This window comes from Electrona antarctica, assembly GCF_951216825.1.
Source record: "Electrona antarctica genome assembly, chromosome: 10".
NCBI lineage: Eukaryota > Metazoa > Chordata > Actinopteri > Myctophiformes > Myctophidae > Electrona > Electrona antarctica.
The window spans coordinates 1746614-1818702 of record NC_136791.1 but is presented as its reverse complement, the minus strand read 5'-3'; the positions used below and the strand labels follow the sequence as shown (position 1 = coordinate 1818702).

The following is a 72089-nucleotide window of genomic DNA, read 5'->3' as shown; positions in this document are numbered from 1 at the left end:
TTTTTTCTCATCCATTTCTCGCTCATATCTCGACTTGGGACATGTTGCATTTCCCCCCCCCCCTCCTCCTCTCTCTCCCCCCCCCCCCTCCTCTCTCTCTCTCCCTCTCTCTCTCTAATCACTAGACCAAACAAAACAATGGAGTCAACTTCCTGTCCATCTGGGAGGGGAGATTTTAGGACCGCCCCTTCCTGTCCGCGATATCACTCCATTGTGTTCACTTCCTGTTAGCCCCCGGCCTGGGAAACAACCAGAGAGAGAGAGAGAGAGAGAGAGAGAGAGAGAGAGAGAGAGAGAGAGAGAGAGAGAGAGAGAGAGAGAGAGAGAGAGAGATTGAAAGATAGAGGCGGTTTGATTGAGAAAGCTGTTGATGATTTTACCAGCTGTGCAGGTGAACTTCTAACAAAAGATGTCGTAAAAGGGGGTGGAGGGGGGGACACCTTTGTGAGGACATTCTGTATTGTGTGCAGTGGTGATGCGGTCAGTTTAACTGAGACAATGTGGACGTTAGAAATACAGCTGGACATACAGTATAGTTGTTGGCCTCTGTTGTATCAAAACGTTATGTTTGTAACTATCTAGCCTACACTTTTTGAATATTATCAAGTTATTTCGGATCCATGATGTATCCTGAGTATAGATCGTTCACCTCTTGGCTGGAGAGGTAAAACAAAAACACAAGATCATGATGAAAATGACACGTTCGGTCAGAGTGACAATCAAGGACAAGGTGGAGAAACCGGTCATATTATCTCAGGGGCTGCATGTGTTGTCAGAGGTTTGCACTCTACTGACGGCAGCGTTTCTAGTGTTTTAGACGTAGTCCTGATAGTAGGTAGAGATGTCCTGATACTGTAGATACAGTAGAGATGTCCCGATACTGTATCGGTATCGGTAAAGTATCGGTATCGGCCCTTAATTGTCATATCGGTATCTGCAAGTATGCCAGTCTAACCAGCGATCCGACACAGGCGTAAGGGGTTGACACACTGGCAGGTAAATAAAATGTTTGGGCACGTGGAGTTTGCTTTCAAGTTGCCAAACTGCATATGAGTGTGGAGTCTGCTATAAACACAACACGAGATATTATAGCTAGATAGCTATAAACACAACACGAGATATTATAGCTAGATAGCTATAAAAACAACACAAGTAGGAGCACATTGACATTGACATTATAAGATGGCTGTCTGGCTGCTGTATCTTGTTCAGTAACAGAGCTCTGCAGTGTCTTCTGTATCTATCAAATGGGGGGGGGGGGGGATCTGGTCTCGGCCTGTCGGTCTCGGTCTCGACTTGGACTCGACCTCCTCCCACAATCGGTCTTGACTCGATCTCGCCCTCCCTTGGACCCTTGGTCTTATAACCTCGGAAACCCAGACGTTTTTATTTCCAGGGAGAAAAAAATAAAGTCTGGGGCCGAGTCCACTTCAATTCGGCATAGAGTAGCGCAAACGTCGCTCACTCTCTGCTGATTTCTGATCGTCTGCACCTTTGTTAAATTGACGCACACACGCACACACGTACACTCCTCTCTCTCTCTGTTGCTCGAATTAATTAGTCTCATGTCCAGCAGCTGTGCCTACTAGTTTCTCCCGGCGGATCCTGCCGGGAGCTGCCTATATGCCATAGAAAGCATAGGTGAGTTCCAGTCTAACTCGGTCTTGACTATATAGGACTGGCTTTAGGTTGGACTCGACTACAACCCTGCTGTTAGATTGACAGCTATACTGCCTCCCCCTGGCCAGCCGGGGCGCCGGATGGAGGGGAAAGGAACTGGTTGGAATAACGTGTTCCTTCCACGTGCTACGTCCAACAAGGGAAACTCCCCCCTGTCAGGTGTAAAGGAGCAACTTGGACACTCTTGCATGAAGGAACCATGAGTTCAAGTCCGTTGCTCTCCCCAGGTTGGCGGAGGGTGTGTAGAGCCCAGGATCACATTAGATAATTGACACAGGGGTGAAAATGGGTTACAAAATCGTGGGATAAAAATTATATAAAAAAAAATAGATTGACAGCTGCTCTTTATTGCTTTTCTATCAGATTCCATGCAGGGAAAACAGGGTGAGACGTTTGGCTGTATATCTGGTGTCAGATGACTCATTAGAATCACAGCTCTTTATATCTGGTGTCAGATGACTCATTAGAATCACAGCTGACTCCATTAGAATCACAGCTCCATCAGATGACTCATTAGAATCACAGCTCCATGAGATGACTCATTAGAATCACAGCTCCATGAGATGACTCATTAGAATCACAGCTCCATCAGATGACTCATTAGAATCACAGCTCCTCAGATGACTCATTAGAATCACAGCTCCTCAGATGACTCATTAGAATCACAGCTCCTCAGATGACTCATTAGAATCACAGCTCCATCAGATGACTCATTAGAATCACAGATGACTCATTAGAATCACAGCTCCATCAGATGACTCATTAGAATCACAGCTCCTCAGATGACTCATTAGAATCACAGCTCCTCAGATGACTCATTAGAATCACAGCTCCATCAGATGACTCATTAGAATCACAGATGACTCATTAGAATCACAGCTCCATCAGATGACTCATTAGAATCACAGCTCCTCAGATGACTCATTAGAGTCACAGCTCCATCACTCTTTCCAGCACGCAGTGAGTGACGGCTCGGTCCTCAACCTTTCTGGAACGTACAGTAGGCGTACTGTACGTTTAGTTTGACGCGGTTCCACATAGTTAGCCTGGCGACAAAAACATTGTAACTGCGACCTTCCGTTCTTTAGATATGTAGTTCAATGTGGCTTCGTTTCTCCACCAAAAACACAATGTGGGGAAATAAATCAGCGATGGAAGCCTTTCTATCAATCCTCCCCGGTGCTTTCCGGGTGTATTCGTTTCTTGAAGTCCCTAGCATCACTCAAAGGTCCCTAGCATCACTCAAAGGTCCCTAGCATCACTCAAAGGTCAAGGTGGATTCTATGTACTGTAGTCCAATTAGTGTTAGTGACAGTGGCGTGCACAGACATTTAGAGGGGCAGGTGCTCAAATTAAAAAAGGGCACCTTGTGCAGCGCGTGGAGCCGGCCGGTTGCCTTAATCCATTTTGGGCGGGAACCCCTTTTGGTGTTAGCATTATGTTATTCTTTAGCTATTGAAAAATAGCAGATCTACAAGCTCATAGCGCGCCACCGAGTGGCGCGCTATGAGCTTGTAGGTCTGCTATTTTTGAAAAATTGAAAGAAAAAGAAAAGAAAAAAAAAAGTTTTTTTCCCCCTTTTTTTTCAAAAGGGCACATTGCCAAAAGGGCAGGGGGTGCTCTAGCACCCCATAGTGTCTATCTGTGCACGCCACTGGTTAGTGAGTTAGTGTTGTGAGATATGATTCATAGGTTTTTGTCAAACACTGTATAGATGATGATGATGATGATGACGTGCCTGGCCATCATTTCTGGCCTCTCGTATATACACCTTGTAGCTTGTATATGATTTGTCTGATATAATTATATTTAGAAGATGTTAAACTTTTTCAAGGGTCTTTGTCTACTGAGGGAAAATAAGATGCAAATATTGTTGTCATTTCATTTTGAAGGGTGTGTGCGCTTGTGAATGCATGTGCACTCGTGTCTCTGTGCGTGTGTGTGTGTGGGCGCGTGACTGTGTGACTGCGTGTGTGTGTGCGCGTGTGTGTGTGCGTGCGCGCGCGTGTGTGACCCTACAACCAATGTACATACACATCAACATGAGCGTGTCATCATTAATCAGCCAAAATAGACACCAATTTGTTTTTTTTGTCATGTTTAATAACTATTCAATGCATTCTTGTTCTTTTTTATATATAAATATTACATTAATTTGTGTTCTTTTAAATAATGTGAAAGATTTAAAGGGAGCAACATGTGCCTTTATTAGTATTATTATTATTGTTGTTGTTGTTCTAAAATCCTGCCAGTGTTTTTGGACGTGGACAAACAATGTTTTCTATAATGTTTCTATGGCGTAAACTAAAGCAACAACTTTTTTGTATTACTGGACAGTTTTGTAATGTGTACAATAAACTCCAACACTGTAATCTACGCTGCTGTACTGCTGTTGTTATTATTGCTGCTGGTTTTAGTACTATGTATGAAGTACCACTACAGTGGTGTATACAGAAACTATAAGTACATGTACTCCAGTAGGTACCGTACTATTTTGAGGTACTTTTACTTTACTGGAGTATTTCCAGGATCACGTCCCACTGGGAGAAGACCCCCGGGGCAGACCAAGGATCACGTCCCACTGGAAGGAGACCCCGGGGCAGACCAAGGACCAGTTGGAGGGTGAACACATCGACTCACTGGCCTTGGAACGTGTCAGGATCCCCCAGGAGGAAGTTATACTAATGTTGCTCTGGAGAGGGAAGTCTGGAACACTCTCGTGGAGCTGTTGCCCCCGCGACCCGACTACGGATAAGCAGTTGAAGATGGATGGATGGATACAATATTCTGCCAAAGCCACAGTGCAGTAACTACGCACATGATTTAACTGGTAACGTGTTTAAGTGTTGAGATAATTGTGCATTGTAATTTGACACTAATTTTACTTTTTTGTGTCCAAAAACATAGTTACTTTGGCTCTGTATGGTAGAATTGACAGCCCTTTATTGACCCCCAGAGGGGAATTAATGTTGCATTTGCAATTCCCAAATAATTTGATATCCATTACAGCAGGGTTAGGGCATTCACTTCTAGTCATTTGTCAACTAGTTGCTTACTGCCCTAGCAGCTTACTGCCCTAGCAGCTCACTGCCCTAGCAGCTCACTGCCCTAGCAGCTCACTGCCCTAGCAGCTCACTGCCCTAGCAGCTTACTGCCCTAGCAGCTTACTGCCCTAGCAGCTTACTGCCCTAGGAGCTGGGCTATATAGGTTTACTGCCCTAGCAGCTTACTGCCCTAGCAGCTGGGCTATATAGGTTTACTGCCCTAGCAGCTTACTGCCCTAGCAGCTGGGCTATATAGGTTTACTGCCCTAGCAGCTTACTGCCCTAGCAGCTGGGCTATATAGGTTTACTGCCCTAGCAGCTTACTGCCCTAGCAGCTGGGCTATATAGGTTTACTGCCCTAGCAGCTTACTGCCCTAGCAGCTTACTGCCCTAGCCCCTAGCAGCTTACTGCCCTAGCAGCTGGGCTATATAGGTTTAGCCAAACCTATATATCCGATATTTGTGCTCCAAGTTGATCCATTAAAGCAGTATATTATTATATTTACACCCCTTTTATATCAAGGCCCATTATTTATTCTGCATCTGAGCCACGGACCACCATTTAGCCTCTCAGAGCCATCTGAGCCACGGACCACCATTTAGCCTCTCAGAGCCATCTGAGCCACGGACCACCATTTAGCCTCTCAGAGCCATCTGAGCCACGGACCACCATTTAGCCTCTCAGAGCCATCTGAGCCACGGACCACCATTTAGCCTCTCAGAGCCATCTGAGCCACGGACCACCATTTAGCCTCTCAGAGCCAAAACTAAAGGAACATTTTGTTATCGTTGGATAAGATTTTGTCCATAATTATATTCTGTATTGATCTTGTGCCATGGGAGAGATAAACGCCAAACGTTGATCCAAATAACAACTCTTCAAGGACTCAGTTCTCACACAGTGCCTTGATTGGCCTGCGTTTGTTCACCTGGTTAGTCCATCTGGCCAACGACCCCCCCCCCCACCCTCACACACACACACACACACACGCTATGCTATGCTAGTATACACTCACACTTATGTCTTTGCTGGATTATTGTTTTAAAAAGTCTGGCATGTTTGTGTGTGTATGGTGGAGTTGTATATTTGTGTGTGTGTGTGTGTGTGTGTGTGTGTGTGTGTGTGTGTGTGTGTGTGTGTGTGTGTGTGTGTGTGTGTGTGTGTGTGTGTGTGTGTGTGTGTGTGTGTGTGTGTGTGTGTGTGTGTGTGTGTCTGTCTGTCTGTCTGTCTGTCTGTCTGTCTGTCTGTCTGTCTGTCTGTCTGTCTGTCTGTCTGTCTGTCTGTCTGTCTGTCTGTCTGTCTGTCTGTCTGTCTGTCTGTGTATGTGTCTGTGTGTGTGTCAAGAGTTTTTCATACATAATAAACAATATTTCATTAATACAATTAAAACAATTAAAATAAATTCCATACATTCCACAAATGCATCTTTTTTGGCCGATATTTGCATTGGCCGATATCAATGTTTAAAATAACAATTTAGCAGATCGACTATCTGCTAAATACTGATACATGTTCATTTATTTTTTGTTGCTTTTATTTCCCCCTTTTGTGCCACAGGGAAAAAAATACATCTTCAACACAAGAAATAAATGTTCAGAATCTACAGCTTGGTAGACTGCAGATAACCAACACACCAACATAGAATCTAAAGCTTGGTAGACTGCAGATAACCAACACACCAACATAGAATCTACAGCTTGGTAGACTGCAGATAACCAACACACCAACATAGAATCTAAAGCTTGGTAGGCTGCAGATAACCAACACACCAACATAGAATCTACAGCTTGGTAGGCTGCAGATAACCAACACACCAACATAGAATCTACAGCTTGGTAGACTGCAGATAACCAACACACCAACATAGAATCTACAGCTTGGTAGACTGCAGATAACCAACACACCAACATAGAATCTACAGCTTGGTAGACTGCAGATAACCAACACACCAACATAGAATCTACAGCTTGGTAGACTGCAGATAACCAACACACCAACATAGAATCTACAGCTTGGTAGGCTGCAGATAACCAACACACCAACATAGAATCTACAGCTTGGTAGACTACAGATAACCAACACACCAACATAGAATCTACAGCTTGGTAGACTGCAGATAACCAACACACCAACATAGAATCTACAGCTTGGTAGACTACAGATAACCAACACACCAACATAGAATCTACAGCTTGGTAGACTGCAGATAACCAACACACCAACATAGAATCTACAGCTTGGTAGACTGCAGATAACCAACACACCAACATAGAATCTACAGCTTGGTAGGCTGCAGATAACCAACACACCAACATAGAATCTACAGCTTGGTAGGCTGCAGATAACCAACACACCAACATAGAATCTACAGCTTGGTAGGCTGCAGATAACAAACACACCAACATAGAATCTACAGTTTGGTAGGCTGCAGATAACCAACACACCAACATAGAATCTACAGCTTGGTAGGCTGCAGATAACCAACACACCAACATAGAATCTACAGCTTGGTAGGCTGCAGATAACCAACACACCAACATAGAATCTACAGTTTGGTAGACTACAGATAACCAGCACACCAACATAGAACCAAAGCTTGGTAGGCTGCAGATAACCAACACACCAACATAGAATCTACAGCTTGGTAGGCTGCAGATAACCAACACACCAACATAGAATCTACAGCTTGGTAGGCTGCAGATAACCAACACACCAACATAGAATCTACAGCTTGGTAGACTACAGATAACCAACACACCAACATAGAATCTACAGCTTGGTAGGCTGCAGATAACCAACACACCAACATAGAATCTACAGCTTGGTAGGCTGCAGATAACCAACACACCAACATAGAATCTACAGCTTGGTAGGCTGCAGATAACCAACACACCAACATAGAATCTACAGCTTGGTAGACTGCAGATAACCAACACACCAACATAGAATCTACAGCTTGGTAGGCTGCAGATAACAAACACACCAACATAGAATCTACAGTTTGGTAGGCTGCAGATAACCAACACACCAACATAGAATCTACAGCTTGGTAGGCTGCAGATAACCAACACACCAACATAGAATCTACAGCTTGGTAGGCTGCAGATAACCAACACACCAACATAGAATCTACAGTTTGGTAGACTACAGATAACCAGCACACCAACATAGAACCAAAGCTTGGTAGGCTGCAGATAACCAACACACCAACATAGAATCTACAGCTTGGTAGGCTGCAGATAACCAACACACCAACATAGAATATACAGCTTGGTAGACTACAGATAACCAACACACCAACATAGAATCTACAGTTTGGTAGGCTGCAGATAACCAACACACCAACATAGAATCTACAGCTTGGTAGACTACAGATAACCAACACACCAACATAGAATCTACAGCTTGGTAGGCTGCAGATAACCAACACACCAACATAGAATCTACAGCTTGGTAGGCTGCAGATAACCAACACACCAACATAGAATCTACAGCTTGGTAGGCTGCAGATAACCAACACACCAACATAGAACCAAAGCTTGGTAGGCTGCAGATAACCAACACACCAACATAGAATCTACAGCTTGGTAGACTACAGATAACCAACACACCAACATAGAATCTACAGCTTGGTAGGCTGCAGATAACCAACACACCAACATAGAACCAAAGCTTGGTAGGCTGCAGATAACCAACACACCAACATAGAATCTACAGCTTGGTAGGCTGCAGATAACCAACACACCAACATAGAATCTACAGCTTGGTAGGCTGCAGATAACCAACACACCAAAATAGAATATACAGCTTGGTAGACTACAGATAACCAACACACCAACATAGAATCTACAGCTTGGTAGACTGCAGATAACCAACACACCAACATAGAATCTACAGCTTGGTAGACTGCAGATAACCAACACACCAACATAGAATCTACAGCTTGGTAGACTACAGATAACCAACACACCAGGCATGCAGGCCAATAGGCGGCAGGCCACCAGGAAAGGTCCGGGCCTGCTGCCATTCTGCCATCATGATAATGTCACTGTACCTGTACCTGTATATCAGTGAGTGACACATAAACCCACTTCTATCTTGAATCCTTTTGCCAGCATCATTCTTGTGAGAGCAACAACAGGTTGTGTAGTTGTCTGTTGGTTTGTATCATTTATGTTGTTCTGTAAAAGTGGTGGTATTAGGGCTTTTGTGTGTGTGTGTGCCTCGACGGAGCGGGCGGTAGAGTTTCTGCTATCTGCGCGCTGGTTGTGGTGGGCCGATCTGGGCCAAACTCGCGCGAAAATGACCGGGCCGAATTTTTGTCCCAGTACAGCCCTAACTGTGACTTTCAATTAAATTATGGAAAACGTTACTTTTTTTTTGCATTCTTTTGAAAGGTTTCAATGACACGCCCGAACATGGAGTGTAGAGCTGAGAGAGAGAGAGAGTGGTGTCAAGGCGGTGTGTTGTTCTATGTCGGTTTGACGTGACCTGAACCTTTGTGTTGTTTCAACCTGCAGAAAGAGAGGTTCTGGACCGGGATTTAATGATGTTGTTCTAGGGGCCATTCCCACGCACGCACGCACGCACATACAGAGGTGATGGTTTCCATATGGGCCTGTGTGATGAGGGGCTGAGGTCACATTAATAATGACAGCGACACTGTGTGTGCACCTGCGTGCGTGCGTGCGTGCGTGCGTGCGTGCGTGCGTGCGTGCGTGCGTGCGTGCGTGCGTGCGTGCGTGGGTGCGTGCGTGCGTGCGTGCGTGCGTGCGTGCGTGCGTGTGCGTGTGTGTGAACATACAGCATAGCAGGGAAATACCAGAGTGAGTGACATCACTCATCACCGCCCTTCTCTGGGGTGAACACCCAAATGAGACTTCCTTTGCACACGCGCACACACCCACGCTCGCACACACACACACACTGTTACATAGATTGTGCATTACATTCACACACTCATTCATACACCGATGGCGGAGGAAACCATGCAAGGCACCAACCTGCACATCGGGAGCAATCAGGGGGTCAGAGTCTTGCTCAAGGACACTTGGACACTAATTCTGGGGGAGCCCACAGGGATCGAACTGGGAACCTCACTGTGGCCATCCGGCCACTCTACCGCTGATCCACTGCCTCTGTTAGTATAGTTAGTTGCTGCGAGAGTGAGGTCTAGCCAACACCAACTCGGGATTCCTGGATCGCTGCCCTCCACAATTTCCTATCCAAATGATGTGTATTTCCAAACAGACAATGCAACATAATATAAATGTTAAATAAATAAGTTCTTTCCAAACATCCAGTCATTTAGGTTCTTCTGTGGGAGGAAGAGAGGAGCTGCTTCCATCATGCACGACCCACGTGAGATGAACAGGATTATCTAGCGCGCACGCACGCACGCACGCACGCACGCACGCACGCACGCACGCACGCACGCAAAGATACCCGTCTGTCTGTCTGTCCGTCCATCTGAGATGCACACATGTATATTATACATATTTTGAATGTAATTTTGTTTTCATTTGAAAGGGTTAGGTTTCACTCGGAGAAGTCGCAAGCGTATTTACGTGAGCGCGGTCCCGTGAATTTGTCGCGTGCGTGCTCGTTTCGTGCACACGCCCGCGACTCACCAGACCTGGATTCGGTTTAGCTTTTTTTTTCGCTTGCGTTGTCGCGAGCAGACCCTCTTCAGCAGACCTGGAGGAGACCCTCTTCAGCAGACCTGGAGCTGACCCTCTTCAGCAGACCTGGAGCTGACCCTCTTCAGCAGACCTGGAGGAGACGTGTCGTTGATCCAGGCAACAACGTGTGCGTTCCTCGCTTCCCGTTTGCAAGGCCCTTAACCCTTAGACAGATTACTACTGGAAAACACGTGGAGTTTTGCATTAGTCTTTTCTGCCCTGTACGTGATTTTCCGTAGTTCTCTTTTTTTATTAATACCAATATATTAATTCGGTCCGCACCTCTGTATATAGTATTGAGCATAAATATCAACTACATTTCCCAGAATTCCCGTGTCACGTGACACACGTGTATGCTTTCCTATTGGAAACTGACGCCCAGCCCCCAGTGAACAGGGGGGTTGGTTGACTCCTCCGAGGTGGGCACTGGAGGAAGAGTTTTTCAGCCAGGTTTGCAGTCGCCGCAAAAAAAACAATCTGAAAAATGATCCATCCGTGTCCAGTGGCATTCTCCAGTCCCAGACCGTTGGCCGGGCTGCAACATCCACCCTCGCGGATTACACGTGTGCAATGTTTTTTCTTCTCCCCACCGGAGTTACCACCAAGGCTGATGCCTTCGCTAAAAGGTAATTTTATTGTATTCGAAAATGCCCTAATATGACATGTCTAGTAAGACGATCCCTATATTTTGCCCGAGCCGACCTAGTGCTGATATCAGATAGATGTGGTAGAACCATATATGGATAGATCTAACTGGTTTAGTCATCGTGACATGCATAGTCGGAGAATATATAACAAGGGTCGGTACTATAGGTGATCGACGTAGCTAACAAAAACATCTGATCAAATGAATGTATTGTACTGTGTCTTTGTGGGCCGAATCGTGGCATCGTGGCATACAAATAGATGTTTGTATAATTAGTATCACGATAAAATAATATGGCGACGTTAGAATGACACCACCAATGAGTGATCGCGTGTAATGTAGCTGCCCAGCGTATATCCAGCACCATCACGTCACCACATTCCACTGGCTGTTGGCTAGTAGTAGTTGCTAACAAACACTGCACAAATGGTACTGGCTATTGGCCGGGCCACAAGCCCGGGCAATAGCCAGTACCAATGTTGCTGGATGATTGCGACGCAATGGTGCTGGATATACCCTGGGCAGCTAGCTACATTACCACCGATCACTCATTGGTGTTTCATTCTAACGTTGCCATATTATTTTATCGTGATACTACTTATACAAGCATCTATTTGTATTTGTCATGCCACGACTCGGCCCACAAAGACACTGCACAATAAAATCATTGATCGCCAGCAGCCGGGTAAAACGCCATGTAATAGTAGCGTGCACTGACTACAGCTAAAATGTTTATTTCTTTTTATATATTTAGAACTGGCATCAGATGAGGAGGAGGAGGAGGAGGATGAAGAGTCAAGACTGCGATGGCGTTCTCCGACACTGAACCGGATTCATTCATTCATTCATTTCAGGGGGGGCAGTTTTTGGGTGTTTTTTTTATTTAGCCTACTCACACATAACCTGACTCCGCCAGATGGGGCAGCAGAGAGTACACTGGGTTCCCCCCTCCTGCTCCCATCTGGGAACTCTCAGGCAGACTTGATGCCCGGCCACAAAACGGCCTGGCCAATCAGCAGCAGCTAGAAGCGAAGTTGCTCACAAAACGGCCTGGCCAATCAGCAGCAGCTAGTAGAAGCTAGAAGCTGCTGCTAGAAGTTGCTAGAAGCTGCTGCTGATTGGCCAGGCCGTTTTGTGGCCGGGCATCAAGTCTGCCTGAGAGTTCCCAGATGGGAGCAGGAGGGGGGAACACAGTGTACACTCTGCTGCCCCATATGGCGGAGTCAGGTTAACTCACACACACACACCGTCAAGGACTGGGTTTGGGGACATTTGGGAGGAGTAGCTCTGATCCATAGCTCTAAATGCGCATTTAGAGCTATGGATCAGAGCTAGGGGAGGAGTAACTGTTTTGTATGTAGGCCTATTTATTTTCTGTAATATTTATCATTTTATTATGTTAGTAGTCGTAAAAAATAAAAGACGCTTTTACAATGAGTTAGACCTGTCATGACTATTTTGTTCACTATTGTGAGGTTTATTGTATATGACTAAGCAAGTTTCAACTGTGATTTACTCTGTAACGGTAGATGGTAATAACTCAATTTCTTTTTTATAATACAGTATACATTCAAGTCTATATTTTGATACATATCATGGGCACCAAGTCATATCAAAACAATGTCCTTGGATGTGTTTTTTATCAAAACTGTGTTTCTTCATAACAGGTTTTTGAGATACATGCATGAATAGACAAGGTACTGGTAAGACTATGTAAACATGGTATATATCAAAATGTGCGTTAGAATGTCTAATTTTACCCCAAAAAAGAATTGAGTTTATATGATGTTCCAATTTCAGAGCTATGGGGACTTTTAGCTGGATAGGTCAGATTGATCATGACTGACCATGCTATTTATAGATGGCAAAATATCTACAGTGGTACATGTGAGAAACTTTTTATTTTATTTTAATTGAACTAGACAACTCACCCTTTAAAATGAGATATTGCATGGCTATGTATGCCCAGCAGAAAAAAAGTTATTTAGAAAATAAAACTTCAACCGGGCATAACTTTTTTTGGTTGTCCTAGAAACAGAAACAGTGTAAATGCAGGCTCTTTTAAATGGCTTCCAACACAAGAACTAAACATTTTATCAACTCAGTTCATTTTTTTCCTGTAAGCAGACAAGTCAAGCTTTCTCTGAAGGTCTTTCGTTGTCACACATTCACAACAGAGAATTTTCAATAAATCATTCAAAAACGCCATTCTGGCCATAGAGAAGTCTACCTACTATATAGAAATCCTTGAAACGCTCAAAGAGTTAAAGCTGAAAAGAACCTCAACTCCTAAAACCCCAAGTGGAAAACAGCCAACGCATGCATATAAATAGGCTGGGTGGCGGATCAAGGTAATAGATCAATAGGCTGGGTGGCGGATCAAGGTAATAGATCAATAGGCTGGGTGGCGGATCAAGGTAATAGATCAATAGGCTGGGTGGCGGATCAAGGTAATAGATCAATAGGCTGGGTGGCGGATCAAGGTAATAGATCAGGCTGGGTGGCGGATCAAGGTAATAGATCAATAGGCTGGGTGGCGGATCAAGGTAATAGATCAATAGGCTGGGTGGCGGATCAAGGTAATAGATCAATAGGCTGGGTGGCGGATCAAGGTAATAGATCAATAGGCTGGGTGGCGGATCAAGGTAATAGATCAATAGGCTGGGTGGCGGATCAAGGTAATAGATCAGGCTGGGTGGCGGATCAAGGTAATAGATCAATAGGCTGGGTGGCGGATCAAGGTAATAGATCAATAGGCTGGGTGGCGGATCAAGGTAATAGATCAATAGGCTGGGTGGCGGATCAAGGTAAAGATCAAAGATGAAAAAGAGTCCGCACAACATTTTCTGCTCCCAGAAACATCTTTACTTGGTACCAACCCACCCACACACACACACACACACACACACACACACACACACACACACACACACACACACACACACACACACGCACACGCACGCGCACGCACGCACGCGCGCACGCCGTGCACAGAGCTTTTCGATGCATTGCGTGAAATTGGTTTGGATGCTATAAGTGAGTTAAGTGTTGCCAAAGCTTTTAAATCCAATTGTAACGCATTAATGAGATGGAAGAGGATAAGATAAAGACAGTGAACACCTGAGCGTGCGTGCGTGCGTGCGTGCATGCGTGCGTGCGTGCGTGCGCCTCCAACATCATCTATATCCTCAGTGGTGTATACTAAACTAAGGTAACTATACATTATTTTTTATTTATTTTTAATCCCACGATTTTGTAACCCATTTTTCACCCCTGTGTCAATTATCTAATGTGATCCTGGGCTCTACACACCCTCCGCCAACCTGGGGAGAGCAACGGACTTGAACTCATGCTTCCTTCATGCCCGAGTGTCCAGGTTGCTCCTTTACACCTGACAGGGGGGAGTTTCCCTGGTTGGACGTAGCGCGTGGAAGGAACACGTTATTCCAACCAGTTGTTGGTATGTTCGTACAAATACCTAGGAGTAGTAATAGACCATCTGTTGTCATGGAACGATCAGAATGATTCAGTGTGTAAGAAAACAAAGCAAATAATCTACTTCATTCGCCGTCTAAGATCCTTCGGTGCTAGTAGACGGATTCTTCTTTTGTTTTTCACTTTATTATATCACTGTTATTATGAGTGTTCTTCAGTACTGTAGTACCACCTGGTATGGATGTACTGTATACTACTGTTATTATGAGTGTTCTTCAGTACTGTAGTACCACCTGGTATGGATGTACTGTAGTACCACCTGGTATGGATGTACTGTAGTACCACCTGGTATGGATGTACTGTAGTACCACCTGGTATGGATGTACTGTATACTACTGTTATTATGAGTGTTCTTCAGTACTGTAGTACCACCTGGTATGGATGTACTGTATTGTATACTACTGTTATTATGAGTGTTCTCCAGTACTGTAGTACCACCTGGTATGGATGTACTGTATACTACTGTTATTAATCAGTACTGTAGTACCACCTGGTATGGATGTACTGTATACTACTGTTATTAATCAGTACTGTAGTACCACCTGGTATGGATGTACTGTAGTACCACCTGGTATGGATGTACTGTATACTACTGTTATTATCAGTGTTCTTCAGTACTGTAGTACCACCTGGTATGGATGTACTGTATACTACTGTTATTATGAGTGTTCTTCAGTACTGTAGTACCACCTGGGCGCCCTGTCTGCAGCCCTAAAGTCACAACTGCTGCAACAACTAAACATTTGTTCAAAGATTGTTGGACAACCACTTCAGAGACTACATCCACGTATGATAACACGTATGATAACAGCATCCTAAGGTTAGCCAGGAATATCACCTCTAATACTAAGCATGTGTTGTATGGAGAATATAGGTTGCTACCTTCAGGAAGGAGATATGGTGTACCAGCATACAATAAGGTCAGACTAAAGAGGTCCTTTGTCCACCAGTCGACCTTGAGGCTTAATCAGGAGTTGTAGGAGCCACGGGGTAATCTAAGCGGTGGATATTGCTACTACCAACTGTGCCTCACTATACATTACTTACACCTAGAAACCCCATTCAAACCTATTTATGTTCATCTTACGGTGGACATGTTTGCCTGAAAAGAAATCTTTGAAATGTTTCATAGTTTTAGAAATATAGTGCTTTCAAATTTGAGAAATTCTGAGGAAGCCTGAGGAAGGTCGCAAGACCGAAACGTTGCTTTAATAAAAATCTCTGAACGCAGCAAGTGGCGGCGTGCGGGCGTCCCTCCTTCAACATTGTATATGCCTCGTCATCATCGCACCTGCTCCAAACCTACCGGCTGTCAGAAGTCATCTCTCTATACATTTGAGAAATTCACAATGGGGCTCAATGGCAGATATTGGCACGTCAAAAAAGCACTTTCACCTAGAAACTCCATTCACACATTTTATAATTCAGCTTACTGTGGAGACACATGCTGGAACTTTTTACTTTGAAATGATTTGTAGTTTCTGAGTTATTTAACTTAAACGCCCAATGCATTCTCAATGGCAATAGCACAAACTATGCTACTAGTCCTACATCAGGGGTGCCCACACATTTATGACGTGAGATCTACTTTCAAAATGACGAGCTCAACAAGATCTACCCACTGAAAAAATAATTGTACCATTGCTGAAAATAGTTTAAATATATAATGTACCTGGGGGGGCTTTGGAATAGGGAGGTGGGGGAAATTATGACAGGCAGTTTCTGCTGTCACAATATGTATTTAACTTAAACGCCCAATGCATTCTCAATGGCAATAGCACAAACTTTGGCATGCTACTAGTCCTACATAAAGTACATACTTTTAACGCAAGTACTGTATTGTACTAACATCACACACACACACACACACACACACACACACACACACACACACACACACACACACACACACACACACACACACACACACACACACACACACACACACACACAGCTGAGAGGGGCTTTTGTCAGAGTCCGGGGGCTATACTGTCTTACTTGACGTGTGATTAAGAAATTACTGCAGTCCTACTCACACAGATCAACGCGCTATAAATAGCCTCGTTAATCTGCCATGCAAAAGACGACATTAACATCATTAAGACCATCCTGCTAATTAATGGTTGACCTCGTCAAGATGACCCTGCTAATTGGCATTCTTCCAGTCCGTTCCTGAACACTGCCACGACAAACATTATCCACCTACTGTAGAAAACATTAAAGCACAACTTTTTCAACCAAGGTTCTTCTTTTAGGTTATTAGAGAAAGTAAAAGATGAGTGTTCTCATCCCCCCCCATTTTCTGCTTTCTTTTGTTTTAACAATTTTGACAGGGGGTGGGGGCATTCAGGGGGCGGGGGCATTCAGGGGGTGGGGGCATTCAAACAAGTGGTTTTATTTCACAAAATTTTATGGCGATTTCTTTATTATTATTTACTACCCCAGGAAATTTCATCTGTCCACAAAACATCACAGGATCTACTGAATGTGTAGGTAGAGTACTGGGGGGGGGGGGGGGGGGGGTTGGGGGGGGGGGGTGCCATACTGTGTGTCATAGGATCTACTGAATGTGAAGGTAGAGTACTGGGGGGGGGGGGGGGGGGGGGGGGGGTTAGGGGGGGGGATGCCATACTGTGTGTCGTAGGCTCAGTGTGTCAGTTCGTCACCTCCCCCTCCTTCACATTCAGTAGATCCTGTGATCTTTTTATCTTTTAATTAATTATGGGCCTCTGGAGTGAGTGTGGGAATATGGTGGCCCTCTGAATCAGGAAGTGTGCCCACCCCTGGCCTGACCTAGATGTAGGGCGGCATCTTAGAGGGGGGGGGGGGGGGGGGGTTGTGGTATTCACCTCCCCGGGGTGGAGGTGGAGCTGTGTGAGAACTTGGCATGTTCCTTTGTTTGAGGCACTCAGGGGTAGAGTGGCCAGTACGGTAGAGCTGAGGGGTAGAGTGGCCAGTACGGTAGAGCTGCACTCAGGGGTAGAGTGGCCAGTACGGTAGAGCTGCACTCAGGGGTAGAGTGGCCAGTACGGTAGAGCTGCACTCAGGGGTAGAGTGGCCAGTACGGTAGAGCTGCACTCAGGGGTAGAGTGGCCAGTAAGGTAGAGCTGCACTCAGGGGTAGAGTGGCCAGTACGGTAGAGCTGCACTCAGGGGTAGAGTGGCCAGTAAGGTAGAGCTGCACTCAGGGGTAGAGTGGCCAGTACGGTAGAGCTGCACTCAGGGGTAGAGTGGCCAGTACGGTAGAGCGGAGGGGTAGAGTGGCCAGTACGGTAGAGCTGAGGGGTAGAGTGGCCAGTACGGTAGAGCTGCACTCAGGGGTAGAGTGGCCAGTACGGTAGAGCTGAGGGGTAGAGTGGCCAGTACGGTAGAGCTGCACTCAGGGGTAGAGTGGCCAGTACGGTAGAGCTGCACTCAGGGGTAGAGTGGCCAGTACGGTAGAGCTGCACTCAGGGGTAGAGTGGCCAGTACGGTAGAACTGAGGGGTAGAGTGGCCGGTACGGTAGAGCTGAGGGGTAGAGCTGAGGGGTAGAGTGGCCAGTACGGTAGAGCTCAGGGGTAGAGTGGCCAGTACGGTAGAGCTCAGGGGTAGAGTGGCCAGTACGGTAGAGCTCAGGGGTAGAGTGGCCAGTACGGTAGAGCTGAGGGGTAGAGTGGCCAGTACGGTAGAGCTCAGGGGTAGAGTGGCCAGTACGGTAGAGCTGAGGGGTAGAGTGGCCAGTACGGTAGAGCTCAGGGGTAGAGTGGCCAGTACGGTAGAGCTGCACTCAGGGGTAGAGTGGCCAGTACGGTAGAGCTGCACTCAGGGGTAGAGTGGCCAGTACGGTAGAGCTGCACTCAGGGGTAGAGTGGCCAGTACGGTAATAATAATATAATAATACAACTTTATTTGTATAGCACCTTTCATGACATGAAATGCAGCTCAAAGTGCTTTACACAAAAAAGAAAAGAAAGGCAGGGCATAAACAATACAGTGAGGACATGAATAAAATTTTTTTTTTTTTAAACAAATAAATCAATTAAAAGCAAGGGTGTAGAAGTGGGTCTTGAGCTGAGCTTTAAAAATGTCTACAGAGGCTGCCTGTCGAAGGTACAGTGGGAGTTTGTTCCACGCCGTCGGCCCGTAGAAGCAAAAAGCTGCTTCCCCGTATTTTTTAGTTGCCATTTTTTTAGGCAAAGCGAGCAGGCCAGCAGTGGAAGACCTTAGGGGGCGGTTTGGGACATATTTCGGCAGGCAGTCATGTAGGTAGGAAGGTGCGAGACCATTGAGAGCTTTATAAACAAGTAAAATAATTTTAAAATCAATCCTAAAAACAACCGGAAGCCAGTGCAATGAGGCCAAGACTGGAGTAATATGTTCTCTCATCTAGAGCTGAGGCACTCAGGGGTAGAGTGGCCAGTACGGTAGAGCTGAGGGGTAGAGTGGCCAGGGGTAGAGTGGCCAGGGGTAGAGTGGCCAGGGGTAGAGTGGCCAGGGGTAGAGTGGCCAGGGGTAGAGTGGCCAGTACGGTAGAGCTGAGGGGTAGAGTGGCCAGGGGTAGAGTGGCCAGGGGTAGAGTGGCCAGTACGGTAGAGCTGAGGGGTAGAGTGGCCAGGGGTAGAGTGGCCAGGGGTAGAGTGGCCAGTACGGTAGAGCTGAGGGGTAGAGTGGCCAGGGGTAGAGTGGCCAGGGGTAGAGTGGCCAGGGGTAGAGTGGCCAGTACGGTAGAGCTGAGGGGTAGAGTGGCCAGGGGTAGAGTGGCCAGGGGTAGAGTGGCCAGGGGTAGAGTGGCCAGTACGGTAGAGCTGAGGGGTAGAGTGGCCAGGGGTAGAGTGGCCAGTACGGTAGAGCTGAGGGGTAGAGTGGCCAGGGGTAGAGTGGCCAGGGGTAGAGTGGCCAGTACGGTAGAGCTGAGGGGTAGAGTGGCCAGGGGTAGAGTGGCCAGTACGGTAGAGTGGCCAGGGGTAGAGTGGCCAGGGGTAGAGTGGCCAGGGGTAGAGTGGCCAGGGGTAGAGTGGCCAGGGGTAGAGTGGCCAGGGGTAGAGTGGCCAGGGGTAGAGTGGCCAGGGGTAGAGTGGCCAGGGGTAGAGTGGCCAGTACGGTAGAGTGGCCAGGGGTAGAGTGGCCAGGGGTAGAGTGGCCAGGGGTAGAGTGGCCAGGGGTAGAGTGGCCAGGGGTAGAGTGGCCAGGGGTAGAGTGGCCAGGGGTAGAGTGGCCAGGGGTAGAGTGGCCAGGGGTAGAGTGGCCAGTACGGTAGAGCTGAGGGGTAGAGTGGCCAGGGGTAGAGTGGCCAGGGGTAGAGTGGCCAGGGGTAGAGTGGCCAGGGGTAGAGTGGCCAGGGGTAGAGTGGCCAGGGGTAGAGTGGCCAGGGGTAGAGTGGCCAGGGGTAGAGTGGCCAGGGGTAGAGTGGCCAGTACGGTAGAGCTGAGGGGTAGAGTGGCCAGGGGTAGAGTGGCCAGGGGTAGAGTGGCCAGGGGTAGAGTGGCCAGGGGTAGAGTGGCCAGGGGTAGAGTGGCCAGGGGTAGAGTGGCCAGGGGTAGAGTGGCCAGGGGTAGAGTGGCCAGGGGTAGAGTGGCCAGTACGGTAGAGCTGAGGGGTAGAGTGGCCAGGGGTAGAGTGGCCAGGGGTAGAGTGGCCAGGGGTAGAGTGGCCAGGGGTAGAGTGGCCAGGGGTAGAGTGGCCAGGGGTAGAGTGGCCAGGGGTAGAGTGGCCAGGGGTAGAGTGGCCAGGGGTAGAGTGGCCAGGGGTAGAGTGGCCAGGGGTAGAGTGGCCAGGGGTAGAGTGGCCAGGGGTAGAGTGGCCAGGGGTAGAGTGGCCAGGGGTAGAGTGGCCAGGGGTAGAGTGGCCAGGGGTAGAGTGGCCAGGGGTAGAGTGGCCAGGGGTAGAGTGGCCAGGGGTAGAGTGGCCAGGGGTAGAGTGGCCAGGGGTAGAGTGGCCAGTACGGTAGAGCTGAGGGGTAGAGTGGCCAGGGGTAGAGTGGCCAGGGGTAGAGTGGCCAGGGGTAGAGTGGCCAGGGGTAGAGTGGCCAGGGGTAGAGTGGCCAGGGGTAGAGTGGCCAGGGGTAGAGTGGCCAGGGGTAGAGTGGCCAGGGGTAGAGTGGCCAGGGGTAGAGTGGCCAGGGGTAGAGTGGCCAGTACGGTAGAGCTGAGGGGTAGAGTGGCCAGGGGTAGAGTGGCCAGGGGTAGAGTGGCCAGGGGTAGAGTGGCCAGGGGTAGAGTGGCCAGGGGTAGAGTGGCCAGGGGTAGAGTGGCCAGGGGTAGAGTGGCCAGGGGTAGAGTGGCCAGGGGTAGAGTGGCCAGGGGTAGAGTGGCCAGGGGTAGAGTGGCCAGGGGTAGAGTGGCCAGGGGTAGAGTGGCCAGGGGTAGAGTGGCCAGGGGTAGAGTGGGGTAGAGTGGCCAGGGGTAGAGTGGCCAGGGGTAGAGTGGCCAGGGGTAGAGTGGCCAGGGGTAGAGTGGCCAGGGGTAGAGTGGCCAGGGGTAGAGTGGCCAGGGGTAGAGTGGCCAGGGGTAGAGTGGCCAGGGGTAGAGTGGCCAGGGGTAGAGTGGCCAGGGGTAGAGTGGCCAGGGGTAGAGTGGCCAGGGGTAGAGTGGCCAGGGGTAGAGTGGCCAGGGGTAGAGTGGCCAGGGGTAGAGCTGAGGGGTAGAGTGGCCAGGGGTAGAGTGGCCAGGGGTAGAGCTGAGGGGTAGAGTGGCCAGGGGTAGAGTGGCCAGGGGTAGAGTGGCCAGGGGTAGAGTGGCCAGGGGTAGAGTGGCCAGGGGTAGAGTGGCCAGGGGTAGAGTGGCCAGGGGTAGAGTGGCCAGGGGTAGAGTGGCCAGGGGTAGAGTGGCCAGTACGGTAGAGCTGCCGGATGGGGAAAACCGTGAGGTTCCCTGCATGCAGTTCGATCCCTGCCGGGCTCCTCCAGAGTTAGTGTCGAAGTGTCCTTGAGCAAGAGGTACAGCAGGTCGTCCAATGATCCCTGACCCTGTCTACATGTCGAAGTGTCCTTGGGCAAGAGGTACAGCAGGTCGTCCAATGATCCCTGACCCTGTCTACATGTCGAAGTGTCCTTGAGCAAGAGGTACAGCAGGTCGTCCAATGATCCCTGACCCTGTCTACATGTCGAAGTGTCCTTGGGCAAGAGGTACAGCAGGTCGTCCAATGATCCCTGACCCTGTCTACATGTCGAAGTGTCCTTGAGCAAGAGGTACAGCAGGTCGTCCAATGATCCCTGACCCTGTCTACATGTCGAAGTGTCCTTGGGCAAGAGGTACAGCAGGTCGTCCAATGATCCATGACCCTGTCTACATGTCGAAGTGTCCTTGGGCAAGACACTGAACCCCACATTGCTCCCGATGTGCTGGTACCATGCCTTGCATGGCTTCCGCCGCAATCGGTGTATGAATGTGTGTGTGAATGGGTGAATGTAATGCACAATCTATGTAACGCACCTTGGATAAAGGCGCTATATAAATGCACCATTTACCAAGACTCTGAACCCCTAATTTCTCCCAGTGTACAGGTTGATGCCTTGCATGGTTTCCTCCGCCATCTGTGTATATGAATGTGTGTGAATGTAAATGCACCATTTGACGTTGTAGCTATGAAGATTTACGACCAGACTCACCGTGGTCGCTTCCTGCCAGGTCAAACCTGTACCATAAGTAAGCCTTGCCGAGTTCAAAATGTATGAAATAATTATTTTGAAAATAGAAATAGAAAAATGTATAGAAATGTACAGTATAGCGTATAAGTGGTTACTGTATGTTTTGTAATAATAATCAAAATCTACAAAGTAACTAGTCTAGTAACTAGGCTAGTAACTAGTCTAGTAACTAGGCTAGTAACTAGTCTAGTACTATATCTCAAAACCAACACCACCGCCCCATCACAATCCTCACCATCACCACCACCACCCCTATCCACCCTCACCACCTGCCTGGAGGAGATCAAGGCGTGGATGAGTCGCAACTTTCTGCAGTTAAACAGCTCCAAAACTGAAGTCATCCAAATAGGCACACCACACCAGATCCAAAACTCCCCCATAACCACCATCACCTTCTCTGGACAGGACCTCCCCCTCTCAACGGTTGTCACCAACCTGGGAGTAAAAATGGACCCTCACCTCAACTTCGAGCCCCACATCAGACATATCTGCAAAACTTCTTTTTTCCACCTCAGAAACATCTCAAAACTCCGACCAACACTCACGCTAGCTGACTCAGAGAGACTCGTCCACGCCTTCGTCTCCTCCAGGCTGGACTACTGTAATGCACTTCTCATCAGGATACCTAGCAAGAGCCTTCAAAGGCTCCAATACATTCAAAACAGCGCTGCTAGGATCCTGATGAGAGTGCGCAAACGAGAACACATCACACCCATCCTCCGCTCACTTCACTGGCTCCCCGTCGCGTTCCGAACACAATACAAAATATCCCTGCTCACCCACCAATGCGTCCACGGAAACGCCCCCCTCTACCTCAAAGAATTAGTCTCCCTGAAACCCTCGACCCGCACCCTCCGCTCATCAAATACATACTGCCTCAACCCCGTCACGGCCAACCTGCGCACCATGGGTGACAGGGCCTTCTGCACAGCTGCCCCTGAACTGTGGAATGCTCTCCCCCCACACTTGAGAGTGCCACAGTCAATCGACTGCTTCAAGAGAGGACTAAAGACCTACCTTTTTAATAAGGCCTTCCCCCAAACCCACTGATTTTATTCTCTGACCTCGTGTTCATTAACTGTTGTTTTTTTGTTTCCTGCTTTTAATCATGTAATGTTCATTTTTTTCTGCTTTTACCTATTGTTTCATATATTTTGCCTACTGTAGCACTTTGAGATTCTGAGGAATGTAAAGTGCATTATAAATAAAATCCATTATTATTATTATTATTAGTAACTAGTCTAGTAACTAGTCTAGTAAATAGTTAGTTAGTACGTTTTCAAATGAATGCAGTGGAGTTAAAGTACAATATTTGGATCTGAGATGTAGTGGAGTAGAAGTAAAAGTAGCCTGTTGGAAATTGGAAATACTCAAGTAAATACTCAAGTACTCAAGTACACATACCTCAACAGTGGAAATACTCAAGTAAAGTACACATACCTCAACAGTGTACGCCCACCGCCCACCCCTTTTTTTCCCCTCACTGTATATGTTTCTTTTCCCTTTTTACCTCCTTTATGATGAATTCCTGTTCTGTCTATATAGAAGTGTCTATTTGTACGTCTCTAAATGTTTTTGATGATTTGAACATGGTGGACCCTATTGGAAACAAGTGTAATGCTTAATTGGGTCGTCCACTCACAGTTAACAGTCTTTGTATTGAGTTTGTGCTTGAAATGTACTGTAATTCTGCAAACTGTTAATACATTTTTCAATCAATCAATCAATCAAGTACAGTACGTCAGTAAACGCCACTGCTAATGACAACATTTAGGGCATGTACTGCATGTCTATTGTACTGATTGTACCTGAGTGAACACAGGGAGGGGGCTAGGGAGACAGACAACATAGAAATACAGGGGGCAGGAGACAGACAACATAGAAACATTGAACACAGGGGGCAGGAGACAGACAACATAGAAACATTGAACACGGGGCAGGAGACAGACAACATAGAAACATTGAACACAGGGGGCAGGAGACAGACAACATAGAAACATTGAACACAGGGGGCAGGAGACAGACAACATAGAAACATTGAACACAGAGGGCAGGAGACAGACAACATAGAAACATTGAACACAGGGGGCAGGAGACATAGCCTGGCTAATAAGCCAGACTAATATCACACAACACTGTCGCGGTATATCAGTCTGGGCTGGCTCCACTTGGATTTCATTTCCCGGGGAACATTTTCTCTTTGACGCAATTGGTCAGAGCTACTGTCAGTCAAAAGTCTCAAGCATTGAACGTCACTGTACCAAAGCCCGCCTATATTGCATACCGTGTCCCGATTGGTCCGACCTGTTCTCTGCTGTAGGAAAGAGGCGTGCTACTGAGCCTCGCCAGACCGTAATCCGCTGGTAGGCAACTTTTTTTTGCCAACGGCTGATTCGGTCTGGTTTATTAACCAGGCTACAGGAGACAGACAACATAGAAACATTGAACACAGGGGGCAGGAGACAGACAACATAGAAACATTGAACACAGGGGGCAGGAGACAGACAACATAGAAACACAGGGGGCTGGAGACAGACAACATAGAAACATTGAACACAGGGGGCAGGAGACAGACAACATAGAAACACAGGGGGCAGGAGACAGACAACATAGAAACATTGAACACAGGGGGCAGGAGACAGACAACATAGAAACATTGAACACAGGGGGCTGGAGACAGACAACATAGAAACATTGAACACAGGGGGCTGGAGACAGACAACATAGAAACATTGAACACAGGGGGCAGGAGACAGACAACATAGAAACATTGAACACAGAGGGCAGGAGACAGACAACATAGAAACACAGGGGGCAGGAGACAGACAACATAGAAACACAGGGGGCAGGAGACAGACAACATAGAAACACAGGGGGCAGGAGACAGACAACATAGAAACATTGAACACAGGGGGCAGGAGACAGACAACATAGAAACATTGAACACAGAGGGCAGGAGACAGACAACATAGAAACACAGGGGGCAGGAGACAGACAACATAGAAACACAGGGGGCAGGAGACAGACAACATAGAAACACAGGGGGCAGGAGACAGACAACATAGAAACACAGGGGGCAGGAGACAGACAACATAGAAACACAGGGGGCAGGAGACAGACAACATAGAAACACAGGGGGCAGGAGACAGACAACATAGAAACATTGAACACAGGGGGCAGGAGACAGACAACATAGAAACATTGAACACAGAGGGCAGGAGACAGACAACATAGAAACATTGAACACAGGGGGCAGGAGACAGACAACATAGAAACATTGAACACAGAGGGCAGGAGACAGACAACATAGAAACACAGGGGGCAGGAGACAGACAACATAGAAACATTGAACACAGGGGGCAGGAGACAGACAACATAGAAACATTGAACACAGGGGGCAGGAGACAGACAACATAGAAACATTGAACACAGGGGGCAGGAGACAGACAACATAGAAACATTGAACACAGGGGGCAGGAGACAGACAACATAGAAACATTGAACACAGGGGGCTGGAGACAGACAACATAGAAACATTGAACACAGAGGGCAGGAGACAGACAACATAGAAACATTGAACACAGGGGGCAGGAGACAGACAACATAGAAACACAGGGGGCAGGAGACAGACAACATAGAAACACAGGGGGCAGGAGACAGACAACATAGAAACATTGAACACAGGGGGCAGGAGACAGACAACATAGAAACATTGAACACAGAGGGCAGGAGACAGACAACATAGAAACATTGAACACAGGGGGCAGGAGACAGACAACATAGAAACATTGAACACAGGGGGCAGGAGACAGACAACATAGAAACATTGAACACAGGGGGCAGGAGACAGACAACATAGAAACATTGAACACAGGGGGCTGGAGACAGACAACATAGAAACATTGAACACAGAGGGCAGGAGACAGACAACATAGAAACATTGAACACAGGGGGCAGGAGACAGACAACATAGAAACATTGAACACAGGGGGCAGGAGACAGACAACATAGAAACACAGGGGGCAGGAGACAGACAACATAGAAACACAGGGGGCAGGAGACAGACAACATAGAAACATTGAACACAGGGGGCAGGAGACAGACAACATAGAAACATTGAACACAGGGGGCAGGAGACAGACAACATAGAAACATTGAAAAACAATAACATCATATCGTATTACCATCTCTCTCTCTCTCTCTCTCTTTGTTACAAACACTCGACGCACAGCTCCAAGCGTTGCGCGCGGGGGGGGGGGGGGGGGGGGGGGGGGGGGTTGACAGGGGGGGGTGGTGTGGGGGGGGTCACCGTATGAGAGGTAAACAAAACGTGAAAGGACGTCTGTCTACGCTCAACCTTGATGTTACACACACGCACACAACCACCCACCCACCCACGCACGCACGCACGCACGAACGCACGCACGCACCCACGCACGCAGCCACGCACGCAGCCACGCACGCAGCCACGCACGCACGCACGCACGCACACACTGCGGTAATGTCTCTAGAGCTGCGCTTCCAGCACATCCACATCCATATATAAAATATGATATTTAATATATGATGATACATATAAAACATGATGTATGTATAATATATGCACAGCATGGCAGCCTGTATTGTTTTGTTATTTTTTTTTTACAGCCATCAAACACACTGGAACAATCTGGATGAGGATCCATATGAACCATGCTCTGTTTGAAACCAAATGAACCCTCAGCGGTGTCCCCGTTCAGCCCAAATAGCAGATCTACAAGCCCTACTACACAAACGATGCAACCCGTCCTGTGTAAACAGCATACACAATTTTACAATCACAATTTACAACTTAGGCATTTATCAGACGCTCTTAATGCAGAGCGATTTACAGCGAAGTATCAAATACAGAAATAGTCGACTATAGAATCATAAGAAAAGTAGGAATAACATAACATCCGTCTAACAGTGAAATAAATATCTGTATAATGAATCTATGAGTCTACCCTTTAGAAGCTTGTTGTGAGTGACTATACTTATGCCGAAATCCCCCCCCCCCCCCGCCCCTTAATATGGACCCCAGGGTCCATGTGGTTACGAAGAGAATGAGCAATGAATGTTCAGCTGTGTGTGTGTGTGTGTGTGTGTGTGTGTGTGTGTGTGTGTGTGTGTGTGTGTGTAATAGGCCTCATTACGAGCTCCAATCAGTAAAAATAGCAATGTAGGTCAGTGTTTAGTCTACCACACACACACACACACACCACACACACACACACACACACACACACACACACACACACACACACACACACACACACACACACACACACACACACACACACACACACACACACACACACACACACACACACACACACACACAGTATGGTCATCAACTCTGTGATTACACGGTTCAGGGGCCTCGGGCGTGTTAATGGCACGGGGTCATACGTTTTTGAACCCCGCACGCACGCACACAGTTCGTGGGGGCCTCTCAGTGGGTGTCAAAGGGTTAAAGTCGTGCGGTGATGTCATCACAGACATGTGACAGCTCCAGGAAATCAACCATCCCCCCCCCCACCCCCCCCCCCCATGCAGAGCAGCTGGCCAACGCGCCACCCTGACGTTCATGGAGGTGGACTGACGTTCAATGACGTCATGACGCAAAACGTTGACCTCAAAGTTGAGACGGCGTGCGAGCCAATCAGAGGCAACAGTGGAACTTCCACTGAACCAATCAAAGCCAACAGTCTTCATCGTTATGCTAACATGCATGTCTTCATCAGTGTAGTAGGATGTCAAACCCACAGATGTTATAGTTAATTTCCAAAGTGATCAAATTATTGCAGTTACCTCTATTAACTCTAAAAATATGTTTTGCAATGCAATTCCAATGGTAAGTAAGTAGCCTTGCCGAGCCATGGGGCCCATATAGGGCAGGAGCCTATCTCCTGTTTCTGTAGCGTGAGGCAGCTTGATGTACAAGTACACCCCCTGGACATGACGCTAGTATGTCGCAGGGACTTACCCCCAATCCAACCCTTGATGCTGAGTGTCAAGCAGGGAGGCACTGGGTCCCATTTTTAAAGTCTTTGGTATGACCCGGCCGGGGATTGAACCCTGAACCTCCCAATCTCAGGGCGGACACTTTAACCACAAGGCCACTGGTAAGCCAATGGTAAGCCGTGTTGTTTTCACGCCACAAAGGAATGGCGGATTCAGCCACGACATACCCCGTACACACGTACGGATTCAGCCACGACATACCCCGTACACACGTACGCGTGGCTCAAAGAATACCCTGTCGACATCTCACAGACTTTTTACACTTTCTTACATCATTCCACAGGGAGAAGAAACAGAAACAGAAACAAGTCACATGCACTTTACTGTTAAACTGCATTTCTGGCGTCGCTGTAGTTGTTGTTTTTGGCAGCAAATTTCGATTTTAGTTTAGTCATAGTCTTTGGACTGAAACTTCATTTAGTTTTAGTCACATTTTAGTCACCTGGAATGTCTTAGTGTTAGTCTAGTTTTAGTCGACTAAATGTCATAAGATTTTAGTCGACTAAATCAACTGTAGATTTAGTAGACTAAAATGTATTTTGGCGGGCCTTGATGCCCTCGTAATGAGCGTTTTTACACTTGCTGAAAATAGCCGATCTACAAGCTCACAACGCGTCGCGGCGCGTTGTGAGCTTGTAGATCTGCTATTTTCAGCATGCAACCAAGTGTAAAATGACTTATACTGGATCTCTTGTCCACTAGTCCCTTCCCAACATTTTAGTCTAGTTTTTATTTGTCGACGAAATTGTCAGTATATTTAGTCTTAGTTTTAGTCATCATAGCTTAGTTTTCATTTAGTTTCCATTTGTTTTTGTCAGTGAAAAAAGGTAGTCGACGAACATTTTTCGTCTTAGTTTTAGTCGACGAAAACAACACTGCGTCGCTGTAGTTGTTTGTTCTGCTTCAGATTGTGCTACAGTGGTCAGTGGTTCCCAAAGTGGGGTCCGTGGACCCCCAGGGGTATTTGAGGGAGTTCCAGGGGGTCCGTGGACCCCCAGGGGTCCTTGAGGGAGTTCAATGGACCCTTATGGGTCTGTAACTCTTAAGAGTGTACAAATGTCCATTTGGTTACATTTGTACACTCTGAGTTAAATTAACATTAATTTTACAATATAAATTGGGGGTCCGAGAGATAGAAAATAAACGTCATTAAATGGGGGTCCGTATACTAATGCATGTCAAACTGGGGGGTCCTTGAAATTAAACAGGTTGAGAATCTCTGCTAGAGCCATACACATTTTCTCTTATGGGGGTCCCTGGCATGTCTTTTCAAATGGGGGGTCCGCAGGGCTAATTAGTGTCAATTTGGGGGTCCTTGACATGAAAAGGTTTGGGAACCACTGTGTTACATTATATCATTATATTGGGTGAGGGGTCTTCAACAGAGAAGACTTACTAAAGGGGAACTGTGTGATAATAACTTGAACCGTAGCGTCCCTATTCTGAGGAGACCATTTTCAGCAGAGGTTTGGTGCAGTCTGAGATTAACATGAATCTAGAAAAGAAAATCCAATAAAAAAACAAAACATGTGCATTTTTTACACAACACTGATGATAGTGCTGTCTAGATGATAATGTTATATACAATGTGCGTGTGTGTGCGTGTGTGTGTGTGTGTGTGCGTGTGTGTGCGTGTGTGTGTGTGTGTGTGTGCGTGTGTGTGTGTGCGTGCGTGGCTGGGAGGGGTAATGGGGGGGTCCCTGCTCCGTCTCTTTCTCAGCTAAGGGGTCCTTGGCTTGCAAAACCTTGAAGACAGACCCCGGTTTGTTGTAGATTGTTTATTTCACCAACACACACAAACAGCCCCAGACACATTCAACCTGTTCATGTGCTACCGCTGCCCTCTGCTGGACATTCTGTATCATGATTCTCTGACTGTCTGGACATCAAACTGGTGGGCTTAGCTGTAATAATAATATCATGTGGTATCATATCATAATAATATTATCACTTTTGAGTTTAATGTCGACTTTTCTGTGTGGATGTATGGACTGTCAATCAGATAGGACTTTTCTGTTTGGATGTATGGGCTGTCAATCAGATAGGACTTTTCTGTTTGGATGTATGGGCTGTCAATCAGATAGGACTTTTCTGTTTGGATGTATGGGCTGTCAATCAGATAGGACTTTTCTGTTTGGATGTATGGGCTGTCAATCAGATAGGACTTTTCTGTTTGAATGTATGGGCTGTCAATCAGATAGGACTTTTCTGTGTGGATGTATGGGCTGTCAATCAGATAGGACTTTTCTGTGTGGATGTATGGGCTGTCAATCAGATAGGACTTTTCTGTGTGGATGTATGGGCTGTCAATCAGATAGGACTTTTCTGTTTGGATGTATGGGCTGTCAATCAGATAGGACTTTTCTGTGTGGATGTATGGGCTGTCAATCAGATAGGACTTTTCTGTGTGGATGTATGGGCTGTCAATCAGATAGGACTTTTCTGTATGGATGTATGGGCTGTCAATGCCAGAAAGTAGTTTTTTTTGCCACTCAGTAGGCGTTCCCGCATTACTTCTGGGTACGATGATAATGTCACGCACAAAGAACTCCATATATGGGCATAACAGGGACACATACATAATAACTGGGTCTGGGTGGGGCATCCATTTCCAACTTGCATCGTTCCAAGTAGGCCAGTGCCGCTCTAGTACTGTTCAAGCCTTCTTGATATGGTACAGAGTTCCACGGTGAATCTGGGGGTGGCTGTAACCAGAGCCATAGAGTAAGACAGAGTTACGCAAACTCCATTCACTTCATGTGGCTTCAGTCCAATGGCGGCTCTCCTACATAGACTTCTATTGAGAATGGGGACAACACATATGGCCAAGTCCTGGACCGGAAGTAGGCAGAAATGCATTGGACCCTGCAGGCAACAGCCCCAGCTTTAATGATATTAAATCTCTTTATTTTAGATTGTTTTGTAGTAATAGTACAACATAAACATTACAGAGACTTTAGTTGTTACTGTACAATACTTTAAAACAGTTGACATGTTGCACACATGCCTAAAATTTCTCTTATTTGCACCGCCCTCGTTGACAACAATGTATTTCCAACTCCAGCTTGTCCCTCTCCAGGCTGCGTGAACAGCGCTCGAGCGCTCGGTTTCTGCCCCCTCAATGTCCTTCCTCTGTAGGTGTCGTAAAACACCCTCTCTGGCAGGAAGGTAGCTGCAAGCAGCCCCTGCATGCAGCCTGTTTATTGCCCCATGGAATGTGATACTATGACAGTTCCTTCTTTCTCTCCGATGAGAGCACATGTCTAGATCACATATATTTCCCTCAATGTCGTCATATCTCGTCCATCCATGATTGGACAATACACTCAATGTCCTAACTCTTCTATTAGATGGCTCTGGCTGTAACGAAGGCTTTCACCTATAGAGCTCCATATATGGAAGACGACGGCGACATGCTAGTGTTGACACCAGGTCATCATAGAACTCCATATATGGATATAGCCGACTGGCATCGTCACAAGCATCCAGCTCATAGATATATATAAACTCTAGATAGCTCACCCACGCTGTTGGCCAATGGAGAGCGACGTCGTTACGTGGCGGCCATCTTACCTCGGGACACATAACATTGTGTATATGGGGCATGTACTCTTAAATGACCATAACTTGCTCAATTTTCAACCGATTTTCAAACGGTTTGGTTTGTTATAAACGTCAGAGACGTCCGCATACGTATATGATTTTATACGACGTTCATATAAAAAACATAAATTAAGCAGATAAGCGTCCTGAATCATAGCCACGTTGACAACGTTTGTAATAAACGAACCCGTTTGTAAATCCGTCAAGATTTGAGCGAGTTATGACTGTTTCTGTTTGAGCTGCCATTGAACATACTGTACTGTAGCCCCGAAGTAAGATGGCTGCCGGGTGAACGACGTCAGAAACTCCGCCTTGAGCCATCTAGTGTTTATATATATATCTATGATCCAGCTTAGCCCTATATCACCGTCTCCACACCTGAGCGCAAAACTTTCTTAAGCTGCGCACTTCTTAAGCTGCGCGCAGCTTAAAGCTTGAGTTTTTAGACAGCTGGTGGATGGAAAAGAAGCTCCACCTCCGCTGAAGACTTGAGCGGAGGAGAGCGTTTCCGGGAATCTGGCCGTCGCGCAAGAATTCCGCGGAGGTGGAGCTTAATTTCCATCCACCAGCTGTCTAAAAACTCAAGCTTTAAAGGGTTAGTTCGGATTTTTGGACATAAAGCTGTATGAAATGTTTACCATAAATATCGCGGTTGCAAAGGTATTAATTGACTGGCCGAGTCCCGTGCTGGGAGTGCTGCTCCTGTTTGGGGGAATATCAAGTAGTTCCCAGGGTCACTGGGGGCCACGCATTAAAAATAAACCAATCTACAAAACTAGCGTCATTCGTATTGTTGACCTATATCTACCATTATAGACCAACTTTCGTTCAACTTTGACCCCTCTGTCACATGGTACTATTTTCTTTGTGTTCAGTATCACTGCGCCGCATAGAACACCATAGTGCTGCCGCGCCGCGGCACTGCGGCAGGATACACTACCAAAGCTAGGTGCTATGCAGCTGCCCAGGTCAGCTAGTTACGAGGTTTACGCAGGTTTACGCATGAAAACATTACTTTTAGTATTTTACTCGTTTAGCGTTCCGGCTACTTTATAGGTTGACAACACTGTGTTGTTGTATTATTATCAAAATGGTACGAAGTTGCAACTTTCCGGGATGTCCTAATAAGAGTACGTCTGGATCAAAACATTTCTTCCACCGTTTCCCTAATACAAATAGATCTACGAGAACGAGACAACTTTGGCTTGCTGCAGTGGGTTTGAACGTCCATACCAACTTGAGAAAAATAAAACAGTTTCGCATATGCAGTGATCATTTCGATGCAAAAGATTATGTCCCTAGTATTACTACAGGGAAGAAACATGTTCTGAAGTGCAGCGCTGTACCTCATGCTTGGGTCGTCGGTCCAAACACATGCACCCATGCTTCTGCTTCTACAAGTTCTACAACACCCCAGGTAAGACAGACGGACAGACATGTATATAACATCAACATCGTATAATAATAATAATAATAATAATAAAAGACGATGGAATGGATTGTTGTATTGACCTAATAGAAAGCTGTTCGATTAGACTCACTATCTGTGAGATCAGATGGAGCGGTAATAATAACCTGATGGTATCCATATGTTTTATCCAACTACGTAATTGTAGCCTATAAATAGTACACATACTACTTCTAACTTGGCTAATATGTTCACTTTAAATGAAGAATTATAATTGATGCACTCTGTGAACCAGAGAACTCTAGTCAAGTTGGGTCAAACACTGTATTGGGTATGGTCAACAACATATGAAAGTTCCTAATGCAGGCCTACATGACTGCATCTATGACATTTCTTTCTTAGATGACCCTATGTAATAGATCTTAGACAGTGCTCCTTTTCACACACACATATATATAATTATAATTATTAGACTTCTACCACACATGCACACACACTTGAGCAAGTCATAATTTTCCATGCAATTATTGCTTCCTCTACTCCATATGTTGCCTGCTATTTAGGCCTATGATAAAGTAATAGATCTTAGTGCTCCATTTTGAGGTGTGTGTGCGATGTGCGTGCGTGCATGCGTACACACACACCTGAGCATGTCATCATTTTCCATGCAATTATTGTTTATAGGGATCTATTGCTGGTGTGATGGATACGACGGAAACATTGGAGGCCATAATGGATCCCAGCCCTGAAGAAGCTAGGAAAATGTTTTCAGGTTTAGTACAGTCTACGCCTCAGTGTACCCCTCAGAATGTGGGAGATTCCTGCCTGAAGCTTCTTCTCACCAGCCCTGAGTCTGACCATGCTGTTCCAAGAACAAGGGCATCATCTTCAGGAACCTACCTTGCTTTGCCTCCCACCTGGACACAGTCACAGGTAGTTGCTGATGTACAGTTTATTCAGTGTAGTGTAGCTCAAAAAAGATACAATTCTGATTTGGGCACAGCAAACGTAGTAACCATGAACACATTACACATAATGTACAAAATACTGTTATTTGGTAATTGTGTGTATATACTATGTACACAAAATCTAGTTCTAAGTTCATTTGAATGTATGTCTTACAGAGCACAAGCTCAGCAGTTGCACCTGAGATACTGGAGACGAGCCAGAGTTCAGTGGAAACGCCATGTGAAAAGGACAGCACATTTCATACACCAAGCAGTACATGTACTCCTGTGGAAACGTCTTTCTCAGACGATGGCATTCATGTAGCAGAACATAGCAGTGATTGGTCCGAAAGGAAGTGGATTGTAAATGAAACAGCCCTCATGAAACTGTTTGCCACTTGTCACACATGTGGGAAAATCATTGATGATTCTGAGAGAAAAACTACTTATAACGGATCCATGATCAAGATTGAGTGGACTTGCATTGGTGGCCACAGTGGAGCATGGCAATCTTGTCCTGATGCTCGTGGAATGCCTGAGAACAACTTGTTATCTTCAGCGGCTATTCTTTTCACTGGGACAACACAGACTGAAATTACAGAGTGGGCTGATCTTGTCAATTTACAGCTTCCTAGAAAGACTGCTTATTATTCATTGCAGTCAACCTATCTTATACCAGTTGTCTATGAAGCCTACACTGAAATGCAGGAACAAATTATGTCCAATCTCCAGGAAATAACATGTAATGGTGGACATATTGACGTTGGCGGTGATGCCAGGTAGTTACTGTCCTGTAGTTTGAGCTTGATTTTATAAAGTTATGTTTTGGCTACAATACGGTAATTTGTATTATGATCAAATTGTACATTTTGGAATATAATTGTATCTTGAAATCCACGTCTAACCCAGCTGTATAATTGATTCTCTCTTTTTCTGTCTACAGATCCGATTCCCCAGGTTACAGTGCTAAATACACTTCTTACAACTTCATGGATGACACAACCAAGAAGATAATCAAGTCAGAATTAGTCCAGGTAACATTTTTCATCCCATGTTATTGTTGTCACTATATTTTAGATATGGATACACCTTTAGCCTTTGCTTACTTTTGTGGGTACTTTGTGTTTGTTTAATGCTGATTCGAAAAGGTATCTGAGACTACAAGTTCATCTGCGATGGAGGCTGAAGGTTTCCAGAGGGGGCTGAATGGCTTGCTGAGGCGAGGAGTTGGTATTGATGTTGTCACCACAGATCGTCATCCATCCATAAGGAAGATCATGAGGGTGCAGTACCCTAAACTTAGACATCAGTATGATCCGTGGCATGTTGCAAAAGGTAATTGTGTTGATGTTTTTCTTTTGTCTATTGTGTACACTGTTATTGCCAGCTGTAGCAAGGGGGAGAGGAGGGGGGAGTACAGGAAGCTGATCAAGGACGTTGTGGGCTGGAGTAGGCTGAACCAGCTACAGCTCAAGTTCTTATAACTTTTTTATTTTTAACTGCATTCTATTTCCATTAATGTATTTTATATGTTCACCATGCTTTTCTTTGACAATCTGTATGAATGTATTGCAACTGGAGCTGTTGAAAAGAACACATTTCCTTCAGGGGTAATAAAAAGTATATATCTATTTACCTTATCTACAGTAACAGATAGTGATAGAAAAGTATATTTTTGTTGTGAAGATTGTACTGTTAATTATTACATTTGTGTAGTTTATCCATTCATTCCATGTCTGTCTTCTGTTCTGTAGGCGTGAAGAAGAAGGTAGCTGCATTATCAAAGAAGAAATGCAACCGGGAATTGCAGCCATGGATCAAGTCTATAAGCAATCACCTTTGGTGGTCTTGCAGCACTTGTGGTGGTGATGAAAGGGTGATTCTGATTTTATTGCATTTGTTATAATATGCTATATTGCAGAGCAAAGCATGTCACTGAAATACTTTAATCGGGGCGTTATGTTGCTAAATGTCTAAATGTCTAAATCAAATGTGTCCAGGAATTGAAACGCCGTTGGACCTCGGTCTTGTTTCATGTATGTGGCATCCACCGGTGGGAAGATGATGGACAGGAGTACAAGTGTTACCATGATGAGCTCAGTGTTGACCAACAGAGAAGGAAGAAGTGGCTTCAGAAGGACAGTGCCGCATACGACACTCTCAAGGCTATTGTACTTGATAAACGTCTCTTGAGAGACCTGGATCACATGACTTTGTTCAGGCACACTGGTAAGATGGAATCAGTTCATGAATATTGGTACCCAAGCTATGATATTGATATTTGTAGGTTATACATTTCCAAGCACACCAACGATAGCAGTGTTAGGCGGCACACAAAAGAAAACTACAAAGAATACTATTATTTGATTTGTTACCTGTTACCTGCAAACAATTCAATAGGACATGTTTATAAAAATATTGTTTTTATCCAATTTGACTTGTCATTGGCTTTTGTAATAAAATTGCATGAAGCACGATATCTAAATGATGCCATGTATTTTTTTCAGGAGCTCTTGAAGTGTACCACAGCTCTATGCTGAAGTATGCTGAGAAGAGAAGGCACTTCAAATATGTCACCATGCAGGCAAGAATCCAACTGAGTGTCATTGACCACAACCACAACGTTGGCCGTCAACATGCCACTACTCAGGCTGGTAAGCATGTTTGAAACAAAAAAAGACTTGAACTTGACAGGACGGTGTCTGTCATTCTGTGTGCTATGCATTCCAAAACCAAAATGTTATAAAATGAAAAATAACCCATTTAGGATGGGAACCCCTTTGGGGTTTTTACCCTTCAAGACGGGACCCCTATTGGGGTAGCTGATGGTGATGCTATGTACAGAATAATAGCAACATTTTTGTTTTCAGAAAACTTAGTTCATGATTTAGATGGCATTTTTAGAAACGGCCTCAGGTCTAAGTGGGATAAACATGGAATGGATTCATATTACAACTTTAATGTTATAAATTAATATGCTGTGTTTTTGTAATATTACTCCCCCAGGAAAAGAGAGGGTCAGTGTATTTCACTCCAAGCTGTCAGGTGAATGGCGTTCAAGGAACCTCTATGAGCCTACCTCCCAGGACTTTCGAAACGACTTGGTACAACGAGTCATTCAACGGCGACTTGACAACAACATCAAGCTTGGAGATGATCGGTTCCACATCCATCCTCCAGTTGATCTACCTGCCAATATAGCTCGAACTCCAAAGCCCGATAAAGATACTATGATTTTAGAACATACAACACGTTTTCCAGTGCAAAATCTGATTGAGAGTACAGATAATGTTTCTGATACTGATACTGAGTGAGCCAAAATGTGTTATCATTTCTTCATTTGTGTATCTGTATACACATTTCAGTCCAGACCAAATTTTGTTTTTGATGGGTGCTAGCCCCTCCAGCTTTTGGTGTGTCCACAAAGTGTCTTACACAAACATTAAATTCCCATTGACAATGAATGGACAATTTTACGTCATGATGACGACGCAAATTGTGATTGGCCTGATGAGTTGATGTATAATGATGTACAATGATAAGAGCGCCCCTCACTTCACACAGGTGTGATTTTTTTTTATTAGTTTTATATTGTACTATTGCACATACAACAATATGGAGCAATATAATATAACACAGAAGTCAGAAAATAAACCAAGAACTAAAACAAATTCAGAAAGTCCTCTGATTCCTTGTATCCAACATATTCTCCAGTTGCTGATGGATAAAGTGATCTAATGGTTTTCACAACACATGAAGGGAGAGGTTTTCGATTTCCGAGACCAAGCCGTTCTCCGTGGAGGACCCATTCCAAGACCATCCTGTAGCCCACCAGCCTGTATTGACTGAAACAAAGAATGAAATGTTTAGTGTGTGCATAGCCTACTACTGTATATAAGTTGGAACATTTACACCCATGTACATTGTAGTTAGATCTTGATATTTTCTGTAGCTCTGCTTTAGGCCAAGTAGGCTTAGTGTACAACAGTGGTTCCTAAAGTGGGGTACAGGGACCCCCAGGGGTCCTTGAGGGAGTTCCAGGGTGTCCCCAGCTACATGATAGTTTGGAACCAAATGGACAGTTACATTTACATTGATTTCACAATATAAACTGGGGTCTCAGATAGAAATGCCATTAAATGGGGGGTCCCTAGCCGGTTTCATATCAAACTGGGGGTCCTTGAAATTAAAATGGTTGAAAATCACTGCTAGAGCTGTAAAAATCTTCTCTTATGGGGGTATTTGGCATATATTTTCAAATGGGGGGTCTGCAGGGTAATGAGTGTCATTTTGGGGGTCCTTGACATGAAAGTTTGGGAACCACTGGTGTACAATAACTACAGTATTGCAATGTACAGTTAGAGGCATGTGGTGGATAATTCCATAATCTTCATGAGATATATAACTTACTCGACTGACAACTGGCCATCAGCTCCAGCAGGCTCGGGACGTTTTTTCCAGTTTATTTTTGGTATGTGGAAAAAGGTCTGCAACACACCAGCGTTCACGATAGCTGGAAAGTTTGGGTGCTTGATAATGCAGCAAGAAGGTGCAGGTAAAGATGCGCTGGTTTGTTCATCAGACACCGGGAGAGATGCAGATGCGTTGGCTTCCTCTGACACCGAGAGATCTTGCATCTGTAGCAACAGTGGCATGGCTAGTTCCCATTCACGGCAGCAGTAGCTCTCAACCTCTTTGGGCATTGGCTCGCACTCAGTACAAGAACACCACCAGGTAACGTTCTCTCGTGCCCTCGTTGCAGCTGTTGGCCCGGCTTCCCTCGCTCTCTCCTCTCTCTCTGCCCTTTCTATGTCCATATTACGGAGTTCATCATCGGTATATTCCGGTTCATACATATATCCCATCGGCTGTGCAGTGAAAGCAATATCTTCATCACTGTCGTTGTCTGACTCTGGGTTTGAAGTGTCTGATTCTGACATGTTGAAGTCACGCTAATTTTTAGATCTAGTTTTGAAACAACTATTATTTTCCTCTATGACACAAAACAAAACTTATAAAGTAACCGGAACGAGTCAAAAGTAAATGTTTTGAATGAAATCAAACCTCGTATGCGCCGTCGCGTTGAAACCTCATAGCTAGCTAGCTGACCCGGGGCAGCTGCATAGCACCTAGCTTTGGTAGTTTATCCTGCCGCAGTGCCGCGGCGCGGCAGCAGTATGGTGTTCTATGCGGCGCAGTGATACTGAACACAAAGAAAATAGTACCATGTGACAGAGGGGTCAAAGTTGAACGAAAGTTGGTCTATAATGGTAGATATAGGTCAACAATACGAATGACGCTAGTTTTGTAGATTGGTTTATTTTTAATGCGTGGCCCCCAGTGACCCTGGGAACTACTTGATATTCCCCCAAACAGGAGCAGCACTCCCAGCACGGGACTCGGCCAGTCAATTAATACCTTTGCAACCGCGATATTTATGGTAAACATTTCATACAGCTTTATGTCCAAAAATCCGAACTAACCCTTTAAGCTGCTCGCAGCCGAGAACGTGCGCAGCTCTTTTGACCGTCTGGCAGCACCTTATATAAGAGCGGGTACAACCCAGATATTCTCAGACAGGAATCCAACGACCCAGACAGATATCGTCGTGTCAGAGATTTCTGCATCCTGGTTTAAGTCCTCACCGGGTCCCCACCGGACACCCAGCTCTAACCCAGCTCTATATAGTTTGAGTAGTTATTCAAAATGGTGGTCGGCGCCTTCCCCATCGCCAAGCTCGTCTACCTGGCGGCTGAGCAAGCGGTTGAGTGGCTGAGCAAGCCGGTGGCCAACGTGATCAAGGACGCCGCCAGACGGAGCGACTTCTTCAAGACGTACGTGTGCATGCCTCCCGCGCAGGCCTACCGCTGGGTGGAGACGAGCTTCACCAAGACCAAGACCAACCCGCCGAACGAGGAGGTCGTGGAGCTCGGCGCCAAGCTGCTCGGGGAGACGGTGATCTTCCTGTTCGGCGGAGGCTGCGTGGTGCTGGAGTACAACAGGCAGGCCGCCAACTCGCGGTGCAAGGAGTGTCTGAAGTTGGAGGAGGAGCTGAAGTTGCTGAACGGGATGCTCGCGGGTCTGCAGGCCCGGATAGGAGAGCTGGCCGTGACCACGGAGACGCTCTATGCACGGCTCACGGAGGTCAACGGGATACTGCAGTCCAAGTCCCCCCCGCCCAAAAAGTAGGCCCGGTTAGAGTTCTCATCGGGCCCGAAATTTGAAGCCCGGCACGGCCCGGCCCTAACTGGTTCAGCCCGAAGCTCGGCCCGACCCTAAAGATTACCATAATGTTAGGCCCGAAGCCCGATAAAGCCCAAAAAAAAAAAAAAAAAGAACGCCACTTTACAGTAGGTCTGCTTCAAAAATAGCAGACCTACAAGCTCATAGCACGCCACTCGGTGGTGCGCTATGAGCTTGTAGCTTGCAGGGGTCTGATCTCAGTTCCTATTGTTCACTGTTCATCCTCACAGTTGGTATAACATTGCAATTTGAAACAAACAAACAGTAATTTTTATTTTGTCATCTTCCTTAGGACATAATTGAAGCTTTTGAGATCACAGTGCCCATGATCCCAGCAAATAAATACCAAAAATGTTGAATGTTGAACTTCATGTTTTTTTGTTGTTTTGTTATTGTTAGGGCTGGACAAAAATATATCAAAACTGTTCTGTAGGATAATCGATAATCGAGAAGTGGGGTTTTTGTGATATTGTTTTATTTCCAACCCCCTGTATTATTTTTTTGTTGTACAATGGTGGTGTACAAAAATAGTGAAAATAGCTGATCTACAAGCTCATAATGCGTAGCATCGCGATGCATTGTGAGCTTGTAGATCTGATATTTTCACTTTTTGTATTTTTCCTTTTTTTCTTACTTACTTACAAATGTGCTCTAAGGCATCGATAAGGTTCCTCCACCTATCACGTTTTTTGGCAAACACCCCCATCTCCAGCAGCTCAGCCTCTACAGTTCAAACACCCCCATCTACAGCAGCTCAGCCTCTACAGTTCAAACACCCCCATCTCCAGCAGCTCAGCCTCTACAGTTCAAACACCCCCATCTCCAGCAGCTCAGCCTCTACAGTTCAAACACCCCCATCTCCAGCAGCTCGGCCTCTACAGTTCAAACACCCCCATCTCCAGCAGCTCAGCCTCTACAGTTCAAACACCCCCATCTCCAGCAGCTCAGCCTCTACAGTTCAAACACCCCCATCTCCAGCAGCTCAGCCTCTACAGTTCAAACACCCCCATCTCCAGCAGCTCAGCCTCTACAGTTCAAACACCCCCATCTCCAGCAGCTCGGCCTCTACAGTTCAAACACCCCCATCTCCAGCAGCTCGGCCTCTACAGTTCAAACACCCCCATCTCCAGCAGCTCAGCCTCTACAGTTCAAACACCCCCATCTCCAGCAGCTCAGCCTCTACAGTTCAAACACCCCCATCTCCAGCAGCTCAGCCTCTACAGTTCAAACACCCCCATCTGCAGCAGCTCAGCCTCTACAGTTCTGTGGCAGATGATCTTAGGTCAGCCTTGTTTCCTCTCTGGGGGCATTCGAAGTACGTTGTATTGTTCTTTAAATCGTTAGGGGCAAATGTTATTTGTGATATTGATTTCTAAGTCATATTGTCCAGCCCAACTTTAATTGGTTTTTCTTTTGTCAAATATTGAATAATAAAATAGAGAAACCAGTGAGTGTTTTTTTTCTGTGACTCTGAAGTGAATGCCTTCTGAACAGTATCGCATAACACAGTGTAACACGAGTAACACGGTGCAACGTGTTGTGAGCTTGTGAAGCTGTTGTTGTGACGTCATGTATACATTAGGCCGCACTCACGGAGCTCATTACACATTTCTGTTAGATGTTAGACATGTTTTTATGAACAATGTAAACGGCCAAAAACAATGTATATGCAGAGTAATTCAAGGCCTGGAAATGTGTTTTTCTAATTTCAAAAGAATTCCAGGAATTTCATGGCCATGGGAATGTTTTACAGTTGGGGCACCGGCTGGCCAAGTGGTCCAGGCGCATGCCACATATAGGCTCTGGCCTGACAGTGCATTCACTTGATAATTAAATAATAATAATAATCTAAAAAAACGTTTTACATCTTATACTAAGCTGCAAGCATTCTTACTAAATTCACCAACCTGCACAGCATTCCAATGAACGGAAAGACCACATTTTTGGGGGCCCAACGCAGGAGTAGAGCGTGAAAGCTTTCCAGGGATGAGGTCTGGGCGTGAGGACTGATCTTGGCGACGTCCTTCAGCAATGGAGCTTTCAGCACCAGGTCACAAAACCGTTCACAGGCTTTGGTATCTGAGGAATGATAAAAAACAGAGGATGTAAAGATCACCACTTATCAGTTTAAAAATTACAACTACAATTACAACTTATGCATGATGACTACTGTACTACTGTAATCAGTCAATAGAATCACAGTTATCAGATTTTAATCGATACCCAAACTGGAAAGACATGGAGTGACTGACACTGTGACTGACATCTGCACTGCGCATGTCCTCACAATATGAAGACTGCACTGCCCTCTACTGACCATTGGCAGCATCTGTGTTCATTGCACTTGACTCAATATTCAATACAGTGCATTTCAAGTTTCAACAATAGCTTTTCATAGATTTTAGGCAATCAGGCGGGGTTTATTTATCAAATATTCATATCTACAGATACAAGCTGCCAAATGTACCGCAAAAGACTGTGCTAACACTACAAAGCCATGCTGCCACGCCTGACAGACAATGCAAGACACGTGTTCCACTTCCACTCACAATTTAGGTGGCTTTTAAAATGCGGTACTTATTCCTTCATTACAAATGTGATAGGCCTATGTATTTGGCACCTCATACGTGTAAATATAAAATCAAATATAGCCTACAATTGAAACCTGCTATTGCATTGATGTTCTCCGGTGTTCAATGAGTTTCTGCGTTTGTGTGTGGACACATATCTTTGTCGTATGAGCAGTTTTTATAAACAGGACAAAAATATCCGTTTCACAAAAGATCCATATAGGTACAGCCCAGGTCACAAACAGCTGTAGATAGCATAAATGGTTATTTTTAATAATATAAATGATATAATTCATATTTAGAATAAAGTAATGAAGAAGTACATTTGTAGGATTTCAGCATAAGATGTAGACAATGTAAATGTCTCACTTGGTAACAGCCATGCTCTGGGTGTGAGGAGGTCATGGGCACAGTTGGGGAACAGTGGATTGGCGTGGGCGTGGACGTTCTGCACGTGGTTGGTGATGGATGACCACTTAGCCACAGCCTCTTCCCCACTCTGCGACGAGGATGTGCACCAGTACAGATGGTTAACAGAGCTCTTTCTCCACACTTTGACCTCATCACAGCCACGCTCCTTCCCAAGTGCCTCCAGTTTCTTGGACAGGCCTTTGAACAGGATAAGAGAGAGAAGAGAAAGAAAAAGAAGAAAATAATTAGTTTACACATGCTAAGTAATAACAAGTAAACTAAAAATGTCTTGTGAATAATAATAATAATACTAATAATAAATGAATAATATCACTAATTTACTGTGATTGCTTGGCTCAATAAACAACCTTTGGCTACATGCCAGGCATCGTAGAAGTGCTGGATGTCCCGTTTCTGCTCCTTCATGTACTTCTGTACCTGCAGGTGACGGTCAGTGACAATGGCACCTATTGTCAAGCCAGCCGACTCCAGAAATGACAGGCTCCTGGTGAAACCTGCTATTTCCATGTTGTTGCTGTACTTCACGCCCGCCTCATTACTCTGTCAACAAAAACAATGAGTTTGCTAATGCACAGGTTAATTGTGGACAAAGATGTGAAGACTATGACCATTACATAATTCCTACCTGCACAAGTTGAATGTCCAAGATCCTGTTTTGCTCCAAATCCATCATCGTGTATGATCCATACTTTGCGCTGTGGCCTGTGGGGTGAGAGAGACGGTTATTACTGCATTTCCACAAGAAAATAGCAATGAAGGTGAGCTATACGTAGTTATACTAACCCGGCGAGTCCGCTCTCATGTCGCCTCCCAAAGTAATGGGTTTCCCAGCTGCCTTCGCAACAGCCAAAACCTTGGCCTGCTCCATCTTCCATTGGTGGAGAATGGTTGGCTGAAGGTATGACCGTTGGTGGCGGTAGTATGTCCTCGGAGTGAAGGACTGGAGCCGCAGTGATGACAGAACCTAAGTTTACAACAAGAAAAACATGGTCACTAATACTATACCAATGTGTTTAGCTGTAACTGTAGTTGATGATCTACACATCAACTTACCTTGTGGACCTGAATGAATGAGGCGCCATTAAAAGCCACAGCTGCGGAAAGCAGAATGTTCCCAGCTGGGATGCTCCCAAGATAGGGCTGGCTTTGCCACTTAGCAGTACGCTCACAGTGGAGGCAGGTCTAATGGGTAAAGAGCAAAAGCAGAAATATTGAGAAATGAGAAAGAATTACACATGAACAGTGATTACACATGGGGGCGACTGTGGCTCAGGAGGTTGAGCGGCCGCATGGGAACCGGAAGGAACCCAGGCTTCCCCAGAGTTAGTGCTGAAGTGTCCTTGAGCGAGACACTGTCCCCTAATTGCTCCCGATGAGCAGCTTGCATGGTTTCCGCCGCCATCAGTGTATGAATGTGTGTGTGTGTGAATGTAATGCACAATCTATGTAAAGCACCTGTAAGCACCTGTAAAGCACATGATTTAATTACCTGGGTGACAGACAGGAAAGTTCCCATCACATGCTTCTGCAGTCCACATTCACGGGTGCAATTAGGACATGTGCCGAGCAGCTGAAACAAGTTGTCCTCAAACACGATGTACTTCCTTGCACTGAAAGCTGGAGTACTGGAGAGAAGATATTACAACATGTTAGAACAGATATATGATTTTATAACAAAGGGCAGGGGCTCATCAAAGAGCATTAGATTATTATTATTACCTGCGAATATCCTGTGCACCGACATCTTCAGCGACAGAGTCATCAGGCACATCCGTCTGTGTGTCCGTGCTGTCCATGCTCTCCACGTTCTCTGCTGCTGCAGCTAAAATCCGTGGCCTTTTTACAGGTGTGGATGTGGGAGTCGACATGGGTGTGGACGTTGGCGTCGACGTGGGTGTGGATGTGGGTGTGGATGTGTGCCGTGTCTCTGGATGGTCAATGCCACACTGGTCAGGCATCCATGTAGAAGCAGTCCTTGTGTTTGGACGCACCTGGACTCCTAATTCACACAAAGAAACAAATTACAAAACTTAGACAAAAAACAAGGTGCATGCAACTTAGAAATCAGACCAGTCTGAAGCGACTGGTGCAACAGCACCCCCTATACTCTAAATACCTGTACTCTAAACATAGTGCCATAGTAACATAGTCCTATAGGGACTGTTCCTTGGAGTGGTTGCACCACTCAAAAACAATGCTGGCACAATGTTTTGCAATGTTATTAGTATTCGATTGCAGACATTATTGCGACCTCAGGTCACAGATTACTACGATGAAGTTGTGTCACGCCTCCATATATGGAGTCCATCACGCCTCGTGACATCACGTCTCCATATATGGCCTTCTCCATATATGAAGATCACAACACTGACCTCATCAAACCCTGGATAGCCATACAGAGAAGACTGGATCATCACCTAGATCTGCATATATGGAGCCGGCCAGCAAACCCTTACATCTCCACATATGGAGCTGACCATTATATATGTCGATCTGACCTCATCAAACCTTGTATACTCAAGACACGCTCCATATATGGCCAACACATAATTCACCCCCCCCCCCTTGCCAAAGTGCCAGCCCAGCAGTCTGCCGTCACCCAGGCGGATGCGTGAGACACAGGGCATCTTACTGGTGGTGGTTACTCTGGGAACAGGTAATGATAATGGAATATGCCAACATGAAACACTTTCAACCTGTTGTTGACACTATTTTGGGCATGTCATTATGCAAAGATAGTCAAAAACAGCTGCTGTGATGCTGTGATGTATGGACCAGTATAATGTCAAGATACTTGAGCTCCACTATTACCACATTAGCCAACTCAGTTTCTTATAACATAGGCCTAATGTATACAACCATATACCCATATTACTTTAGCACTCTCTCGTACACACACACACACACACACACACACACACAATTACAGGACAGGACAGGACAGACCGACCAACAGGTCTAGGTGCAGACAGACAGACAGGCAGGTCAATACATTGGTACAGATAGACAGACAGACACACCTGCACTTCTCATCTTTGGTTTCAGATTTGTTTGCACTTTGGCTGTCTTTTGCACCACAACGCACTGGCATCCAAAGTCTCTAGTGGTTGGCTGAAAAGATACACATACAAGAGCAAATCATTACATAGTTCATATAACCTCTGAAACTAATATATTAGCTACAAACGAGAGTAGAATTAATTACCTTTGGTGGAGGAGAGTTTCCAACGGTGTAAGTAGACGGAATTGCGTCCTTTGACAGCAAAAGGTGGCTTGAGAATCCCGCCGTGAATTGGCCTTTGTTCTCAAAGCAGCCATCTGAGAAGTGGTTATCACACAGACGTGAGTTGTTGAAAACCCCCCCTTCTTCAAAATGTGTGAACTCCAGCCATTGTTTCCGAAGCCACGGATATAGTTCCTTATGAGGAAAGGGGAACAGTGAGTTGAAATTCGCACAACCAAACACACAGCGACGATGTTGAGGCATGATGTCGAATCTCCAAATTCTCCGAAGTTGGAAAATGTTCCTGGGGTCTTCTATTCCTTCAGAGGGTTCCGAGGCTCTGAGGTGGAGGGTTCCCGGCTCTGTCGACTATATTCTCGGCCAGCTTCCGCGGGAAGACTCGGTCCTTCCTCCAGAGAGTTCCGGGCTCTTGCGTGGAGGGTTCCCGGCTCTGTCGACTATATTCTCCCACAGGCTCTTAGATGGAGTGTTCCCGGTACTGCGGGGACTGCTTGTTGCTATAAAAGTTGCTATAAATCTCGATCTGATGAAAACAGTGTGCTAAACATAATACCGACTACTACTCTGTATCGCAATTTTCGCGCCTCTCGTCTGCCTGCCACGCCTCCGTTTATGCGTTGAGGCGCCAAAGGGGGTGTGTAAAACTGACGTGAAAATCCCTGGTCATACATTGGGGGGGGGGGGGGGGGGGGGGTGCGTGCGTGTGTGTGTGTGTGTGTGTGTGTGTGTGTGTGTGTGTGTGAGTGTGTGAGAGTGTGTGTGAGTGTGTGTGCATGACCAGCTCTCACTGCGGACTCGGCTACGCAGCCGAATAGAACAGCGGTACATTAGACATGCACTGCGGGGAGGAGAGCGCTCAGAGCGGGCAGAGCTAACAGCAGACAGTCCGTAGTCCGTAGTCCCGCTGCGGGGCTCAGAGCGGGCAGAAGCAAGTTGGTGACCGGGGGAACGTGGGACTCGAGCCCGAAATTTGCGCTTGTGCTGCATTTCCCCTAAAAAACCCCACGCAACCCTCAATTGCATTCTAACTAAGAGTTTCGATCGAAAAAATAATTTTTTGAATGACACTTTCGCCCAGTATGGAGCTAAACGTGACCTCAAAACTAGTAGCCTGAAATGCGCTAGCCACTCAGCTCGCCTAGGTGCTAGGTCACGTCAGAGCCTGAGATACAGCCGCGTGCAGGTCGAAACCGTTTTCATTCAGACCACGTGATGTACAGTATCAGCAATATTAATTTCGGGGCATGTCGTTCCCCCTTTAAGCTGCTCGCAGCCGAGAACGTGCGCAGCTCTTTTGACCGTCTGGCAGCACCTTATATAAGAGCGGGTACAACCCAGATATTCTCAGACAGGAATCCAACGACCCAGACAGATATCGTCGTGTCAGAGATTTCTGCATCCTGGTTTAAGTCCTCACCGGGTCCCCACCGGACACCCAGCTCTAACCCAGCTCTATATAGTTTGAGTAGTTATTCAAAATGGTGGTCGGCGCCTTCCCCATCGCCAAGCTCGTCTACCTGGCGGCTGAGCAAGCGGTTGAGTGGCTGAGCAAGCCGGTGGCCAACGTGATCAAGGACGCCGCCAGACGGAGCGACTTCTTCAAGACGTACGTGTGCATGCCTCCCGCGCAGGCCTACCGCTGGGTGGAGACGAGCTTCACCAAGACCAAGACCAACCCGCCGAACGAGGAGGTCGTGGAGCTCGGCGCCAAGCTGCTCGGGGAGACGGTGATCTTCCTGGTCGGCGGAGGCTGCGTGGTGCTGGAGTACAACAGGCAGGCCGCCAACTCGCGGTGCAAGGAGTGTCTGAAGTTGGAGGAGGAGCTGAAGTTGCTGAACGGGATGCTCGCGGGTCTGCAGGCCCGGATAGGAGAGCTGGCCGTGACCACGGAGACGCTCTATGCACGGCTCACGGAGGTCAACGGGATACTGCAGTCCAAGTCCCCCCCGCCCAAAAAGTAGGCCCGGTTAGAGTTCTCATCGGGCCCGAAATTTGAAGCCCGGCACGGCCCGGCCCTAACTGGTTCAGCCCGAAGCTCGGCCCGACCCTAAAGATTACCATAATGTTAGGCCCGAAGCCCGATAAAGCCCGAAAAAAAAAAAAAAAAGAACGCCACTTTACAGTAGGTCTGCTTCAAAAATAGCAGACCTACAAGCTCATAGCACGCCACTCGGTGGTGCGCTATGAGCTTGTAGCTTGCAGGGGTCTGATCTCAGTTCCTATTGTTCACTGTTCATCCTCACAGTTGGTATAACATTGCAATTTGAAACAAACAAACAGTAATTTTTATTTTGTCATCTTCCTTAGGACATAATTGAAGCTTTTGAGATCACAGTGCCCATGATCCCAGCAAATAAATACCAAAAATGTTGAATGTTGAACTTCATGTTTTTTTGTTGTTTTGTTATTGTTAGGGCTGGACAAAAATATATCAAAACTGTTCTGTAGGATAATCGATAATCGAGAAGTGGGGTTTTTGTGATATTGTTTTATTTCCAACCCCCTGTATTATTTTTTTGTTGTACAATGGTGGTGTACAAAAATAGTGAAAATAGCTGATCTACAAGCTCATAATGCGTAGCATCGCGATGCATTGTGAGCTTGTAGATCTGATATTTTCACTTTTTGTATTTTTCCTTTTTTTCTTACTTACTTACAAATGTGCTCTAAGGCATCAATAAGGTTCCTCCACCTATCACGTTTTTTGGCAAACACCCCCATCTCCAGCAGCTCAGCCTCTACAGTTCAAACACCCCCATCTACAGCAGCTCAGCCTCTACAGTTCAAACACCCCCATCTCCAGCAGCTCAGCCTCTACAGTTCAAACACCCCCATCTCCAGCAGCTCAGCCTCTACAGTTCAAACACCCCCATCTCCAGCAGCTCGGCCTCTACAGTTCAAACACCCCCATCTCCAGCAGCTCAGCCTCTACAGTTCAAACACCCCCATCTCCAGCAGCTCAGCCTCTACAGTTCAAACACCCCCATCTCCAGCAGCTCAGCCTCTACAGTTCAAACACCCCCATCTCCAGCAGCTCAGCCTCTACAGTTCAAACACCCCCATCTCCAGCAGCTCGGCCTCTACAGTTCAAACACCCCCATCTCCAGCAGCTCGGCCTCTACAGTTCAAACACCCCCATCTCCAGCAGCTCAGCCTCTACAGTTCAAACACCCCCATCTCCAGCAGCTCAGCCTCTACAGTTCAAACACCCCCATCTCCAGCAGCTCAGCCTCTACAGTTCAAACACCCCCATCTGCAGCAGCTCAGCCTCTACAGTTCTGTGGCAGATGATCTTAGGTCAGCCTTGTTTCCTCTCTGGGGGCATTCGAAGTACGTTGTATTGTTCTTTAAATCGTTAGGGGCAAATGTTATTTGTGATATTGATTTCTAAGTCATATTGTCCAGCCCAACTTTAATTGGTTTTTCTTTTGTCAAATATTGAATAATAAAATAGAGAAACCAGTGAGTGTTTTTTTTCTGTGACTCTGAAGTGAATGCCTTCTGAACAGTAGAGCCGTAGCAATGATGTTCATTGTTTTCTTATTTATTTGTTACAGTTTTTCATTGTAAAAGACAGTATTGTGTTGTCATGGTTCCAGTAAACTCCCCTAAACTTTTCTAGTGACTGAATTAAGTCTGGCAGACAAGTGAGAATAATGTATGCCCAACAGGCCACAATTTATTTTGATCGTGTGTGATCGCCCCATTTCAAGTCCCAACGGTCTACACTACAGTCTTTGATCGCCCCATTTCAAGTCCCAACGGTCTACACTACAGTCTTTGATCGCCCCATTTCAAGTCCCAACGGTCTACACTACAGTCTTTGATCGCCCCATTTCAAGTCCCAACGGTCTACACTACAGTCTTTGATCGCCCCATTTCAAGTCCCAACGGTCTACACTACAGTCTTTGATCGCCCCATTTCAAGTCCCAACGGTCTACACTACAGTCTTTGATCACCCCATTTCAAGTCCCAACGGTCTACACTACAGTCTTTGATCGCCCCATTTCAAGTCCCAACGGTCTACACTAAATGGTAAATGGTGCATTTATATAGCGCCTTTATCCAAGGCGCTTTACATAGATTGTGCATCAATTCACCCATTCACACAAATTCATACACCGATGGTGGCAGAAACCATGCAAGGCACTAGCCAGCACACCGGGAGCAATTTGGGGTTCAGTGTCTTGCTCAAGGACACTTCGACACTAACTCTGGGGGAGCCCGGGTTCGAACAGGCAACCTTGCGGTTACCATCCAGCCACTCTACCCCTGAGCCACCGCCACCCACACTACAGTCTTTGATCAAATACAAATCAATGTAAGTTGGCCCAAGAATGTGATAATATACCCAGCACCCAACTAAAAAATCAGATGGAAAAGTTCCATCCTTTTTTAAAAGCAAGAATCTGCTACAAAAAAAGAACAAGATACATCACAAGAAAAGCTCTCAAATTCAACAGTCAGGACCAACTAGATGTGAGCTGAACTGGAAACAATCTGATATACTGTACATATCCGCAATGTGACATATATATGATATAGTCGTCTGTACTGGCCTGATTTAGTACCATTGCAATTTGTGTTATTCCATCCACAGACGAGGCTCTGTTCTGAACACCACTGCCCTTATGTATGCCCTTCACTGAACAACCACTTGAGGTCACTGTTGCTCTAAGAAGGTAGCAGACTGTGCTCTCCCCTATTCAAAAATCACTGGCAAAATGTAGGTGGGAAAGTAGTAAGTGAGTCAGTGATTTGATTGATTGATTTATTAACAGTTTGCAGAATTACAGTACATTTCAAGTACAACTCAATACAAAAACTGTTAACAGTGAGTGGACGACACCATAAAGCATTACACTTGTTTACAATAGGGCCCACCATTTTCAATTCATCAAAACATTTAGAGACGTACGAAAATACACAACTATATAGTCAAAAATAAATCATCATAGGAGGTAAAAAGGGAACAGAAACATGAGGGGAAACATTGGATTCTTTAATCCATTGATAAATACAAAACATGCTTCTTCACAAAGTAAAAACAATTGCAAGAGATCCCCCCCACCTCCCAACTATACACAGCTACAGGGCTTTTCTTATTTTAAAACAAGCTCCCAGACAGTGTGCCTAGTCCAGGGCTGCCTACATTGGACTGTGTGAATCCAGGGGATTTTTTAGAGGGACTCCCCAAGTAAAGTGGGGGGTCTGGGCTGGGGGTCCTCCCCCAGAAACTGTTTAACAGAGTTTCCTGTGTTCTGGTGAAAATATTTGGTACAACACAAAAGAAAACAGGCCTACAGAGATTGATTTACTGAAACAACGTAAGACTCATCTTTAACCTAACCATTCATTATTTATGTGAACATAGTCTGCATGATGATTGCATGCACTGCCCACAGTGCCCAGTACCCCCAAGCGGAGGGTGTACTGTCCAGTACCCCCAAGCGGGGGTGTGGGGTTTTCCCCCCAGAAACCCCCCCCCCCTGTGTTCTGGTGAATTTGGGAACTTTGATACCAAATCCAAGGGAAATTACAATGCAGGAGTCCTGCAGGATCCAGGAGGGTGAGGGAACATAGGGGAGCGTACTCAAGTTCCCTCAACCCTATGTTCCCTCACCCCTAAATAGACCCTATGTTATGTTTCCACTCTTGTCTGTCTGTCTGTCTGTCTTGTCTGTTATCAGACAACCAGGCCAAAGGCATGGGGAGAGTATGTTTTGTACTCCGTCCGTCCGTCCGTGGACAGCTAATCTCTAGCACCATTGGCACACAGCACCACAAAAACATTGCCAGAAATGGTCACGGGCGAGGAACAACTGATTAAATGATTAAAAGTTCTTTTGAAGTTGACCAAATTCAGTTGGGCCAATAAATAGGGTATGGTGGTGTGCATTGCAAATACAACATTTTGTGAACGGGATGCTCTGAATTGTCTTCTGGACACATTTTCTAGTTCTAAATAGTCTCAACATTGTATGAGGTTGTAAGTCATTATAATAATTCAATATCTTGTAGTGGTGCATTCAATTAATCGATATGGCGATATATCGATCAAAAATCTGGACGATTGGTGAATCGATCGAGAGGTTGTTGTATCGATACGGCAATAAACGGTACGAATTATCGGGTGACGCAGTGTTGACCAACGTACCTCTGTTTAATGTTATCAAAGCCCCCATTGCAAGTTGCAATGCACTCCCTTCCCAGACCCCTTGTTAGGATGTTTAGACATTTTATTTTTAATTTTCAAGATCTCACAGGCCTGAAAGTGCTTTATTGTAATTGTGCAACATGGTCATTATTTTTAATAAATGTTTAATCGATATATAGCGATATATGTATCGTGGCCTCTGTATTGTTTTAAGTTGTCATACATGATAACCAGTAAGACGCCTGAGGGCAAGAAGCGTGCACGCATCCTGGGTGACAGCAGATTGCTGGGCGAGCGTTGGCGCTTTGAAATGGGGGGGTCAGGTCAACATATCCGCCTCGGTGACAGCAGACTGCTGGGCGAGCGTTGGCGCTTTGGAATGGGGGGGGGGTAGGTCAACATATCCGCCTCGGTGACAGCAGACTGCTGGGCGAGCGTTGGCGCTTTGGAATGGGGGGGGGGTCAGGTCAACATATCCGCCTGGGTGACAGAAGACTGCTGGGCGAGCGTTGGCGCTTTAGAATGGGGGGGTCAGGTCAACATATCCGCCTGGGTGACAGCAGACTGCTGGGCGAGCGTTGGCGCTTTAGAATGGGGGGCAGAGGCGGATTTACCGTTGGGCTAGGGTGGGCTGAAGCCCGGGGGCCCCCGACTAGGGGCCCCCCAAAAAAAATAATATATATATATATATATATATATATATATATATATATATTTTATTATAAAATTGTAAAGTGAAATCCAATTCAAGTGAAATGTGTGTATTGTTATTGTATTTAGTTGTATTATGGTTAAACCATTGAGAGATTCTGCCTGTCTGCCTCTCTTTTTAGGGGCCTGGGTACCCCAAAATGAAAACAAAATAGCCCAATTTTTTTTTTGCCAAATCGCGGGACGCGCTGCTCTGCCGCGCGCCCCAAGGGGGGCCCTCAAATTTGCTCCAGCCCGGGGGCCCTCAGCAAGGTAAATCCGGCTCTGATGGGGGGGTCAGGTCAACATATCCGCCTGGGTGACAGACCTGCTGGGCGAGCGCTACATGGTGCTTTGGCATGGGGGGGTAAGATCTTAATTTTCGGGCCTGTTGAGAACTGTTTTTGAGAAAGTTTTCGCCGGCTGCCGGGGATCGGCTGCACTAATGACTTTGGGGCGGGCCCGTCTAGAGTTTAAATGGACAGTTATCAGTCAAAAGGGAGACATCGTAGGGGAAGGATCAACATATGGAATGTCAGAAAAGGGCAGCTCCATATATGGAGATGTAAGGGTTTGAGGTTTGAGGTCAGATGTAGAGTTGCTGGCCAATATTGATGACATCAGGGATCTCCATATATGGGCTTAATATTGACATCATCAGGGATGATCTCCATCCCTGATGATGTCACGTGCTCCATCCCTGATGATGTCACGTGCTCCATCCCTGATGATGTCACATGCTCCATCCCTGATGATGTCACGTGCTCCATCCCTGATGATGTCACGTGCTCCATCCCTGATGATGTCACGTGATGTCACGTGGCCGACCAACCAACACACTGACGGGAAATGCACGATTCCATAGTTAAAGGTGTTATAGTGCTTTACAAGATCCATTATAAATGTTGTAACAGGTGACGTTGACCCTAACAGCACATTATGGAAGACGTTGGAAGACGTTGACCCTAACGGCACATTATGGAAGACGTTGGAAGACGTTGACCCTAACGGCACATTATGGAAGACGTTGGAAGACGTTGACCCTAACGGCACATTATGGAAGGGCCATATGTGACACTGAAGTAATATAGCTGCTGAGGGAATATAGGGTCTAATTTGGGGATGAGGGAACAGAGGGTTGAAGGAGATAGGGCTGAGGGAATAGGGGCTAATTTGGGGATGAGGGAACAGAGGGTTGAAGGAGATAGGGCTGAGGGAATAGGGGCTAATTTGGGGATGAGGGAACAGAGGGTTGAAGGAGATAGGGCTGAGGGAATAGGGGCTAATTTGGGGATGAGGGAACAGAGGGTTTAAGGAGATAGGGCTGAGGGAATAGTGGCTAATTTGGGGATGAGGGAACAGAGGGTTTAAGGAGATAGGGCTGAGGGAATAGGGGCTAATTTGGCTAAAAAAACAACGTTAGGGATTGATTGAGGGAACTGGCATGACCCTGTTTGTTAAATCATCTTCAAAAGGACCACAATGGAGAAAAAAAGCTTTCAATCTTTTTGACTAAAATGCACTTGCTTTTACTTTGGGATTAAATAAATTATTTTGGTGGATTATACAACTCCCTGTAATGTTGATTTAAACAACAATTGAACAAACAAATAAAACATAAAATAAAATTAACAGAAACAATATGTATGTGTAGGCTATAGGCCTATATATTAGCCAGGGGAGGTTGTTGATTTTGACGTGTCTGTCAGGAGTATATTTTGTTTTGTAAGAAAAAAAGAAAAACGTAAGCTATTGTTGGCATTATGGTCGATGTAGTTTCCATGACTGCGGAAATGACGGTTTGTGGCAACGTTTTAGCTGTTTTTTTTGTTGTTCCATCTATTCTCGCGAGATGGTCTTTGATGTCGTCGGCACTTTGCAGCAGGACCGATCATTCGACGTTGACAGTCCTTGGGCTTCAGATGAATGTGTTTTTGTCTCGTTAGCAGCAGTACTTGCCAGTGAGCTAACTTTCGCTAACGTTACATATAGTTAGATTTAGTAGTAGGGTGACATTTAAAAAGCTGTAAAAAAAAGAAAAGAAGACGACTATAGTGCCAACACGTTCTCTGGACGTACTTTTATTTATTTTTTCCTTCAGCCTTTAACACTTCAGTGCGATGCCATTGAGGACAGTGTGCTGTCACACACGGAGGCAACATTAACTTCCAGCTAGCCACCGGCTAAAGCTAACGTGACTTGGAACTTGTGCGAGTCGGCGGCTAGCGTGTTGGCTAATCAGCTAGCACCATCCAGGGAAAGTGGCTAGCTAGCATTATATAGCATTACTGGCCAGACCTGCACCCGGCGGGACGACTCCGTCCAACCCGTGAAACAACAACAACAGTCAACAACAACAAACAAGCTTCGGAGAGCGATCGTAACAATGACAAAAGTCGCGTCTGACACGCTAGGATTCGTCCCCCAGAAAGACATAGTCTACAACAAACTTCTGCCGTACGCCGACAGATTGGACCAGGAATCCAATGACATCCTGTGTAAAATCAAAGGCAACCTGGCCCGGGCGGTCCAGCTCCGGGAGATATGGCCCGGGGTGCTGTTCTGGACCAGGAAACTTTCCACGTAAGTGACCGTTGGTTATATTAGTGGCCGTTCTTCGGCTCCATTGCGTTCCGATCATCACTTCCCTTAGCCCCATATGTGCCCTCTCCCTACGCTCATTCTGTAGCTCCAAGCTACAGAATGAGCGTAGGGAGAGGGCACATATGGGGCTACACTTCCCTAAATATTAGCGACAGCTATCGTCAGTTTCGAGTCTTTAAATCATCAGATAACGTATGTATGGTTGTCATCCAAGTCCAACTATAATATGTCCCCCTAATGTCTGCCACCCACCATCAAAGTTCACAACAATAAGCCAACACACCGTACGGTACAATCTCTTCTAATTCTTATTGGACACTAGTTTTGGTTACATGTGTACACTTTCATTAGTTACACATGTATATAAATGGAACACTTTTCTTTGTGTCTTTTGTCCAGTGTGAACACATTAGGTTCATAGGGTTGTTGTAATAATCAGATTATGACAAATTAGTAAATATAATCAGCCAAGAAATGTACATGCCGGAAAAATGTTGAAGTTATTCTAGTTGTATTGTCAAGGAAGCATAATTACATGTTATCAATTTTCAACCCCCGCCCCATATAGCTACCCCACCCCCAGAGCTCAGCAGGACAGTCTGGGTCTCCTTTCTCAACACAGACACGGTGTCTGGGGTAGCAGGTGTCTGAGACACCTGCTACCCCAATTCTCACCTCAGCTTCCGAGTCGGACTGACTGCCCCTTCCCATGCCCAGGTCTGCTAGGGATGGGAGGGGTGGGCACTGCAGGAGATGTTGGTGCTGTTGGTGATAATATTAAGTTATCCCCAGAAAAGTACATTTGGGGTTTCTTTGCCCTGTAACGCCCACAGTTCCAAGTAGACCCCATGATTACACGTTAATATGATCATGCTATTTGATAAAATGTGTTTTTATTTTAACAGAATATATTTTGAGAAAAAGTTTAACTTTGTGTGTGTGTGTGTGTGTGTGTGTGTGTGTGTGTGTGTGTGTGTGTGTGTGTGTGTGTGTGTGTGTGTGTGTGTGTGTGTGTGTGTGTGTGTGTGTGTGTGTGTGTGTGTGTGTGTGTGTGTGTGTGTGTGTGTGTCTCTGACCCAGACGCGTTATTATGTATCCCACTAACATTCTAGGAAAGCCCTGCTGTGATTGGCCAGTAGTCGTTGTGATTGACAGTTCTTGTTTTTGTCATTAGTCCTACAACCTATCTCAAACCCTCTGTTTAGACAGTTTTTGGTTTAGACTAGTCATTGGTTAGACCAGTCATTAGTCCTACAACTACAACCTATCTCAAACCCTCTGTTTAGACAGTTTTTGGTTTAGACTATTCATTGGTTAGACCAGTCATTAGTCCTACAACTACAACCTATCTCAAACCCTCTGTTTAGACAGTTTTTGGTTTAGACTAGTCATTGGTTAGACCAGTCATTAGTCCTACAACTACAACCTATCTCAAACCCTCTGTTTAGACAGTTTTTGGTTTAGACTATTCATTGGTTAGACCAGTCATTAGTCCTACAACTACAACCTATCTCAAACCCTCACCCTAAACCTAACCTGTCACGGGGCAGCACACCTAAACCTAACCTTAACCCATGTCTAACCAATGACTAGTCTAAACTAAGTATGCACCCCCCTAAGGCTAACCCAAACGACCTATTAACCTCAGTAAAACTATGCCTTCCCGGGAGCCAATCAGACACATGGTGAGGCGGGTCTACCCTAGAACGTTGGTGGGATTCATAATCGACCCAGACCTGCGTATTCAGGAAGTGACGGACAGTAATCATGTGTTGCGTGCTGCAGCCAGGTTATCTCAGCCACTGCCTGTTTATACGACAGCAGGTGGCGGGACACGTCTCGTATTTCTCATTTCTCAATCGAAACCGTTGGCACAGGCTCTGTGCTGTCACTGTGCGCGTGTTGACACGGTCACAAACTGTGAGTGAGGGGGAGGGAGGGGCTGTTCCATGTGTGTGTGCGTGTGTGTCACAGTTGGAGGGAGACCTTTCCATTTAGGAAAGAAGAGTCTATTGGGAGAACACGTGGCTGGTGTTGTCGCAAAAAACACCATTGGTCATGACACTTCAAAATAAAACCTGCATTTCTTTGCAGTTCACTTTAGTGATGTAATTTTTGAGCGGTGCCAAACCGCTCCAATGAGTGTATGTCTGTAGTACGACCCATTGACCCCTGCAGCTGATTGGGGTCATATTGGGGTCATCTACTGTTGAGCAGCCTAAAGGGCCATTCACACTGAGTAGTTTAACCCATTTTGACCTGAGATCAGATTCTATAAATATCTTCTACATCCTGACAGTTTTCTGAAAAAGCTATGTTTCTATGTCAGTCGTTCTTCGATTTTTCAAAAATAGCAGATCTACAAGCTCATAGCGCGCCACTCGGTGGCGCGCTATGAGCTTGTAGATCTGCTATTTTTCAATAGCTAAAGCATAACACAATGCTAATACCAAAAGGGGTTCCCGCCCAAAATGGGATAACTAACTGCACCCCACCTGCACCGCTCAGTTCAAACCGGACTTTTTTCATGAACACATTTAGCATTTCAAATTAATCGCATGCGTTTATGTGTTTAGTGCCATAATCTCACTTTTCTGAGATGTGGAACATATAAATGAACTATTCAAGTCATTTGGAGAACACGTGCCAAACTTTGTTGATTTTTGTGTACCGGTAATTGTATTTTGGCCAATCTTCATTTGTGTTGGAATTAAATTGGTACTTAAAATATAAATATATATATATATATATCATTGGGCGGCAAATATTCCAAATGGGATATCTCATATAACCAATGTTGATTATTATTATTTTTTTTAATCTGTCCCAGTCCTGTAACTGTTGCTGGCAGATATCTCTGTCCAATTGTGAGTCACTGCCGGCTCCGAGAGATGGAGAGTCTGCTCTGGGGATGACCCAGATTATGACTGCTGGTATCAGCCTATGGCTTTTCACTAGAGAAACCACAATTCTAAGGCGGTTCAGACTGGCAGCACAACCCCATTTTTTTGACATCCAGATTTGAATCAGATTAAAGTCTGAACATGGGGAAAGTCTTTTTGAGAATCAGATTTGATCACATTGATTCCTAGGTGGTTTGAAATCAAATAGGATTTCTAAATAATGTTTCTCAGTCTGGACACTCGGACATTGAAGCCTGACGTATCCCTGGGTGTATGGTGACGTATCCCTGGGTGTATGGTGACGTATCCCTGGGTGTATGGTGACGTATCCCTGGGTGTATGGTGACGTATCCCTGGGTGTATGGTGACGTATCCCTGGGTGTATGGTGACGTATCCCTGGGTGTATGGTGACGTATCCCTGGGTGTATGGTGACGTATCCCTGGGTGTTTAGGGTGTATGGTGATGATGGTATCACTGTTTGTCTGCTGGTAGACGTGCTACTTTAACTCATTTAGGCCTGACGTAAAAAAATAAAAATAAAATACTTCTAAATTCTGACATTTTCTGAAATACCTATGTTAAATACCTGTTTCTATATCAGTGGTGCTCAATATTTCATGTCAAGGACCACAAAAATGATATTTTTAATTGGCCACCGACCCCCATCTGAAAATATTTTATTCCAGGAACCCCTCAGAAGCAAAGAGTTGAGTTAAAAACGTTCGCTCTGAAAGAATATATATTCAAAGATTTGCGCCACATTTTCACGAATTTTAAAAAATAGCAGATCTACAAGCTCGTAGCGCTCCACTCGGTGGCGCGCTATAAGCTTGTAGCTCTTCTATTTTTCAACTGCTACATTTTTAAATAATGGTTAAAACACCAACAGGGGTTCCCGCCCAGAGTGGGTTAATACACAAATCCGATCTGATCACTTGCAATGATGTCAGTGTGGACAGTCAATTTTAAGATCATATTTGATAAACAAACCAGATTTCTCTGCTGTCTGAATAGTCAACTTTTTAACATCTGACAATGTCTTTTTTTTCCAAATAGGCCAATGCCATGTGTAGTTGAATAATGTAATGTTACATCTTTTCAGTCAAATGTAAACATGGTCCTATTCGGTCATGATTATCCCTCCCATGTTTTGCATGTATTATAACAACAGGAGGACATCTCTCATCATTGCTGTATGTAGTACAAATGGAAGTCTTTAGCATTTCACTGTCCAAAATAACATGTATACTATAGTAAGTAGCCTTGCCGAGCCATGAGGCCCATAGGGCAGGAGCCTATCTCCTGTTTCTGTAGCGTGAGGCAGCTTGATGTACAACTAAGTACACCCCCTGGACATGACGCTAGTATGTCGCAGGGCCTTACCCCCAATCCAACCCTTGATGCTGAGTGTCAAGCAGGGAGGCACTGGGTCCCATTTTTAGAGTCTTTGGTATGACCCGGCCGGGGATTGAACCCCGACCTCCCAGTCTCAGGGCGGACACTCTAACCACAAGGCCACTGAGCTGGTATACTGAACACTGAACATGTATACTATAAACCGTCCTAAATCTGTACTTCTTCTTTAGGTACATGCGCTTGTATGGACGGAAGTTCAGCAAAGAAGACCATGTGCTGTTCATCAAGCTGCTATATGAGCTGGTGACGATGCCCAAACTGGAGATCAGCATGATGCAGGGCCTGGCCCGTCTTCTTATCAACCTCCTGAAGTATGATTTTGCCGATTTTAAAGCTCTACTCACTATTGCTCAGCAAACCTACACACAGCATAGCACAGCACACAGCCGATTTCCCTTTATAAGTATTACTTTAACCCATTTTGACCTGAGATCAGATTCTAAAAATGTCTTCTACATCCTGACAGTTTTCTGAAAAAGCTATGTTTCTATGTCAGTGGTTCTTTGATTTTTCAAAAATAGCAGACCTACAAGCTTGTAGCGCGCCACTCGGTGGCGCGCTATGAGCTTGTAGATCTGCTATTTTTCAATAGCTAAAGCATAACATAATGCTAACACCAAAAGGGGTTCCCGCCCCAAAATGGGTTAAAAGAGGAAACTTACAGTGTGATGATGTTAATCTTTTCAACGACTTTTGAAAACCAAGGCCCTACATTTTCCACTGCCAGTTGGCTGCCATCCTCATAATTATTTTTGAGGGGCATCCTCAAAAATAGGATGGAGCCCCATCCTATGTCCAGCGTTGAGGGTTTGTGCAGTTTGCACACACACACACACACACATTGAACGCCATTGACAATGAATGGCCAGCTTTGAGTGTTGAACAATTCGAAACTGGCCTCCGTAAAATCTGAATCCCCCCACCGCCCACCCCCTTTTCCCCTCACTGTATATGTTTCTTTTCCCTTTTTACCTTCTTTATGATGAATTCCTGTTCTGTTCTTTGACTATATAGAAGTGTTTATTTGTACGTCTCTAAATGTAAACAAGTGTAATGCTTAATTGGGTCGTCCACTCACAGTTAACAGTCTTTGTATTGAGTTTGTGCTTGAAATGTACTGTAATTCTGCAAACTGTTAATACATATTTCAATCAATCAATCACAAACATTGAAGACGAAGGTGAGGACGCAAATTGTGACTGGCCGGAATGTGATGATGTATATGATAAGAACGCCCCTCACTTCACACGTGTGTGATTTTTTGTTGTTGTTGTGAATGTCATGTTTTGTGTGTCTCAAATTCTCTCAATCGGATCTATCTATTAGGAAGAAAGAACTTCTCTCGAGGGAGGACTTGGAGTTGCCGTGGAGACCTCTATATGAGCTACAGGACAGGATCCTTTACTCCAAGACCGAGCATCTGGGACTCAACTGGTTTCCCAAGTAGGTCCCTGGATGCTTTCAACCTGCTTTTATGGTCTACTCTTACTGAATCTTACAGACATGTTGTACCTGGAGGCAGCATTGAATGCAAAACTAACGTTTAATTCTTCTTAACCACTTGAGAAATTGGGGGGAACATTCCCAGAAAATAGCTAATCTACAATCTCACAATGCAACAACACGCTGTGAGGTTTGTAGATCAGCTATTTCCGCCGTAGAGTTTAGATTGGGAAAACAGGCAGACTTAACTAAGTATCAGTTTATCAAGTATAGACGGTTCAAGTGGTTCATCATGTATCCACAACTTTACTTTAGTTATAGTGTTTGGTGATATTAGCCCATTCTTTATAGTGTTTGGTAGGATATTAGCCCATTCTTTATAGTGTTTGGTAGGATATTAGCCCATTCTTGGCGGGAACCCCTTTTGGTGTTTCAAGCATTATGTTATACTTTAGCTATTGAAAAATAGCAGATCTACAAGCTCATAGCGCGCCACCGAGTGGCGCGCTATGAGCTTGTAGATCTGCTATTTTTGAATTTTTAAAAAAATGCGGCACAAATCTTTGAATAGGTATATATTCTTTCAGAGTGAACGTTTTTTTTACGTCAGGCCTAAATGGGTCAGAATAGCAATATTTGTTAGGGTCCCACATTTGTGCTTACATTTACATATTACAGTACCTGTAATACTGCAGTCTTTTAGGGCAATATTTAATTTTAAATGCCTTCACCCCCCACCCATATGTGCCAGTTTGAACAACCCCCTATCCCATTCTTCCAGCAAGCAGTGCGAGGTGCTCTTTTATGGTGCTATGGGAACATTGTGTGTTTCTCACAACAATGCCTTGTACAGTAGTTGCTATAGTGCATCACCATTAATGTACAGTAGTTGCTATAGTGCATCACCATTAATTTACACCTGAGGAAAGCAAGCTGCCTTTGACTCATTGCCAGTTCAAGTAATACTATAACCATCTGGTTATGATGTATGACCAGTATTCAGCCTGACTACAAAATGCTGAAAAATGATGATTAATAAATGTGTATACTGTTTATTATGTTTATAGCGATTGGCGATTTGTAGCCAGCTGAATGTGTTCTTTATGCCTTTGTCTCCTTTCACATTCAGTTCTCCACGGGCTCATTCTTCCTCTAAACTCGTAATGCTAAAATTGGTTCAGAGGTGGTAAGAAAAATATTTCTCTTTGTGTTTTTATTTTTGAATTCATCACTTTTTTGAGGTACTTGTTTTATGAATATGTTGCATGTGTAAACGAGAGCACACTGGACCCCCCCCCCCCCTCCCCCACGCAGCTTGTCCTGATGTGACAGTACTAGAGATATCAGTACCATATCAACTAGAGATATCAGTACCATATCAATGTTAACATTTCACTCATATTGGAGACTGTCGCACTGCAGCTAACAGACTTTATACCCCCCCCCCCCTCCCCCCCTCAATCCCCTCATCTCATTCTCAGCCATATCAGATTCACCTTATCTTCAGCACAGTATGTTGGTTGGTTGGTTGGTTGGTTGGTTTTATTTTGTTTAATCTATTTTAAATTCACCAAGCGATTTTCCCAATAAGCCACAAGACTATAAATATTAGCATATCTATATTTATACGATATGTGACTGACTCTGACACCGTTGGTTGGTTAGAAACGCATCACAGAAATGTCATGATCTTTGGTAAAATGTGTCGTGGGTTCCTCACCTGACCTGGAGTTCTGCATGTCATCCTTCCTGTCTCACTCTCCTGTCAATTTCCATTTTCCTGTCCCAGTTAAAACATTTGGTGTTTAAAATCAGAAAATAATGAAATTCTCATTTCAGTGTTGCAACAATGTTGCATTTCATTTCAGAGGTGGAACATTTTCAAAGATGTAATGATATGTTGGCGCAGAACTAGTGCAGATTAGGGTGTATTCTTCCCTCCACTCTTTCCACCTTGATGAAAACTTATTGGAAAAACAACTTGTAGATGTGGTGCCTCATAATAGAGTAGCATAAAGATAGATTACACGTGAGGACATACAGTAGAAAGCATGTTAATGCAAATGTCAGACACACAAATGCCTCAACATTGATTGCCTACAGGGCACCGCTCCACATATTCGCCTATACCTGCAGCCTAGCAGTCAGAAGTTGCTCATTGCTTCTTTATGAATTAATCTAATCAATGTAAGATAATGCATACAAGTTTACTTGTGCATTTGGCGATATACTGAATTTAGTGGAACAGGTCACATATTAGTCCACTTGCCAGAATGTGAACCCGGACATGTTGAGTACACCAAGGTTTTATGTTAGAAATGTTGAGTATGGGTCCCCAGCATGTAGAAACTGCCAGATGCTAACTTGCATATGTTGAGCAATTTTCATAATTGGCATAATGTGCAGACCTGCGCACAGGCGGTGTGCATGCGTCGTCAAAATTCATTCCACGCTGTCAATCGAGCGCCGGGAAGCGCTTCTGCGTACCAACAGCTGGGGGCGGGGCACCCAGAATGATTATTATGGCCAGAATACTAGTACATTCTGTGGCGAGAGCATTTACCACCGACTGCCACTCAAAGTGGCTACTGGCCAATCACAGCACGTCTTGCACAATTGTGGCCAATCACAGCACGTCCTTACTCAAACGAGGGAGGATTCCATGCTGCTTGCTGCTGGGAGGAGGGCGGTTGACAGGAGTTTACTACTGACAAATGGTTGGGCTTCTCCGTTTCAGATAGCAAACTACTGTAGTCCCCCCGGTGTAAATGCTGCTGGATGCTTTGCACTCTTCCCATTCGCCGCTGTGCTTGTGTTTGTTTTCCGGGTGCTGGAGCAGCATGGTTGCTTCAACTTGCTTGTGTGCGATGCCGTCTCTCACAGCCTAGGCACCGGCCACCTTTTTCAGGTTTTAGTTCCGACGTAGTGGAGTGGGAAGAGTGCAAAGCATTGCGGACTGGCACTGCTGCTGCACAACATGAAGCTTATCAACACCGTGTCCCGACATACTGTCCCTTATTATCGTAAAGTTGGGTAGTGTACACCGTTTATTTTTGCACCGAGGAGCCATGTGTGTCTGACTGTACGTCGCCTCGGCTAAAAACAAAAGGGAAGCCTGACGTATGCTTCGCCGTACCATGTGTTGCATGTTAAAAAAAAATAGCTGATCTGCAAGCTCACAATGTGTCGCCTCCGCAACACGTTGTGAGCTAGTAGATCGGTTATTTAAATAAAAAATTAAGAAAAGTATCTAAATATTGCTTTGATGCTCATATTATCCTTAGGAAGTATTAAGTTGTTTTTATTTATTAGAATATGCATTCCATAGGGCTGGACCACACATGGACCTAGAGGCAATTTGCAACTCTAGATTATTTTAATAATGGGATGAATCTAGAGTTGGAGTCCATTGACTCCCCACTCATCCAGTTGCAATAGGCCTCCATTGACTCCCCACTCAAACAATAAATATCGTTTTGCTATAAGTTATTCATGCATCCCTCTTTTATCCATCCGGCGAGACGGGTCGCTGCATTTTGGGAGCACCAAGTAACTCCTCCAGGTGCTCCTCTGAGTACTAGACCAAAAACGTTGTGTGCAGCCCTGATAATATGTGACCATACCATTAACAACCTATAGAAGGCAAAATATTCAAAATGTCATCATGCTTTATGTAGCATGTGATGTGTCGAACTAGGGGGATTTCATGATGCTGAATCCATTCCAAGCATTAGTTTTTAAAAAAAACACTCATTGGGCTAAAAACAGCCATGCCCACTTGTGATGACGTCAATGGCCGTTTTTAGCCCAATGAGTCAGAGTGTTCTTTTGCTAAACTAATGTTTGGAATGGATTCAGCATCATGGAAACTCCCTAGTTTGACATGTCACATGCTACATAAAGCATGATGAAATTGTGAACAGTTTGCCTTCTATAGGTTAATGGTATATTAACACATATTATGGCAATTATGAAAATTGCTCAACATATGCAAGTTAGCATCCAGCAGTTTCTACATGCTGGGGACCCATACTCAACATTTATAACCTTGGTGTCCTCAACATGTCCGGGTTCACAATGGGGCTCTATGGGCTGGCAAAGTAGACTATATCTACATACAACTACCACATAGCCTATAGCCCTAGCAGCAATGGGATTATTCAAATGTACATAGTGGCCGTGGGATCGTGAGGCCAGTGCCAGTCAAATGCGTGCATTTTAATCAAATATTATACGCTGCCGAGATTGTTTTATTACCTTTAGATCATACGCTGAAGTATCTGGGCTTTTGATCGGCGAAAATCCGCCGAAGATAGCTTGCGCCGTGTGTTTACTTCCAATCGCACCACCCGCCATCTTGCTACGCAACATGTCGGGTGGTGTGAGGCGGTTGTAGTCAGACAAAACCCCCGTTCACTTGCATTGGACTCAATTTCCCAGAAGCCCTAGCAGCCCAGCGAATGTGTCGATTTCCGGTTTCGACATCATAACATGAAGCTCTCTCCCCCTGCTCCGCGGCAGAGACAGAGTTTCTTTTTAATTATTAAAATATGGCGATTTAGACACATACAACAAATAGCGGGGATGTCGTATTAAGCAGGGCTTATCGTTTGATCAATCAATTTAAAGCAATCAAGGTGTTAAAATGTGAGTAAAAAAATATATATATTGTTTTTAATTACCGGATTAAATGACGTTAAAGAAAGACAGATCTTTACGTTCTGGAACAGGCGGGCGATGGAGAAATATACGGAATTCCACGTTCCTGGCATTAATACGGTCAAAATGTATCGTTAGTTGCGAGTTTATGGTTAGGCCCTAAAATAATGACGCCTATGCCCGGGGAATCATTTTGGCTATATCTATATCCGCTATACAGGTATTACAAAAATATCGTGGAAAAGTTCATTTTCTTCCATATAATATAATTCAAAAAGTTAAACTTTCATATATTCTAGATTCATTGCGCATAAAGTGAAATATTTAAAACCTTTTTTTTTGTTTTAATCTTGATTATGGCATACAGCTCATGAAAATAAAAACATCCTTTCAAAATAATATTTTTTGAAAAAAAACATTTATACTACAGAAATGTTGAGCATCTGAAAACTATGTTACTTTATGCACTCAATATGTGGTCTGGGCTACTTTGAAACAAATTATTTCATCAATGGGGGTTATGGGGCGTAGTGGCACTGTTGAGGTGTTATGGAAGCCCACATTCATTTGATAGCAGCTTTAACCCATTTTGACCTGAGATCAGGTTCTAAAAATGTCTTCTACATCCTGACAGTTTTCTGAAAAAGCTATGTTTCGATTTTTCAAAAATAGCAGACCTACAAGCTCGTAGCGCGCCACTCGGTGGCGCGCTACGAGCTTGTAGATCTGCTATTTTTCAATAGCTAAAGCATAACATAATGCTAACACCAAAAGGGGTTCCCGCCCAATTTATATTGTTGAATCTAGTGTCTCACACCTTCCTCTTCACAATACAACCTAGATTCTCTGTGGGGTTCAGGTCAGGCCAGTTGGCTGGTCAGTTAAGCACAGTAATACCATGGTCAGCACACCAATTCCTAGTAGTTTTGACTCTGTGGGCAGGTGCCAAGTGCTGCTGGAAAAGTGAATCAGAATATCCATAAAGCTTGTCAACATACGGAAGCACACAGTGCTGTAAAAACATCCTAATAGGTGGTTGTGTTTGTTGACCTAATACGTGGTTGGTCCACTGACAGTGAAAACATCCTAATAGGTGGTTGTGTTGACCTAATACGTGGTTGGTCCACTGACAGTGAAAACATCCTAATAGGTGGTTGTGTTGACCTAATACGTGGTTGGTCCACTGACAGTGAAAACATCCTAATAGGTGGTTGTGTTGACCTAATACGTGGTTGGTCCACTGACAGTGAAAACATCCTAATAGGTGGTTGTGTTGACCTAATAGGTGGTTGGTCCACTGACAGTGAAAACTTCACCCTGGAGTCAACACACACAGCCATCTACCAGGATGTTTTAGAGCACTTTGTGCTTCAGTATGTTGTTGACAAGCTTTCTGGAGAGACTGGTTTTATGTATGTTCAGTATGTTGTTGACAAGCTTTCTGGAGAGACTCCATTTGGTACAGGACATGTTCTACTTGCCCTCAGGTCATGGCCACTTGCCCCCTAAAAATATCGTAAAATTTGAATTACCGTTTTAACGAATTAACCCATTTTGACCTGGGAACGATTCTATAAATGTCTTCCGACAGTTTTCTGAAAAGGCTATGTTTCTATGTCAGTCGTTCTTACGGACATTAATAAGTCTCTCTCTCGGCCCACAGTTACGACGTCTCCATCCTGACGTCGGCCCGCCACGACGGCTCCATGCTGTGCCACGACCTTCCCCCTGCCCCCCACCACCCCGCCCTCTACGCCATGGTCCAGAAGCCCCACCCCTCCTCGCTCCTGCTGCTGCCGCCGCCCGGCGGCGACATGGCCGTGATGATCGAGACCAAGAAGGACGAGGCGGACCGCGACCGCGACAGCGGCGTTCCCTACGACACGCTGCACATCTACGGCTACGAGGGGCCGCCCGAGTCCCTGGCCGGGACGCTCAGCTCGCTGGACGGCTCCTCGTCGTCAACGGCCTCCAACCAGGACTACGACTTCCTCCAGGACTGGGGGCCACGCTTCAGGACCCTGGCCCAAATGTACGGGGCGGACGACGAGGGGTCCGACGAGCAGTACTCCCCTTACTGAGGGACGGACGGATGGATGGATGGATGGATGGGGAACGGCCTGGGTGGGGGTCTTTGAGGGAGGGTTAGGGTTCCAGGGGATAAGGAGGGGGGGGGGGTCCCCAAGAAAAATGATGATTATTGGTAGTTAGCCCCACTGCGCAAACGATCGGTGAACCAATAGAGGATCACACCGCCACCTTTAGTTAAGCGTTATTCATAGTCTGATCTATCGGTGGTGAGGTGACCACCGCAACTACAACATGACGTCACGGAGCCGCGGTGAAGAGCAAACCACCGCTCGCCCCAGAGCCCTTCTCTCTGTTTTGACTCACCACCACTCCACATTATTACAGCTCCGGTGGTCACCTCACCACCGGAGCGGTGGTCACCTCACCACCGGAGCGGTGGTCACCTCACCACCGGAGCGGTGGTCAGCTCACCACCGGAGCGGTGGTCACCTCACCACCGGAGCGGTGGTCACCTCACCACCGGAGCGGTGGTCACCTCACCACCGGAGCGGTGGTCACCTTACCACCGAAAATCCAGACTATAGGCCTTTACTGGCTGGCACCCCTCTAGAGCAGAAACCACACAGACTGGTCCACGCCCCTCTAGACCAGAAACCACACAGGCTGGGCCACGCCCCTCTAGGCCACGCCCCTCTAGACCAGAAACCACACAGGCTGGGCCACGCCCCTCTAGACCAGAAACCACACAGGCTGGGCCACGCTCCTCTAGACCAGAAACCACACAGGCTGGGCCACGCCCATCTAGGCCACGCCCCTCTAGACCAGAAACCACACAGGCTGGGCCACGCCCCTCTAGACCAGAAACCACACAGGCTGGGCCACGCCCCTCTAGGCCAGAAACCACACAGGCTGGGCCACGCCCCTCTAGGCCACGCCCCTCTAGACCAGAAACCACAGGCTGGGCCACGCCCCTCTAGGCCACGCCCCTCCAGACCAGAATCCACACAGGCTGGTCCACGCCCCTCTAGACCAGAAACCACACAGGCTAGGCCACGCCCCTCTAGACCAGAAACCACAGGCTGGGCCACGCCCCTCTAGGCCACGCCCCTCTAGACCAGAAACCACACAGGCTGGTCCACGCCCCTCTAGACCAGAAACCACACAGGCTGGGCCACGCCCCTCTTTTTGTTTTTGAGGAGCGCTGACCCCTCTAAAACATGGCTTTTGAAGATGACATCATAATGGCAGCCAGTTATGACGTAAATCGTTTGCCAGCCAAGTCTAGGACGTTAATGTTTGTTTAGAGCATTTATTTCTAACTTCAATTCCTGTATCGTTCCACTTTTGCCGCGACCGCTATTGCATTTTCAACACATTTTTTTTGTTTGTTTGTTTGTCAGTATTGTCAATATATAATTTGCATGCAAGCTGCACAATCTTTTTCTTTTTTGTTTGTTTAATGATTGAGGCCTTATATGGGACAGGCTTCTCCCTGTATCTTCATTTTATTTTAAATTATAAATAAATCTTCATCATTGTGTGAACAGAAAACTGTCCTGAAATGCCCAGAACAGTACAAGGCTAATTTAATTTAAATACCAACTCTATTTATTTGGTTTGGTCTTAATTTGGTTTCACGGTCTGGGGCGTGTGAGTTAATCTGGGATAGTTTACACGAGACATGTTTTTTTATAAACACCAATTTCAGGGTAATATCCAGTGTATTATTGTGCTTCTAAATATCCTCAGCCTAAAACAACCCAACGTGTGGTTCTTCTCCTACACGTTGGTCACGGTATTGAAGGCCTGTATATGCAAATATTTATACGTTATAAAAGCAACACAAAAGTGTTAAAACGTGAGTGAGAAAAAGTAGCACTTAGTATGAGAACGGTTCTCCTAAGCCCTAACCACACCAAAGGGTCCAAACGGTTGTGAGGAGTTGCATGGAGACCCTTTGGTGTGGTTTGGCCCGTTGAATTCAACCAGTTGAATCACTGGGACGACGTGGGTCAACGTGCAACAGGACACATCACACCACTGGGACCACGCTAAAACCGTCTTGACCCTTTGGTGTGGTTAGGGCTTTACACGTACGTACTAACCCAACATGATGCATTATTCCAGCTCTCTCTCTCTCTCTCTCTCTCTCTCACTCTCTCTCTCTCTCGCTCTTTGTTGTGTGAATCGTACCAGCAGATATAAACCAGGTGTCCGTCATCATGGAAGTGAGTCACACGGACGTACACAGACAGACAGACAGACAAGGACAGGCAGGCAGGCAGGCAAGACAACACAGTCAGTCAGTCAGTCAGTCAGTCAGTCAGTCAGACAGACAGACAGACAGACAGACAGACAGACAGACAGACAGACAGACAGACAGACAGACAGACAGACAGACAGACAGACACATAGAACAGATAGCAAAACAAAAACTACTTGTTTTTTTTCATGCTGTGAACTGAGAACCAAAGTGTCTGTGTTGCTACTACTACTACTACTACTACTACTACTACTACTACTACTACTAAGCTGCAGATGCGATGTAAACAAATGGAGCGTTGTGAGCTTTGTAGCTCGTCTATTTTCACTACTACTTACTTTAGAGGACAAAAAAAAAAATGTTTTGAATTCATGAAAAATGCACTGAAAAGGTTCCAAGAATCTCTAGAACGTTCTAGATCACTGGACCCAAACTTTTTCATGTCAAGGGCCCCCCAAATTGACACTAATCAGCCCGCGGACCCCCATTTGAAAAGATATGCCAGGGACCCCCATTAGAGAAGATTTTTACGGATCTAGCAGTAATTCTCAACCCGTTTCAAGGACCCCCAGTTTGACATGCATTAGGCTACATTTCTATCTCTGGGACCCCCAATTTATATTGTAAAATCAATGTTAATTTAACTCTGAGAGTGTACAAATGGAACCAAATGGACCATTTAGGGTCCATTTGTACACTCTCAGAGTTACCTGCCCATAAGGGTCCATTTGGCAGCTAAACTATAATTTAGCTGGGGACCCTCTGCCTCAAGGACCCCTAGGGGTCCCCGGACCCCACTTTGGGAACCACTGTTCTAGAACCAAAGTTATTTTGGTGGAATAAAAGGGGGCACCGACTGAGCACTGTGTTCCCAGGCTTCTTTTTTTTAAATCACGAGACAGTCCCCATGGTGGTCGGTTATTGTACTGGAGGTTTTTATTGGACGGTCCCTCTCACGGTGGTTTGGGTTTATTGTTCAGATGAAAGAGTACAACAATACTGTATTCTCAGAGGTCCACTAGAGACAGGGTCATTGGACACAGTCAGGAAACATCGAGAGAGAGAGAGAGAGAGAGAGAGAGAGAGAGAGAGAGAGAGAGAGAGAGAGAGAGAGAGAGAGAGAGAGAGAGAGAGAGAGAGAACGCTCTTCCTCTGCTGGCCGCGTGCAGTGAGTCAGAGCTGCTGGCACGAAGCAGAGTCCCTCGCGACGCAGAGGTGGCACTGAACAACTTTAACCTCCGCATCCTCTGAGCTACT

General features: G+C 45.7%; 4 protein-coding genes across 5 annotated transcripts; all 4 read left to right on the top strand.

Moving 5' to 3' along the window:
• Positions 1–32858: 32858 nt before the first annotated feature.
• On the top strand, positions 32859–37494 carry LOC306931383 (uncharacterized protein). Its single transcript, XM_079512760.1, has 9 exons — positions 32859–33236; positions 33912–34160; positions 34352–34953; positions 35118–35208; positions 35323–35509; positions 35929–36050; positions 36175–36403; positions 36682–36828; positions 37181–37494. The coding sequence occupies exons 1-9, from the start codon at positions 32910–32912 to the stop codon at positions 37486–37488; spliced, it is 2262 nt and encodes a 753-aa protein (XP_079368886.1). The 5' UTR covers positions 32859–32909; the 3' UTR covers positions 37489–37494.
• Positions 37495–39880: 2386 nt separating this feature from the next.
• LOC306931486 (optic atrophy 3 protein homolog) lies at positions 39881–40363 on the top strand (the record flags this gene model as incomplete). The annotated part of the gene is made up of 1 exon (XM_079512885.1): positions 39881–40363. The coding sequence occupies one exon, from the start codon at positions 39881–39883 to the stop codon at positions 40361–40363; it is 483 nt and encodes a 160-aa protein (XP_079369011.1).
• A 7778-nt stretch (positions 40364–48141) lies between these two features.
• LOC306931485 (optic atrophy 3 protein homolog) lies at positions 48142–48624 on the top strand (the record flags this gene model as incomplete). The annotated part of the gene is made up of 1 exon (XM_079512884.1): positions 48142–48624. One exon carries the CDS (start codon positions 48142–48144, stop codon positions 48622–48624), a length of 483 nt encoding a protein of 160 aa, XP_079369010.1.
• Positions 48625–55391: 6767 nt separating this feature from the next.
• Positions 55392–68653, top strand: LOC306931396 (proteasome activator complex subunit 4A-like). Of its 2 annotated transcripts, XM_079512778.1 has the most exons (5): positions 55392–56094; positions 60607–60747; positions 61763–61879; positions 63009–63065; positions 68202–68653. In XM_079512778.1, the coding sequence occupies exons 1-5, from the start codon at positions 55898–55900 to the stop codon at positions 68617–68619; spliced, it is 930 nt and encodes a 309-aa protein (XP_079368904.1). In that variant the 5' UTR covers positions 55392–55897; the 3' UTR covers positions 68620–68653. The 2 variants fall into 2 exon arrangements, with proteins under 2 accessions (XP_079368904.1, XP_079368905.1); XM_079512779.1 differs by lacking the exon at positions 63009–63065.
• The last annotated feature ends 3436 nt before the right edge of the window (positions 68654–72089 follow it).

Coding starts and splice junctions, on each gene's coding strand:
- LOC306931383 (XM_079512760.1), top strand. CDS start 32,910: ATGGTACGAAGTTGCAACTTTCCGGGATGTCCTAATAAGAGTACGTCT. Junction 35,209..35,322: donor TCAAGTCAGAATTAGTCCAG/GTAACATTTTTC, acceptor TGATTCGAAAAG/GTATCTGAGACTACAAGTTC. Junction 36,051..36,174: donor CTTGTGGTGGTGATGAAAGG/GTGATTCTGATT, acceptor AAATGTGTCCAG/GAATTGAAACGCCGTTGGAC.
- LOC306931396 (XM_079512778.1), top strand. CDS start 55,898: ATGACAAAAGTCGCGTCTGACACGCTAGGATTCGTCCCCCAGAAAGAC. Junction 61,880..63,008: donor GGACTCAACTGGTTTCCCAA/GTAGGTCCCTGG, acceptor TTTCACATTCAG/TTCTCCACGGGCTCATTCTT. Junction 63,066..68,201: donor CTAAAATTGGTTCAGAGGTG/GTAAGAAAAATA, acceptor CTCGGCCCACAG/TTACGACGTCTCCATCCTGA.